Below are 54,992 nucleotides of genomic sequence, written 5' to 3'. Positions count from 1 at the left end.
AGATGTAGATATTTAAAGAACACAAATTTTCAGACACTAAATTTTAGTGTTTTGTAAGCATACACTTCATTAACTAATATAAAGATTTTGAAAAACACAGAAGTTCATAAGCCAAAAGCTTTAAGTTTTGCATATGTGAGGTATAGCTGAATTTTGTTTGTAAAGATGTATACTCATGTTGCATAGAGGGTAATGCTTTTGTGTTTTAGATATGTAACAATACATAAATATATAATTATTGTTTAAATTATTAAAAATACATTTAAGTTTAGAAAAAAATGGATTATTTTTTTTTAACTCCTACAAATTTTCATTTTACATATAAAATGTTCCTCCCCGTGAGATCTCGTAACTAATTTGTTAGCACTAATAAATTTAGGTCATAATTTTATAGTACATATGTATTCATATTTTTTATTCCTCGTACTTTTCTTACTATCCAATTATTATAGTTATAAACATATATAAATATACACTCTTAAAATTTTGAAAACAATACTAAAATTAATTACATTAAATTTTTCTATTAAAATAATATCAATCAATTAGTTTAGAATATAATGATTGTATAAAAAAGTATAATGATAGTTTTTATATAAAATAAAATCTCACGTAGGTAGCATTATAGTAGTTTAAAATTAAAACATATCAATTGAAAATTATACGCAAATACAAACAACAGCCGCTTATAGGTTTCAGAAAGATAAGCAGTAGAAAATTGTGTGCATCTCCAGAACAAATATTTCTAGTGTTTTTACGGTGAAATTTGCTCTTGTGTTTGAGGCATGGATCAATACCTTGGTTTATTTCTAGCTTTTTGCCCCGTAGGAGATTTTTCTGTTAATTTTACATGAATTTTCATGTAAAATGTTCATCTCCGTGGGAACTCTTAACCCTATAGTTTAACTTAAACAAAAATACACTATATATGTATTAATGTTTTCTAATCTCCGCACGACACATTTTAATCATCAAATTATCATGCCTTTATGTTTATTTCTTTTTAAAACTTTCAAAAAGTTATGAAAAAAGTAATGACATCATATTGATTTTTTATATACCACTCATAGCAATTAAATTTCTTCAAACAATCACTTTTTATCTATGTGTTGCACGAAGAACTTTCTCTTGTGCTTAAGACATGTTCAATATCATACTTTAGCAATATTTTCGTATACTAAAGGACATAGTTAATAGTAGCTCTGTGGACCCTCAACACCAGATCAACTCCCATTTTCTGGATTTAATATTTAATAAAAACAAGACAAATTAAGAAAAAATCAAGAAATAAACAACCTAATTACCTAAATCTTAATCAAATCTAAAATTTAAAAAGGTACTAATTAAAGATAGATAAAAACTATCAAAATCTAGCAAATCACAATAAAAACTTATAAAATCATAAATTAAATAAAAATCCGAAAATTCAATAAAGACACCATAAAAATTAATTAATAACCCAAAATAAATTAAAAATAAAATAAAAGATCCAAGATATAATCAAGAAATAAACAACCTAAATCCTAATCAAATCTAAAATTTAAAAATGTACTAACTAAAGATAGATAAAAACTATCAAAATCTAGCAAATCACAATAAAAACTCATAAAATTCTGAATTAAATAAAAATCTGAAAATTCAATAAAAATACGATAAAAACTAATTAATACTCTCAAAGTAAAATAAAATACCCAAGAAAAAAAAATCAAGAAATAAACAACTTAAATCCTAATCAAATCTAAAATTTAAAAAGGTCAACATGTGCTTGGATAACTTGTTGTATTTTTCTTCATATTTTTTGTCATGTGATTCTTTTTTTATAAATGCCTTAAATTTAAATTCAGTTAACTATTCAAAAAATTAATTCAAACGGCTTTTTGTGTTTTCCAATATACAATTTTTTAAAAAAAATATATACACTAACTATTTAGAATTATTCAATTTGTATATATTTTATTAAAAACAACATTCAATACGATGCTATAACTAAAAAAATAGGGTCAAGAATAACAAAGTGAAGTATGCAACTTTAGATGACACTATGTTAGAGAACTATATCACTGTTGATTAAACAACAAAACTACATGCATATGTATGCAGTAACAAACACTGCAGTTGTTAAATTCTAGAGTGCAGTCCACAATATAGTGAAGGCAAATCCAAGAAAAGAAAGGTGAGCAGTAACAATGATCACAATTCAAATAACATATCAAAAACATAAAACACAAAACGGTTTCTATTTCTATGTTAGCTTACCTCTTCAATCAATTTATTCCTCATTCACGGTCTCTGAAACAGACAGCTTGAAGGTCATCCTTGAGAAGGATATGTGCGAACATAGCAATTTCAAAAATTCTCACATCGAATCTGAATCAAAACACGTTTACTCTTTGTCAGTCAGGAAAAAGTTAATTAGAAGTCAATTATTCAATCAAGAAGGCAGAAATAGAACAAAATATTGTATATGAAAAGGGAACAAAGCAAGTTGCACGAATAGAGAAGATGGGGAAGAAGACAGTCCTAAAAATGTAGAGAAGTCAAAGACATATAAGGACTCTGTTGAATATCTGTTAAGATTTAGTTTATTATTAATCTAACAAAGAGATAAAAAGAAACTAAATCTATCTAAACCTATCTATATTTAACTATTTAAGTAGATACTAATCTAAAATAGAGAAACAAATCTAAACTATATCTCAATAAGATAAGACTAATAATAAACTAATCTAACAAATAACAATAAAAACAAAACAAAATCTTTAAAAAAATATATTTTTATGTAGATACTAATCTAAAATAGAGAAACAAATCTAAACTATATTTATGCTTTTTTTAAATATTTTTAATATCAAATGAGAATTAATCTATGAGTGACACCTCATCTGGCACACCCGGAAGGAGTGGCATTGGAGGAATTCTCAAGGATTCAGGAAGACAAACCAGAGGGAATCAAACCATTTGGCTGATTATCTTGCTAAGTCAGGTTGCTTTAATTTAGACAATCTGAAATCTGGGCTTTGTTGAGGAATTAAATGCCTTGCTTCTACTGGTTGGTGCATGCTGTTTTGCTGATATACGGTTTTCTGCATTATGGTCTTCATGGATGATTTTTACTGCTGTGGTTTGTGGAGCCCATGGAGTTAGATCAGTATTTTGAAGAGGTTGTTATGCAGCATTTGAGCAATTCTGCTCCACTGTTACATGGGGCTATGTGTTATTTCTTATTGCTTCCTTTTCTTTACTGTTATGTCTTTGTAGGCTAGTAGATTAGCCTTGTTTGGCTATTATGTTTTTTGTTCTTTTCTTTTCTTGTTGGCAGTGCCCTGCCACTTGATTTTAGTCTAGCTAGCTTTTTCCTTTGGCTTTTTGTTACCTGATTGTAATAACTCTTTATCCATTTATATATTATTCTCTTCTTTCGAAAAAAAAGTTGGCCTAAGAGTTAATCTGGGAGCGACACGTCATTAAATTGGCCTGAGAATTAATCTGGGAGCGACACCTCATCGAATTGGCCTGATGGGAGTTCTTCTTTTCTAATATACTAGTGTTTTTTCTCGTGCGTTGCACGGGATATGTCTATTGTATTTGATATATCAATTAATCATGAATGTAATTATGCGTGTTTGTTTAAATCTTAGATAATTAGGACAAATCTTTTAAAATTCGGTTTCAAGATCTGTTTTGGAATTAGGAAATACGTGTCAACAAAAGATAAGTTATCTAATTCTTTTCTAATATATACTAATATATAGAGGGGAGATGACTGATGTAGAATCTTATATAATTAGGAAAAATCTTTTAAATTTTAATGGATTATAATCTCAGATTACATTTTTTTTTACAAAAATCTAGCAAATCACAATAAAAACTCATAAAATCATGAATTAATTAAAAATCTGAAAATTAAATAAAAATGCCATAAAAATGAATTAATTCTCTAAAAATAAATAATCAATATAAATTAAGATAAAATCATGAAATAAACAACCTAAATCCTAATCAAATCTAAAATTTAAAAAGGTACAAAATAAATATAGCTAAAAACTATCAAAATCTAGAAAATCACAATAAAAACTCATAAAATCCTGAATTAATTAAAAATCCGAAAATTCCATAAAAATATCATAAAAATTAATTAATACTCTAAAAATAAATAATAAGATAAATTAAGATAAAATCAAGAAATAAACAACATAAATCCTAATGAAATCTAAAATTTAAAAATGTATTTTTTTTATGAGAATTATCCTGAGAATGACACGTGGAATTTTTTATATGAGAATGACACGTCACTGAGAAACATAAATCCTAATGAAATCTAAAATTTAAAAATGTATTTTTTTTATGAGAATTATCCTGAGAATGACACGTGGAATTTTTTATATGAGAATTAACGTGAGAATGACACGTCACTCAGAATTAACGTGAGAATGACACGTCACTAAATCAATCTGATGGAAGTTCTTCTTTTCTAATATACTAGTGTTTTTTACCCGAGCGTTGCACGGAAAATATGTCTATTGTATTTGATACATTAATTAATACTTTGACTATTAAAAATATATTAAACAACGAATGAAATAGAAAAGTCAGAATTGATGAGTAAAGTGGACATAAAGACTTCTCTTCTAAGCCCGATTGAGACCAAGAGGAACTCGTTTCACTTTCTTCGTAAATATGAAGACTATAACACAAATCATAGATATAAGGAATTATCAACATATTAATCTTAAAAAAAATTAATGTGATAGGAGCACAAATCAGGATTGTGTAAGATATATCATAAAGTATAACATTATTGTGTTTATTCCAACTAAGTAGGGATGACAATGGGTAGGTACAATAGTACCATCTCCAAACCCGCGTTTTTAAAAATTACATGTACCCGTCTCCATACTCACATGAGTAGCAACTCGAAGCTCTCCACCTTTAGACAATTCAATATCATTACAGGAAGCTATCCATCTTTGCCAAAATCTAAATCTATGGATGACAATGGGTCTCAAAATCATAGGGTACCCGCAAAAAATACCCACTATGGGTAGGGTAAAAAACCGCTAAATGGGCATGAGGTTGAGTATAGATAATTACCCGCAAAAAATAGAGGGTATGGGTGCGGGTATGGGCACTATAGTACCCAACCGGCCCATATCCGCACACACATGTTATTATTATTATTATTATTATTATTATTATTATTATTATTATTATTATTATTATTATTTGGGAATATATTAACAAATTAACTTAAGCTATAGCTTTCAAACTCACTCTTTTTAAGAAAAAGTTTGGGATATATTAATTAATACTCTAAAAATAAATAATAAATAAATAAAGATAAAATTAAGAAATAAGCCACCTAAATCCTAATCAAATCTAAAATTTAAAAATGTATTTTTTTTACTCTAAAAATAAATCAAAAATAAATTAAGATAAAAATCAAGAAATAAACAACATAAATCCTAATCAAATCTAAAATTTTAAAATGTATTTTTTTATGAGAATTAATCTTAGAATGACACGTGTTATTTTTTTTCTTTCCAATTAGTGAATATTCTAAACCCTAGAAGATTTTCTTTTCCTCAATCCTTTTGCTTTTGATTAAGAAGAGAAAAACAGGAATCCTTGAAGCATATGACATCTTACAATTAGTTGAAGAACAAAATCAATTCATGAAGAAGATTGAAACAGAAACCCAAAATGAAGTCTTGAAGAACAAAATACCCTCCTTCACCAATTTGAAAGGACTGTGGTGAAAGAATTGTAATTAGTGTATTTGTGAATCTTGGGGTGGAACCCTTGTGAAACAAAAAATCAAAGGAACATTTCAGTCAAGAGAAACAAAAAATGGTGTATTGCCCCATACATGCGCACCCCAGCAAATTATCTATATATGTGAGAAAAAAACAAAATAATTCTCCCACCCAAAATAATTGTGGTTACTTCATCACCAATAAACTTATACTAACAATCAATTTAAATTGAACTTAAGGAAATATATAGAGCAAAGTAAGATAAGTCACCCAATTGACATACTAAAACATGAGTATATGCAAAACTAATGAGTTTGAGGAAAACATGAACCAACCTTAAGAATGGGCTAAACATACTCGTGAAGATTAAATGTGAGCTCTTCATATGCTTTCATCAATTTGACTGACCTGTGCATCATTAAAAAAAATTGTAAGTTGTGCATCATTCACATACAGTGCAAATAGTATGCTTATACACACAGCGCAAACATGATGAATAAAAACGTGCAAAATTTGAGAAATGAATATAAATTCAGGCTATCCTAAGTTTCGTAAATTTCTATAAATTATACCAAAATCTGGTTTAGAATGACTTCACACGCATGGATTTCTACAAACTATACTAAAATTTGGTTTAAAAAAATACAAAAGCGGAAGAAGAACAATAGAAAAAACATTACATCAGAATCAAAACATTACGTCTTCAACAATGATTCGTTAAAGGGTCTATGCAAAAATTTGTAAACTTTTGGATCAAAACACACAAAATATGTGAAATTTAAGAATCCAGGATTGAATTACGAACAAAGGATAAACTGAAATGACACAAATCATCAATCACAACATGATAAACTCTTCTTCACGTAACATCATCTATCGACATACCTCTGTCCTGATCGCGACATGTGGCAGAGGTAGAAATAGCAGCTATCAAATCTCTGCGTGTCCATGGTAGCTTTGTGGACCCCCAGCACCAAATCAACTCCCTTTTCTTAGAATTAGCATTAAATAAATAATAAGATAAATTAAGATAAAATCAAGAAATAAACAACCTAAATCCTAATCAAATCTAAACTTTAAAAAAGTACTAAATAAAGATAGATAAAAACTACCAAAATCTAGCAAATTACAATACAAAACTCATAAAATCCTGAATTAAATAAAAATATGAAAATTCAATAAAAATACCATAAAAATTCATTTATACTCTAAATGTAACTCAAAAATAAAATAAAATATTTCATGAAATAAAAATTAAATAAATAATAAATAAGGATAGATAAAAACTATCAAAATCTAGCAAATCACAATAAAAACTCATAAAATCCTGCATGAATTAAAAATCCGAAAATTCAATAAAAAATAATTATTATACTCTATAAATAAATGTATAATAAAATAAAATATTTCCTGGAAGTAAAATTAAATAAATAATAAGATAAAATTAAGAAATAAACAACCTAAATTCTAATCAAATCTAAAATTTAAAAAGGTACTAAATAAAGATAGATAAAAACTACCAAGTCTAACAAATCACAATAAAAACTCACAAAATCCTGAATTAACTAAAAATACGAAAATTTAAGAAAATTTAATTAATATACTCTAAAAGTAAATCTAAAATAAAATAAAGTATTTTCTGGATTTAAAATAAATAATAAGATAAATTAAAATAAAATTAAGAAATAAACAACTTAAATCCCAATCAAATCTAATATTAAAAATGATATTAAATAAATATATATAAAAACTAACAAAATCTAGCAAATCACAAAAAAACTCATAAAATCCCGAATTAATAAAAAATTCGAAAATTCAATAAAAATTAATCAATATATTCTAAAAATAAATTTAAAGACCAAATCTTATCTTCTAAAATAATATCAATCAATAATTTTAGAATATATAAAATTAAAACATATATCAATTGGAAATTATATCTTCTAAAATAATATCAATTAATTAGGTTAGAATATATAAAATTAAAACATATATCAATTGAAAATTATACCCTCTAACAAACTGACACGTGGAATAATTTTTATGAGAATTAATCTGGTGCTGACACGTCACTAAGAATTAATCTGGTGCTGACACGTCACTAAGAATTAATCTGGTGCTGACACGTCACTATGGAAGTTCTTCTTTTCTAATATATATTGATATTGATTGATATTGATATTGATATTGATATTGATTGATATTGATATTGATATTTATTGATATTGATTTCCAATTAAAATAAAAATTAATTATTTTTTCCTTAAAAATTTAGCATCATCCTCGACACCGGCACTAATCTTGACTCGTTAGTGTCGGTTCAATCAATTTAAAACCGACACACACGATGTGTAAAAGAAATTAAAAAACTCATTTCACTCATATTTCTTTTTCATTTCTTTTTTACTTACTTTATTTTATGTTTCACTTTTTTTTTTATCACACCGACTATCATATCTTATACTTTTCTCTCTAAATTATTTATATACCTTTTTCAGTGTAAGGTAAAAAAAAGTGTGATGAGATATTTTTCCATTAACAAAATAACTACTAACAGAAGTCTAAGTGTCAAACAACCTGATGACTGCTTTAGTAACGACAAGTTTAACTACTATATATTTACATCTGTTAAACGACAACAAACATATGCATGTATCAATGTAAAATATCTTACACGTTCTTAATTAATTCTTAAATTAATCCCCAAACAAAACTTGGTAATGATCCATTTTCAAAGTTTAAAAGCTTACTTAGGAAGGCATGGACACATCACACATGGTCCCCGTTCATGTGTACAGAACCCTCGAATGGAAATTCTTTCACACAACCAATTGCAACAAAAAAAATCATATGAACATATATAATTTTTTAGATAATGAGGAGCGTATTTTAAAGAAAATCGTGTTGGTTCAATTTTTGTTTCCACACTTGATTTCTAGTGTTTGACCAAGTTATTTTTATTAAATTAATGTAATTTGTTGAAAGATTTTAAATAATTTCGTATAAAAATTATTTGAGAATTAAAAAATTAAAACATACCAAGCATTTTTTGCAGGATATAATTTCATAACCTAAAAACAAATATTTTAAATTTAATACCATCAAGTTCAAACAAATATTGCGAGTTTTCGATGTGTGGCTCGTGAGTTGTAACAATGCTTCAGAGGTGTTGGCAACAACTTCAACTAGTTCTTTTGTTGTATCATTGTCGGGTATTGCTGAGTTTTCGTTGAGTTTTATCCTTAGCTAGTTTTGCCTCTGTTTGGTATATCTTGAGATTGATTATTTGCGGTTATTTAAGCCATGGAGGAAATCTGCTGTAGTTTTTGATTCTTGTGATTTTATTGGTAGTTTCTTATCTTGGTTTGATACTTCAGGATTTTCGAACCTAGCTGTAGTTTTTGATTCTTGTGATTTTATGACCGTTCGTAAAAGTGACATTTTTGTCGTGGACTATTTAGCTTGGAACTCCTTCACCTTTCCTAATTCTGTTTGAGTGGAAGAGGCTTCTCCGGGACTTGCTTCTTTTATTTGCTATGATGTTTTGGTCTTTTTGTCAGTTTCATCTTCTTAACAATGAAGCACTAAAAAAAAACATAAAAACAAATTTTAAGAATCAATCAAACTTTCCTCTTTTACGCCCTCTATTTCTTGAAACCCACCAAGAAAGTCGCTAAAACTTTCCCTTTATTCGAATAATTTCAGTCTAGAAGCTACACGTTGTACATCTTTCAACATAATTTTGAGTGAACTTCCATCATGGCTTCTGTAAGAAGCTTCTTCGTTTTCTCTCCTATATAAGCTCTAGTAACCTATATACATGATCTCATCATCAAAACCAAGCTACAAGTACAAATGGATAAGCAGAAATCTTCACCACTTATTAAACAATTACAGAGACCTTTGAAGAAACTGAAGTCTCTATTGAACTCTTGGCAACTCAATTCCAATGTGTCCAAAAGTGTAAAACAAAAACGGTGCAGCTTGTTCAATAATCAAATGGGCTTGCGAAAGATCCTTGAGGATAAACAAATCAAAAGAGATCATATGGTACGATATAGAAGAACAACAAATTATACTTCAGAAGATGATATTGATAAAAGGGCAGAGATTTTTATTGCCAACTTTCGGCATCACCTAAGTTTGGAGAGAAGAGCTTATTCTTAGCTAAAGTACAAACCACTAATTGGGCGCGGTGGTTCTTCATTTTGTCTCTTAATTATTTGGTCGGGGGTTTGATCATTAATTATGTGAATCAAACATATTTTATAACCAGAAGTTTATTGTTTAGTGTGAGCGAGCATCTACTCTAAGTGAATCAATTTGTAATGTTTATGATGGATACATATTATCCTTGTCTAAAAAATATCTATTATGTAACATACTGTTTGTTTTTAGGGTGACTAAGGAAATCTTGGGGAACAAGGCAATTGTTTTTGTTCCTAGGGTTTTATGGAATACTTTAGCTTATTTACCAATTGATCAATACATTGTTCATTGTTTGTCCCTAAAATAGTTTTTTTTGTTACAATAACAAAACAAAAGAAAATATCATTGTACATATATATAAAAGAAAATTACAATCCCAGGGGTTAATTAATTTGACCAAAGACTAAATTATATAAATTACAATGGTATTAATTACACATGTTTATGAACAAATGATTGGAGGGAACACATCAGCACCTCCTTAATTTTCAGGTTTGGAAGAGACCAAAGAGATGTGTTCTCTTCATTCTGTCTCAGTCTCACAACAAATGCACACAAAGTGTCTTGTTTCATTTGGTTTGATAATCAATAACAGTCTGAAATGCACCAGCCAAAGCTCTCACCTTGTTCTTTCTCGCCTCCAATAGTTTGCTCGCAGTCTCTTCAATGACATCATTTGATACCTGAGACTCTTTCTTACCATGAACAGAAGCTGTTTGTTGATTTGGCTTTGGTGACTCTGCCACGGCTTCTTCTTTAGCTTCACTATGTTCATCACCCTCTTCTTTAGCTTCTTCTTTAGCTTCACTCTGTTCATCACCCTCTTCAACTCCTTCTGTTAACTTAACCCCTTCACTTGTTTCTCCTGATTCAACCCCTTCCTTCTCTTCTTCCTCTGTCTTTTCCTCATTGGTGGTCTCATTTTTATGATCTTCTTCTGTTATAACCCCACCTTCTTCTTCTTCTTCCTTTTCTTTGACCTCAACTTCTTCATTGGCTGAATGATTAATTTCTGGCTGACTCTCATCAATGTTGCTTTCCTCTTGGATTGTATTCTCTACCTCTTCATGCTCATCTTTGATGATTTTCTCTTCTTTTGCTTCTTCTTCTTCTTGTTCTGACACAGTAGGTACCACCTTCTCATCATGATCATCTTGAATTTGAGGCTGATCAGACTCTTCAACTTTTTGATCATGCTCATGTTCAGGTTCAGACTCTTCAATTTTTTGATCATGCTCATGTTCAGGTTCAGATTCAACATGAGGTGGGGTTTCAGGTACATTTTCAGCCTCTTGTTCTTTATCCTCCACTTTTTCTACTTCTGCAATCTCTTCTTCATTCACAGCTTCTTTAACTTCTGCCTCAGGTTCATCAACATGGGTCCCTTCTGTGGTTTCAGGAACAGTGATGGTCTTTGAGGTTTTCTTCGATTTAGCAGCAGAAGCACCAGCAGCAGCTACCTTCTTATTTGCTGGAGTGAAAATAATGGGGCTGCTCTTCTTTGCACTCTTGGCAACCAGAGGGTGAGTTTTTCCTTCTTTAGAAGTCTTTGAATTCCTCTCTGAAACAGGTTTGGTAGTGTTTATGGTTTTCACTGGAAGAGTGGTGGAAGATCGAGTTAGGACCCTGTCTCTAGGGCCAGGGGACACAAGGGCATTGTTTTGCCTTGAAAGAGTGTGCTGTCTTTGTTTTGGGCCTGAAGGTGATGGTGGTTTGTCAAAGGACCTTCTTCTGTTGAGAGTGGCTTTGTTTTGAGCATCACTCTTGCTGGCTAGCTTGAAGGACTGGGACTCAAGGCGTGAGCTGATTGTGGGCTTGAGGTAGTTTGGGATTTGTTTGTCTGATGGGCTTGAGGTGGGCTTGTCTGATGGGCTTGCTGTGGATGAGGGCTTGGTGGTCTTTTTGGTGCTTGTGATGGGGATAGAAGATGAGGGCTTCTTCTCCTTCCCTGTAGCACTAGTGTCTTTAGTTTTTGTTGCCATGTATGGTTAGATGTCTCAAGCTAATAATTTGTTCAAGAGAACCTGCATATTAGCAAAAATCAAACCCAATTATGTTGGATGTAAAGGATGTCTATGACTCTCCATATTGCACTAAATTTTACTTGATGTAAAAATTCAAGTTTATGTGGTGAAACTTCACATTTATTATGAATAAGTTGAGTTAAATAAGTGAAAACCAATTAATGAATACACAAATCTAATTGAGAGGGTGCACAAATCAATACATCTGGAAATACAATGGGATAAGTCCATCCCTTAATCAAGATTTTAATGAAACAATTCCAGATTTTGTTTTTTAAATACAAATGTCATTCACAAGATACAATCTTGTTCGAGTCATGAGCATCCAAATTCTTGTGAAGTTAGCATTTTCAATGAAATACAATATTCGAACTTAAAAACTTGTTTAAGATGAATCAAACAGATACGAATTAAACTAAACTTCCGTTGGTATTTCAGAATTTTAATGTGTTGGCTAGACAATGAGAATTTCATAAAGAAAAAATGGTCATGCATAATCACAATTAATTTTCATAATTATAACAAGTGGTCTATACTTTTGAGGTTTGACATAACATGTGCTCCACGCCTCCACTAGTTGGATATAATGGATTAACGTGGAAAGCCTATCTCAAGTTCTCAACTTTAACACCCAAAAAAGAATGAAAGAAAAGAAAAGAAAAGCCTATAGCCTAACTCATTAATAAATAAGAAAGGTTCCCTTTCTTTATAGGGCTTAAGGAAAGGTTCCTCCCTGGTGTAAAATGAAATTAAAGCATGTCATTATTATACTTTTTGGCCCAAGAATGCCTATCTCTTCATTTTTCATATCATCCACGTTAATGTATTATTGTTTGAGGAATATCCATCTTCCTCAGAAGATTTACTCTAACAAATTATTTGTACATGAAGAAAGATCAAGTGAGTTTTTTTCATTAGATAAAAAATCAAGGAAACATAAAGTATTTGTCAAATGATTATGATCAATTGATCTTTATTCAGGGATGTTTTTAACAAAATCTATTTGATATGGAAAAAAGGAGAAGAAAGCAACCAATGGACATGTGACACAATGATAGATATACAAAGGATGCAATATTCAAGGGCTTTGTGCAAATTCAACTCAATATAGGAAGAGTAAATTTGAGACAACCAAATCAGAGAAGATTCAGGTTCAGAAAACGTACCTTGATAAAAGAGAGTTCATGGAAAAGTGAATTTGTGAGCACAAAGCAAATGAAATTGCCTTTGCTTTGAAAGATGAGAATATATGAAGAAAGGAGCAAAACGAAAACAAAACATTGGTTGGAAGATCATAAAAATATTAGAAAGAGGGGGTTTCGGATGCTTAATAATATCATAAATGGAGCGCAAATTACGCATAAACTCAAAAATGGTGATGGTGTTTGTGAAGGCAGTGCAGGTGTTTGAATTCCTGGCCATTAAATCAAAACAAATGGTTGTTCTATGTTCCTTTATTACCGGGATGTGGGTTGCAGAGTTGACCCTTTCCTTTTTAATTCAATGCAATGTAAGAGTTTCTTAAGACATTTTTTTATCTAAATTTAGTTTAGAATATGTTAGAAAGTTCTTTCTTACTATTTTATGGAACTAACATTGTTCTTTATCTTTTAGTGAATAAGCGGTTCTTACCATGACTCATAAAACAATCACTTTAAATTCCTAAATAAAACTTAAACGGTTAGGTAAATGGTTATACTCTAACATGCCTATTAAAAAAAAAAAAAACTGAAGAGTTTATTTGGCCTTGAAGTGTGGACAATGCACATGTCCGCCTATATACTATGGGCTTAAATTCAAGTTTTCTCATTAGAATAATTGAGGGTATCAATAATCAAATTTTATACAATTTGGTCATAGAGACTCTGATATCATGTGAAGAACCAATTATTCCAAAAAAAAACGTAAGTTGTTATGTAAATGACTTTGAATGTTTTATATTATATTTCTAATAATGCTTAACCAGCTTATTCTAGTCCGACAGTTGGCTAGCAATGAACAACTAGGTGTGCACCCAAGTCCTCTCAACCACTGAACTTAGGGCTTGCAGGTCTCTGTACCCCCAACTCTAGCAAGGAATAAGTAGGAGCACAACCATGAGTGATTTCCCCATTAGACCCCGACTTACGAGGCTTAGTATCGTCTTGCTTTATCATAATCAGCCAACGAAAAATTGGTCGCAACTCCTCTTGTCCACTAGAATCGAGACTTGTAGTGTTTTGTATTGTCTGATTCTATCCTAATCGATCAATTACCTAGCAATAGGCTAGTCGGTCAATCCTCGCTCTACTCAATGCCACGTCATGATGGGTACTTAGAAGGGGCAAGATCAACTCAACCAACAACAAATCCTATAAATCATGTCGCGACTCATAGAACAACCAATCATAATGTTTATCAAGGAAACCATTGCTACAAAATAAAAAGCATGAAATCTGAACCCGACGATATCAAGCGAATCAACAATAATGAAGATATATGAATGATCTAAAATTAAGGAAGGATATCGTAGGCTCACAAGGAAAGCAAGCTCAAGACATAAAAATGAAAAGGGTCACAAGGAGTTAAGTATCGCCACATACTTACACTCTTTAGGGCTAGCTTGCCCATAATATAACATTAGGTTAGCTTTCTAGAGCACCTTGTGTAATTAATACAATAGTTTTTTTATCACACGACCTCGACCTAATCTCTTTATGAGGGTTCTTCTCTCTCCTTTATGAGAGTCATATCCTCTAGCTAGGGTTTTTATTTTATGTTTTTCTTGTTTTTTTCCACTATCTTCGTCTCCGCCTCTCACTCACACCACTCGTGACCACCACCCATCTCTTTCCCTCACCCTCTTTTGTTCCCTCTTCTCACCACCACTAACCTAGGGCTCTAACTAATGATTCCTTGTGGTTTTCATAATGCAATGGCAAGATCAAAGTTTAATTTCTATAAAGCATGTTACCAAATCTATCATTATCCGATCCTATGATATCTCTAGCAAGGAAAAAAATGTTGAAAATAGAATCAAGACACTAGAGATTGGAGCATTCATGCCTGCCCTTTGTAATAGGATTTTCTATTGTTTGGTGGTGATTTATTTCTTATTTTGTGTTTACCATGCTTAAAGTGTTAAGTGTTTAGAGCAAACGAGTTTGTATTGCAATGTTTATCATTCAATGAAGTAATCATGTTCAAGCTAAATAAAATCATTGTGAAGTCAAAGCTCTTTCAAAATACTAAATACTAGATATTATACTCGTGCGTTGCACGAGTTTACTTACAATATTTTTTACCAATATATAAAAATTATTTTAGTTTAATTAAATAAAAATTAAAATATTTTTTAATTATAAATATAAAAAATTTGTGTTAAGACATTTCAATAAATATTATTATAGTTCTTTTTGTATAAATAATTAATATTACTCAAATTTAATTATTAGCATAGAAATAATTTTAACAATTAAAAAATATATTTATTTAATAATATGAAAAATTATTAACTTAATTTAAAATATTTAAATTACGTAAAAAATGTTAATTAATAAGTATTTAATGCCATGAAATAAGTTTTAATATCATTTTTTTATACTTTTTACATGGAAAGTCATTTGCTGTGACATGTCATGACCAAGAAGAATAAATTGATTTTAACTTTTTGAATTACAATAAGTGATAACTTAAATACCCTTTTGACAAAAAATTGTCCAAAATGTTATCTTGTGAATAAATTTTTTCAACTTATTTGGTTTGCAAATGTTTTCTCACAGTCGATAGCCATGAGATTAATCCTTGAGACTCTCACAACAAACATTTCTTCCACTTTTGTCAATATTATTTTTCTCTATTATGCTTCCTCGAGTAATTTTTACTAATATATCATAGATTAAAAATGTGTTTAAATATTTTTTTCAAGAGTAAAGTACACTCACCCCCCTTAAGGTTTGTTAGAATTACACTCCACCCCATTCTTATCTAAAATCTACATCCCACCCCATTTTATATAGAGGCAAATTTAGTGACGAAAAATATTTTTCATTAATAATTAGTTATTATTTAAATTTTTAATCAATAATTTCAAAAAAAAAATTCAATATAATCCAATAAATTTAAAAATGAAAACATCACAATCCTCCTCATTCTCTCAATCGCGTTTTTCCTCCGTAAATTCATAATGCAAATTATGCAATAGCACACCTGCCCGATTTACAAACCATATCTCGAACATAGTGAAACATGCTTGTGTTTTCATATTTGGTAATAATTCAATTTTAATCAAAATAATCTCTTTATACCTCCAATTTTCAAAATTGGGTTGTAGGCCAAAAAAGCAACACAAATGGGTGAAGAAAATAGAGAAACAAAATTATGAAAATATGAAGTGGATCTGAGGTTATTAGAGCCCAACGAGGCGGTGGAGCATCGTTTTTAACAAAATCCAACAATATCTAAGACCAACAGAGCGTTCGCTCACAACTTCAAGGGGTGAAATTCACAATAAGTAGTTGAACAAGTGGCTTTAGGGATGTGCGATTCACGTTATGGGGTTCAGGTTGCAACAAAACTTTGAGGCATGGAGGTGCCATGGGGTTTCACATTGTGGGACAGTGGAGCCGTGTTAAAGGGAGTAAAGGCTTGGTGGTGGCCGTTTGTGGTGAGAAATATGATTTGGAGATAGATGGGACGTGGACTTAACAAACAGAGTGAATGGTTTTTTTAAATTTAATTCAGTAAAATTATTTTCATAAATTAATGTATGATAGTGTATATGCATTAAATTTATTTAATTTTTTACTAACTAGTAATTAGTTTTTAGTAGTGAGGAATTTGTTTTCGTCACTAAAATTTGCCTTTATAAAAAATGGGGTGGAGTGTAGATTTTTAAAAAGAATGGGGTGGAGTGTCATTCTTGCAAATCTTGAGGGGGGTGAGTGTATTTTACTCTTTTTTCAATAATGCACATATATGTTATAGTTAAGAATAAATACCTTTTTACGGCATTTTTCAATTTTAAAATATTTTATACATATTATTTATTATTAAATAAGTTTAATTTTTTAATATTTGTCAAATGCAAAATTGAAGATAATTTCAGTGTTTTTTTAAAGTCAATTTTAAGTTGATGAATATTGTTATTTAATGTAAGTAGTTGAATATTTTTTTACAATACAAATTTTTTCATTTTTTAATATATTATTACAAAGAAAATTTATTATTTCTTAATGTATTTTAATAAAAAGGTATGAGAGTTATATGGTTTAATGTAAAACTCAAGTCTCTTTTACATATAAATTGAAATTTTAAAATTTTAAAACTATTTTATCTAAATTATTTGTTAAAAACTATTATTTTCTTATTGAATTTAATTTTAATATTTGTGAAATACAAAACTCAAGTAAATTTTAAGTTTATGAACGTTGTTATTTAATGTAAGTAGTTGAATGATTTTTGACAATATAAATTTTTAAATTTAAATTTTATTATTGTTGAATATATTTATTACAATTTTTTTTGCTTGGATACTTTTAATACAATGCAACACTTGAGTTTTGCTTATGTATTTAATGCTAAAACTCAAGTGTGCTTTATATATATATATAGATATATAGATTTGATGCAAAGCAGCAGCTTCACTATGTACACATTTTCACGCTCTAAATTTAAATCATATAAAATAAATAATTACATATTTTGACTTTTCATGCTAAATATTTCCTCACTACTTACATAGTTTTGGATGATTTCTTGAAATCGCAAACATGAGTAGGCTACGCCGTCATTTTATTTTAAGTAATTTATTCTTTTATTTTTTTATGTACATGCATGACTCAAGCATGTAACTACTTAGACCAACCGGCTTTGCATTAATTTATTATTGGTTTGACAATTATATTTATAGGATGTGGCCTTGGAAATTACTCAATGAGCTGAATCAAATTGATTATTTGCTCCATGAAGTGAACTGCTTAGAAGTAAGGCACACCTTCAGGGAGGCCAATTCTGAGGCTGATCTATTAGCTAACACTGGTTGTGAAACCAATGCTCCTGTTTGGGTTTTATTAGAAGAAAGGTTGGGAACTCTTTAAGTGGACTATTTGTTTGGTTAGAACTCAGGGACTGTGTGCCCACCTTTTTTATCTCATTGTACTAGGACTTGTTTGTGAAGAAGCTTCCTTGAGTATACTGCTTTGCTCGCGGTTGCTTTTCTTCTTTGTTGTCCCTATCTTTTTATCAATGAATATTTGATCTTTCAAAAAAAATTTATAGGATGTGATGTAGAATAGAACTCCATTTTATATTGTTTTATTATTTCTTAATTTCTAGCTTAAAATTGGGGAAAAAGAACACGTTGGAGGCTTGGGTTAACACTTAACACACAGCATCACCAAATTAATCCAATTAATAGGTGGCAATTGTACGTGGAGCACCACCTGTTCACCTACCACAACCAAACGTGTTGGCAACTCACCCGGTTGGCCTTCAAGCAATGGTTTTGTTGGTGGAGCTTTTGAGCTGTTATAACAAGTGCTATCTAGCAAACTAAGCTAAAGAGATGTTAAAGTGAACCAACCCGGCTCACATGAATTAGCTAATCCTAATTTACTAAAACAAAAGGTTTGAAAACAAGAAAAAATATATGAAAATTCGCCTTTTAGGATTTAAACAAATATGTAAAATAAAAGTTGATTGAACAAGTCAACTCAACTTAAACTTATTTTAGCTGAGAAATTAAGTGGGCCAAGTCGAATTAATCCTAAAAATATGAGTTTATTTTTTACTCGAGTTGTCAGTTTGGCTTGCAACTAGCAAGCCAAGCTAACCCAACCCGACTCATTGGCAGGAATTGGTTAAAATTCATATAGTACATACCTTGAATCTAGTTTGTTTAATTTATAGAAACTTGCGAGTCAATTTGCTAATGCACAAGGATTTATTATTTTCTAGCTCGTCAAAAAATGAACCAGGTAACTCAATGCATTTTTTTTGGTAATTCGTGGTGAACCATCCCAAGTAGGTCAAGTTAGCCCGTTTTAACAGCTCTAAAATTTACCACCAGTCATTTGAGTCGCGTTGGCTCATGAACCGCTAAAAACTCAACTAATCACACGGCTGGGTTGAGACGCTTAAAAGCCATATATAACACCATGTCACCATGTCATCAACCAAAAATTTGTATGTGGCCAAGGCCAACGATGGCATGTAGTGGAGGAAGCCAAACTATTCATTATTAATTGGTTTGATTTAAAACACATCGTTGAAAGCATCGAGAGGTCCAAAATGGCCACTACTGCTAACCCCACCCATTCTTCCTTTTCTATGTTTCTTTCATCAGCGACCTTATGACGTTATAGGGCTTAACCTTATCTAAACCCTTAGCTAGCTACCAAACAAGACCCAAGACAAAAACAAATTGTAGCTTACAAAAGAGTTACATCACTATGTGGTAGTGGTGGAGGGATCACAGTGCGCCATATCCGCTCCTTGCCCTACACCTGGCTTACATGCAACCATTCCAACTCTAGATTTTGTACATGTTCTTCCTTTTTATTTCATTTTGTGTGATTTATTTCTAAAATTAGTTTAATTACTACTGTAAAAAGGTTTTACACAGTTTATCATCAAATTATCATGTTACAATTACATTTGAATAAAATAAAAATAAAGAAATATAATTCACTAATTGTATGTTTGTGTAAAACTTTTCACACTAACACATATTTAAAAAATTAAATTAGAGTAAAATTACTCAAAAGACAATCATATTGACTAAAATATCATACCACAAATCATTTATGAAAAAAAAAATATTAATTAAAGTATTTTCACGGTTGGTAGTTGTGCTAAACTATTACTGTACTAAGAGAAATGGTTTTTTTACATTTAGTCGGGAAAAAATTAGTTTACATCATCTATGTTGGTAACTTTTTTACATCGAAAAGATATATTTTTATGACTCTATCACTTATGAAAAATAAATTTTATTTCAAGAAAAATAATAATTTTTTTTGAAAGTAGAAAAATAATAAACTTTATTGGAGGATAAAAGGATTAAAATTTAGGAAATGTTTAATCTTACTGAAATCTTTACACGAAAACAACAATCCACATGCTTATCAACTTGGAAATTTCCTTTTATGTCAAACACGCATTGAATTGCTTTTTAATTGGTCAACCAATTGCTTATAAAAAAAATTGGTCAACCAATTGCATCTTGTTTTTTATGAATATTTTTCACGTATAATAGCATTTAAACAAAATAAAGCCGGCTCAGTATATACATGCCGGCGAAATGGGCCGGTTTTTACTTTTATGAACTGTAAGAAAAACATGTGAAAGTCAAAGTGAAACCATCTCACTTTGACCAAAAAAAAAAAAAAAGTGAAACATGTCCTATCACGTCATTATCAAAATGAGGAATATGAAAATTGTTGTCATTTTGTATTAATTACTATTCTACTCGTGACTTCCATAGTGGACAATGTGCATTTGTCATACACTAAAATAGCTAGCTAGAAAAAACGAATGTTCTTCCTTTTTATTTTCGTTATGGTAATACACACGAATGAATCTTTTTATGCCTTTCAATTCATTACTCTTTTTAATCTTTTTTTTTTTCCTTTCTAGTTTTGAATGGAGAATTCATTTGACCTTTTTCTCAACTCTACATTATGAGGCCCATGTGTTACCATAAGCACACGTAATCTAGCATCTTGCACTATGAAATGCTTGTTTTCTTTTTCTGATTTGTGTATCTATTATGTTTTTGAAAAGAGTCATCAAATGTCAAAGGTAATCTCAATTTTTCAAGGTACTAAGTCTAACACAATTGAATGTTAAAAAGAAAAACAAATTAAAAAAGGGAGTAAGCCCTAATACAAGTTACTAACAAAGTGGAAGGACAAAGATGGTAGGGTTGACAATTCAGGCTCACTCATCCATTTGAGTTTCTTCCCAACATATCAACACACTGTCTAATCATATTAGATTGCACTAAAATTGATGAAGATTCTTAATTTACCAGCTCAGATTTTCACAGTTGGCCCATGAGCCATTGTCTTATTAAAAATTCACTTTATTTTTCTATTACATGAATACTAAAAACACATAAAAATAGAAAAAAATGACCAACACAGTTTCATGAACAAGTATAAAAAATATAATTGTAATCAACAAAAACTCATTTACACTTTTTGTGGATGGAACTTACTATTATCAATTGAAAATATACACCTTATTAATTTAGTAGATAACATGTACGAACACGTTGATTCATACCTGAGATTGGAGCATCACATTGATTTGATTTCCCATTCCTTTCGTGTGCCCACTGATTGAACCCCACGTTAGTTACTCAAACTCATTTAAGGTTCTTTGAGTGTGACACCACACTTAATCCAATCCCTTAATCACCCTAACCCTCCACAATCAACGGTCCAGATCTCTTTCTTCTCGTTTTACAATTAGGCGGCGCCACTAACTACGACCCTTTAATTTTCTTTAATTTTTCTTTTCCTTTTCAGTTCAGTTCCCTTCCCATAAGATAAATAATAAATAATCATTTTCCTATGTATAAAACAAATTAATAAATAATCAACTTATGTTTGAGTGAAACCACTTCATTACATAAGATTGTATGTTTGATTCTGACTGCATTTTAAAAGATTGTATGTTCGATTTTAACAGTGTGACAGTTGTTTTGATAACCAACAATCTTTAAGTAACTTTGTAACTGCAAGCGACATATGATTCAGAAACATACCATATTTCATGGTTGCGACGGGAGCCGAAGTAACTCAAACTTTTATTCATAAATAAATAAATAAAAATATTTATTACTTTATTATATTAAAAGTTTAAAACACCTTTGTTGCGTGGATTAAGCTGAAACCTCTTCTTCTCTCTCCCAAACAAAGCTTTTCTCTCTGGTTTTCTCTGCTCTCTCAAGTTTCAAACGAAGAAGAAGAAACCACAACAACTGAAAAAGGTAGCTACGGAATTCAAATTTCTACGCTGAAATCTCAATACACAAATTCAATCTCCACCGCAATTTTTCTTTTCTTTTTCCATGTTGACCTTGGAAAAAAATGGACGATTGAATTTTTTTTTGAATTTTAATTTTTTTTTCTAAAATAATTAATGGATTTTGGGTCGTTGAAATTGAATTTCATCGATTTTGCGAGGAAATTTGTAGCTCGTTCAATTTTTTTATTTTTTATTTTTTGTGATTTTATTGGGTCTGAGTTGCGTTGAGCTTAATTTCAGCGCTGAAATGGCGGAGACGAAGTCTCTGTGATTGTGTGGAGAAAATTTGATGGAAAGTTCCGTCCTTTAAAAATGGGGCGACCCCCTTCTTTTTCTGGGTTATGGGACCATTCATCTACTCTAGTTTCTTTCTCCTTCACTTAATTATTCTTGTTTCAGTTTAAAACACCTCAATAAATTGTTTGGTTCTTCACAAATGATTGTTTTTTAGGACATGGGTTTCTCTGTTTAGTCATAAAAAATGTTGCTTTGTACCATGGTTTCTGGCAGCTGGTGTTCATCATCATCTGATCATGTAATAGTTTTTTGTTTTTTGTTTTACTTTCCTTTTTGATTGTTCTGGCTGAAGAATTTTGTTAATAAATTCAAGAGCATCATCTATAGGGATAAGAATATTATACACCCTTTTGGCTCATAATATAGCTAGTATTGAAAATAACAAGTTATTATGCTATTATGTAGATATTGTTAGACTATAGTAACTTCTAATTTCATGTATGGAATTTGGTTGTCCACTTGTCCTGCACTAGGAGCTTATAAAGAAATTCAAAGTTGCAGCTCCATCACTTGATAGTAATTATTCTAGTGTCTGGCAAGGCATATATCTTTGTGGATTATGCATGCTGCCCTGGAAATTTTCTGCATAGTTTGTAACTGGCTGTTTGGTAGATTCAATAACCCAGTTTATGTTGACAGTTGAATGGATGCTTGTTTGCTAGCTGGTTTTCTTGAAATTCTGACCACATGGGATTAGAGTTTTTTTTTCTTTCCGTTTATAGCATGAATTTAACTACTTGAGATTTCAAGTATATGTTTTCCCTCTTGTATGATTTCTTTTTTTTTCTACACCAGAAATACCATTCAAAGTTGGCTGTTTTTCTTGCTGTTGATTTAATACATCTATTTTGATGTAGTTCAAAATTTCTAAGGATATGTTCATCAAGCATGCTATTTATAATCTAAGTAACTCAACTTGCTCAAGAAATGCCTGATTTTCTTGTGAATAAATTTTCAAATGATGAAATTGGCATGAGACTTGTGAATTGACTTATTGGTTCATTTTTGCAACGTTTTCCTTTGGTTAAATTTTCTTGTCAAAGGAATTTCTAAATACTTACTGAGAAAGGCTGCTTTGCCTCCCAAACACACAGCATGAGCATGTTAACAATGATTATTGTCTTATGGCCCCTGTATTATCTTATAATGCTGAATTCTTTTTTTTTTTTGTTCTCTTCAGATTAATTCCAGCAATTGTATATGATTGCTTTAAGTCAAATTCATCTGAAGCTCCTCTGTAAGAGAATTCGAACAGTGAATTTTTTTGGGATAACTTCAATCATTATGAAAATACAAATATATTTTATCTTTATTTCCCTTCAATGCATAAAATTAATTACTGAAGGTTATTGAGAAAATAATTCTATGAGGAAATTTAGCTATGGCATGTAACAAGTTTGTAGCAGTTTTGGGATATCATATTGCAGTTGGATTATTCTCTGATTTCTAGATGGTAAAAATGTCTGGCTAGTCTTTGTATTGCAGCTTGAGTTCTGTATATAAGACATTGCAATGTAGAAACATGTAAAATTGTTGTCTTAAACTATATATACTATGCTTTTGACAATCATGTAGCTTGTATGAGTTTTTGATCTTCTTATACATCATATGCCAATGTGTTACAGATTTGAAGGGAATACGCTATTGATGGATGAATATTCTGGTAAAAGAGCCATTAGTGGAATGGTAGTCCCTAAAAAGGGGATGGGCCACATGTTTAGAGATAGTGCTAATACTAGAGATCAAAATGGTCAAGTATGCAGCCGCGTTGGTTGCAGCAGCGGAGTCAACTCTCCTAAAGGTACTCGAATTGGTTCTTTTGAAAAGGGAAAATCTTTGAGGCCTTCAATGCGATCTTCCAATGGAAAGGAAGCAATTGGAAGCTCTTCTCGAACTTCTTCTGGGACAAGTAACACAGGAAAACCTGTTAAGAAGGCTCAGAAAACACTATCATCTCAGTTAGAGACAGATTCATCTGAAACCAGTAGCGTACAAGATGAACCAGAAGTTTCAAAGCCTGTCCCTCCACCTGAAAAGGTTCAGAGAGGGCTTCATGGTGAAGTAGAAAACTCAGAGTCTGGTAATGTCACGCGGACCGAAGGAGGGAGCTCTAGTTTAGTATCTAATACAAGATCGCGGAGGAAGCCTGCCCTACGAGGTCAAGAAATTCAAAGCACTGGTCCAGGGACACGTGCTGGCACTAGTAGGTACGGGTTAAGGAACCTCAGATGCAACTCTATTTCTGATGTCATCCCTGCTGGTTGTTCACCATCAGATTCCACCCTTAACAGACGGAAAGATATGATAAAAAAGAGAAATTGTGAAGGGGAAAGTAGTTCCGCTGCCAAAGGGAAGAAGATAAGTGGTTCCTTAGTAGAAGGACGGCATTCTGGTTCCAGAAACGGTATATATATCTCTGATTCAAGAATATCTAGAGATGCTCCTCACAGGGATAGGCCAGACAGCAACTCGCCATCTGTTAGAACACGTAGATCAATCGGTGGTCATGCCAGGGGAAGGCTTGCTAGCCAAAATGCTATTCCAGTGGAACCCAATCAGTCCCTTCTCATGATACCTTCTTTTCCACATTCTGGTCATCTTAATGCTCCTAATGGATCACATCATACTACTCTGGAGACTCTATCAAGTTCAAGCTCTAACAGTAGAACCGGTACTAGCAGTGAGGAGTTATATGGTCTTATGCCTGTGTCTCCTAGAGAATATGGCATCACTCATTCTCTAATAAATCGGGATAGTTTTCGACGACGTTATAACATGGATGGTATTGCAGAGGTAATTTTCATTGTAAACAGGAGAATTACATTTTTCTTATCTGTAATGTGACAATTGACATTTTACAACTAAATAACTGTTTCCTAAATTGCATTTAGGTATTGTTGGCACTTGAGAGGATTGAACAAGATGTTGAGCTAACACATGAGGTAAGTCCGGATTTAAATTTTCTCTGTCTTGTTATGTCAGTTATTTGTATTTGATGCTTTCATTTTGTGTCTTCACAGCAAATTCTTTTATTGGAGTCCAACTTGTTCCTTTCTGGACTAAACTTCTATGATCAGCACAGAGACATGCGATTGGACATTGATAACATGTCATATGAGGTTTGTTAACATCATAAGGTGCCACTATTCATTTTGTTATATTTGTGCACTTCATTTCCCATTTTTTTTTCTTATAATATGTGCTGTGGTTTGAAGATTATGTTAAAAGTTACAACCTGTTTGGGTAAAAATATTTTCAAGAATGCAAGTTATTAAAGTAACATTAAGGATTATAACCTAATTGTAAGTGTTGTTTATTGGCAATACGTTTACATCCTTAACTTCAGGTAGAGTTTTAAAATTTAGCTAGGTTGGGGGAGATAGCCTTAAGTAAGGACCATGATCCTTGATATTGAATGCAGTTATTTTGAGTTTTTTTTCCTATCCTTACCTCCTAAATTTTCTATGAATGACAGGAACTGCTGGCTCTGGAAGAAAGAATGGGCACTGTGAGCACAGCTGTAACAGAGGAAGCTCTATCAGAATGCCTTAAGAAAAATCCGTATCAACCCTCAGCCTCAGACAATGTGACTTGCAATGAGAATAAGGATGATATCAAATGCAGCATCTGCCAGGTATTTTTTCTTAATTCACATATTAACTAATATTTTTGCATCATCTTACTTTTTTCATAATAGCCAGGTGTATATCAGCTTCTCTTTCCTTAGCATCAATTCTGAAACGCAGAGGCTATATTCTCCTCTGAATTGATTGTGACTTTAGAATCAATTATAAAAGGATTTTCAAACATGCACATCATTGATCAAAGGCTTATTGTTACAAGATATGATTTTGATAAGTTGACTTTATCTGTAGGAGGAATATGTGGCTGCAGATGAAGTGGGGAGTCTGAAATGTGAGCACAAGTATCATGTGGTTTGCATACAGCAGTGGCTACGGCTGAAGAACTGGTGCCCTATTTGCAAAGCACCAGTGGCGTCCTCTAGTCCTTCATCATCTTCCCAGTAATTACATCGTTTAGGTCATAGGAGGGAGGCTGATTTCTTATTAACCCCCTCTTTCTGTTAAGTTTTCTTGTCATTTTGTACAAAATACAGTTGCTTCTCACCTCTTCTTATTGGTCATTTTGTACATAGCCAATATCTTCATCCACATTATCAAATAATACAAGCCACTGGCTTGATAGACTTGAAATTTCTTTTTCAGAGTGCAATAGTCACATTTAATGTCCTTGCTACTTGCTCTTTGCATTAACCCATTTTTCTTTTTCAATATAAGAAGCTCTAAGGATTTGAAAGGAAGACTTTAAGGTGGGGCATGCAAGTTTTCCTTTTTCTTCCACGTTGATAATGATAGTACAAGGTGTTTGGCAACTCTTGTTTTGTTTTGTTTTTGGTAAAGAGTTCGGCAACTTTTCAAAACCAGATATTTAGGAATTATGTGGCTGGGCTTTAGACTTAGGTTGTTTAGTTACCACCTAAATAACAAAATCTCTAAAATCTAATTCTTGTCCTAACTTGAATTGAGAGTAAACTACTTCTTAAAACATCATTCCAAATTTTTAGTTATCACCAAGAAGGTACTTTAGTGGAGTCTTCCCCACTTTTAATGTGGGACATTATATTATAGGTCACTTTCCCTTAAATGAAATTTGTGATAAGAAACGGCAGTGACTAGTGAGTTTTAAAATGGAGAAAATTACCATCCGATTGAAGTAAAAATAAAAAACTCGAAAGAAGAGAATATAAACCATTAGTTTTAGCAAGTTTGGAGTGAAAAAATAAAAATGTTACAATGAAAATCGTGTGATATCGTGTAGCATAAAAAGTGAAACGTGAAAAACAAATTATCCATTTTTAGCAATTGATTATGTTCATTGTCTTCTATATTCTAAGATTAATCAATCTACAATATAGGGTATGCTCATGATGAAAATTGAGGTTTGAAATCTACCTTGGGACCTATCCGATCTAATTTGACATTTCCAGACTTTTGATTCTTTTGAAAAACTACATTTAGGCTTTTGATGGCCAATCTTACCATTAGGAAAACAAATCATTTTGGGATAAGATATAAAATGCCCTTTTCTCTTTGCTTTTACTTCTTCTACAAGTTTCACTCCTTCATGTTTCTTTTATTCCATATTTCTCCACAACATTTTTCCTCAGACTGATGGGGATGAATGATGTCCCTTTCATGGTTCTTCATTCAACAAACTTTCAGAAACAATGTGAATTTCGACCTTCATTTCAAGGATAAGTTACTAAGAATAACCACCAAAGTATCCCAACTCTCAGGTAGTGAACTCAGGAGTAAAAAAAAAGCTTAAGTTCAACATTAACTTTCATTTCAATATTTGTTAACTGCTTGATAATACTCTTGAAAATATTCAGATGCTCTATCATGATCTGGCCATTCTTGTACTCTAATTCCACTGGTCTTCTGGAAAGATGAACCTTATATTTCTGTGAGTCTTCTTTTGACTCATACATTCAAGTTTCGTTCACGACTCATGGACAATTGTATAAATTGGTACATGCTTAAAAAACGTTTATCAATAAAATTTTGAATCATCGTTATAGCTTTCTAAATCAAAATCTCTCAGTTTTTGTCAATCTTCCCTTCAGGATTTGTTCTTCAACATTATTGGCTGTTCAGATCTTTACAGTACAAGTAGTCTTCCTTCATAGGCTTCTAATATGAGTGATTCTGCAGTGAACTTGAACATGTCCATATCATGAGAAACTGCTTCCTCTAGCTTGAATCACACATGATCATAGCTTCCCAAACCAACAGCTTTGCTACCATTTCTGACCAAATGTATTATTAGCTCCCTCCTCTGTAATTTAAGATGAGTGAAAGAAAAATAAAGAGTAAGAAGGAAAAATTATGTGGCCGGGTCAGAAAGAAATCCCCACCCTTAAGTATGATTACAATAACTGATTTCACAAAGTAAGTGTTTACAATAGGGAATCATGTAAAGGTCACAACCTTCTTTTCTTGCCTCTGGTTTGTAGAGGGGTAAAACCTCTCTGATGGTGATTCTAGTAATATAAGCAAACATGAAGTTCAGATTAGTACCATATAACAGGGGCAGCAATATGCATTTGGTCATAAACATAATTGAAGTTCTGCAATACAATTGTGGTAATAATAATATCGATATAAAACAATTTGTTGTTAAAGATTTCTTCCAACTTACAAGTCATACTTTCCCCAGCAGATAATGAGAGTTGATTCAGCTGGAGGAATGTGATATCATAATTGCATAATTCTTTTAATTTCCTTTTTCGCAGCATAACGGCCAGTACATTTGCCAAATTCAACAAGATGACAGGAATGGCAAAAAAAGGGAAAGAATTCTATACAGATGCTCAAACACCAGACAATGAACTAGAAGCATTGAAATACTCATCCTCAATTTTAACAAATGGCAAATATTAATGCGATCACTCACTACTGTTTTTACACGGATATTTAAGTTAACATACTCAGAAATAAGAATAAGAACATATGGAACAACATATATGACCCCAAGACAAAAAAAAAAAAAAGGGCTCATATTTATACAGTCAAGTTTCCCTAATTTGCTGCAGATATGTAGTGCCAAAAAAATATATAAAAGATCAGAGAAAACACAATCAAAGACATCATTCTCTCTTACCCCTATTCAGCATGTTAATTCTTAAGTTCCATGAATTTGCAGAATAGGTCCCTGAATACGTCAGTCCTTTTGGCATTCTATACATAATTCATCACTTGACAAAATATGGGATGGACCTAAAATATCTGACTCTGAACAGTGTGTTCCCCTGTTATACAGAGAATGCAGATGTCACCTAATTCAGGTAATCAACATTCACAAGAAGTACCAGATACACAGCAGTATAGCAATTTTAATCTATGAGAAAACTGCATATTACCTCCACTTCAACTTTAACCTATTGTAAATCATTGCCTGAGCTTTAAGAAATTTCCAGATGGCCACTTCAGTTTCCCTCCAATTTTCATCAACAACAGTTAACTCAGTTGCTGACACAGCAGAAATTTATGGACTGGAAGGCAGAGGCTATTGGCAGATTTTTGAAGATTCCAGGAGTAACTTGCCAGAACTAGAAGTTAAGGCATATTTTTATATGCAATTTCTCCCAGCCTTGGCTCTCCTAATGTAATATCATCTATCGCAATGCAGCCCTGAACGTCAAACTCCAAAACTTAGTCACACCTGCAGAAGATTGAAAAGATGATGACATCACAACAGCCACTCAAATCATTCATGGCCGTTTTAAGTTTTGAGAAGAAATACAAATAAAATCCAACCTCAATATTCTAAATAATAAATATGGCAATTCAATATATAAAAATAAATCTTCTAATATCATTTTGGTCCAGAAAGGTTTTTTAAGTTTTACATTTCAAGAATGGGGCATCAGAGTGACAATGATGAGGACAGAATAGAATAACAAACTTCCAAGTATTCATACAAGATCAATGAACATAAAGACTTCAATGGTCATTAGCATTGATAACAAATCAGTCTCCATAATTTATTTCTGATGGACTGCATAATTTAGACTGATGGTCTAGCTTCTGGTAGTTACAATGGATTTTTTGTATTCAATTTATAGTGATGTAAAAGACACACAAAGTAAAACCCCAACTAAAATAACCTGTTAGCCACCCATTTATCACGTGTTCAGTTGCAAGGATAAGGGAAAATCAGTTAAAAATGCACAAGCAACAGTGTGCAAAACAAGGACAATACTGAAAGGTTCAGACATTCTTAGGTAAGTTTCAACTTTCAACATTATTAGACGTAGAATGATCTTACTGGGAGCATGCATGCTGCTAAAAGCATATGTTCCAAGGAATTCTGCTGGTCACCATCATATAAACAATTATAATGACTCAATGTCGAGACCATTTGTAAATTCATAACAATACATAATGTTGCTGCAGCTTAAACATGTTGAAATTTTAATTTTTCACTAACCATAAATGTGTGTAGATTATACAAATTATGGAATTATGTACACATTGTGTAAACTGTTAATTGTATCAGTTGCTTTTTGTGACAAATAGTAGAAAACAAAGAAAGTAGCAAGATCACAATTAAAAAGTCTTCTTTCTCAGTCCCCCATTGCATTCAATAAATAACATGCAACAACCCATTTACAAGTAACTTCCTCCAAGTCTAACTTTCATAATTAACCGACCGGCACGCCAGATTCCTAGCAACACTGTTTTTAACGTAACAACACTCTTCATCTACATGAGTGTCAATATAAATTACAATATATGAGTAGAAAATGTTCCAATCATTCAAGAGAACTTAATGCAGAAAAAGCACCAACACCCTTCAGGCTTAATCTTATAATTTTAAAAGCTTTCCGATTACAGAAAAAGTACTAGTATCCCATATGCTGCTATGAATGTAATACATAAAAATGTGCAGGTTACTTCAATCAGTCAAATTTTAAACAAATACATCAAAATGGTTATCGATTAATCAGATGTTAACACTACAGAAACAAAAAAATGGATAAGATATCTCAATAAGCATTCATAAAAAAATGCTACTCAGTCTACGTACATTTGATGGAGGAAATAATAACATGTCAAAATTTATAAATTTCACATTTATTAGAATTTAGAAATAACAATTACAGTCACCAAATTAATGAAGTAAAAGAGTTGTGTAAGCTACAATTCTACACAAAAAGACTAGAAAACAAAAACATTACTTCAACTATTGGTGAATTTTGACATCAGGGGATTCAACCATAGAACTAAAATCATCAGGGAAACTTCAATAGATGTTAATGTGTTATTGATATTGAATTCCAATCAATCTAAAAATACATACAGAGCAACCCTGCAGCTCTTATACATGTTATAGTTCCTTCCCCCAGCTACAAACAGCACCCCTGCAAAACTTTCTTAATTTTCTTTTTCGTTGGCTGTAAAGCAAAGAAAAGCTTTGAGATCTCTAGCTACAGCCAACATCAATGCTAACAACATACAACAATGCAACCAATCCTGGGTTTGATTTGATAGTACCCTTGGTTGCAGTTAAATAAATTGTTGACCCAACCATGCCCTATAAATAGCAGAGAATCCAGAGATAAGACAATTTGAAGGTCAAAACCAGTATTTCATCCTGAAAGGTCTAGAAGCATTGGGGCCATCTGGTTCATACTCGCAGAAAGAACAGAAGACCTTCTGGCTTTGCATAAGACAAATCCTCATAAATGTGTTATTTCTCAAACGATTGCATGGATATTTTCTCCAACATCAGTGGCCAATCTTCTCCAAGTTGCTGTGGATTTAGCTCCATGGCAACTTTAAAATCATGCAAAGAAATTGAGCATGGTGGTCTATGTTCAGGCACAGGCTCTGCCAGCCCACCAGTATTCTGCATGTGTAGATGATTACTTGGCCTCACACCATTTATGACCTTACCATGAATCTGCTGTTTGGGGGCAGGGGGCTTCCTCAGATCATTCGTGGACCTAGCTCCCACTAATTCAACACAAGACCTGATCAACCGTTTCAAGTATACATCCAACATGTTATTCAACACATTGGCACATTCCATGGAAACACCTCCAAGACCCTGTACTGCAGTAATCTGCTCCATTCGCCTTCGCAGCGTATCTGTATCAGACAACCAACCACTGTCACAGCAACTATCAAAATCACCAATGCTAGACACTGGCAATGCTTTGCGAGCCCCACCTACACTTGCTGAACAATAAGGAATCCCAAGTGGTGCTATCAAGGGACTTCTAGAGAAATTCAGGCGGTTAAACTGATCCACTTCTTCCCCATCTTCAACAATTGACATTTCTGCTGGCCCTTTGCCGTGTATTCTTGGTTTTTCTGCAGGTCGCTGAACTGCATCCGCCCTTTCATCCTCAGGTAGCTCAGCAACAGCTAGAAGATGCTGTGTCGGTCTCAGATAATCACATGGAGTAAGAATTCCATTCTCCATATCAACTTTACTACCACTGTCTTCTGTGCCCATGGACTGGTGAGAAACAGAATCAACCTTCCCATTTGGTCCAAGAGGGCTTGGTCTATCCCTCAACTTCCGATCACGTATTCCAGACCTAACCTTTCGTGGGGATACAGGCAAAACCCCATTCGACCATATGGTCGCATTTTGATTTTGATTCTGGAAGCTGGCAACACTCTGTTCATGCCCATCTTCTCTACCAGGAGATATGTCTGTAGCACGATCAACAGACTTCAGGGGACCGGATGGTTGGATTGGTGGCGGGGTCTTTGCTTGGGAGGCATTCTTCAAAATTGACTTTATAAAATGGTTGTGCAACGGAAGATTCTCCCTCCCAAGTACTCGAAAACACAACTTATCAAACTCATTCTTGGCCAGCTTCTGACTCAGAAACCTGTTCAAGTAATAAAAGTACCGCTTTGACTTATCCACTCCAAGCTTCTTTACAATGTGTGCCTTTAATTCACCCAAATCAATTCTTGAGCTCTGCTGGGGTTGCATTTCTGACCAAACAGATTCATACAACGCCCAACGAATCAGAAAAACGACCCACCCACCCGTAACCCCAATTCGAGCCAAAATCGCAGTTATTTCCGCTTCCAAAGAACTCTAAACTTCCCCTCCCCCATAACAGCTAATCACAAATCAACTAGCTACAAGTAGTACTGCATATCAGACCAACCAGATGCATGAATTACACTAATAACAGCAACCCCAGAGAGAAGAAACATGCAATTCTGAACCAGAACACTGTTTGTTACCTCTACACCCAAACAAACCCGAATTCAGCAACCAATTGACCGCACAATGCAAACCCAAATCTCATCTTCCGGTAGCCAAAACCCTAGAGATCAAACCGCAAAAACTCCAAGCGCGAAACCCCTCAAATCAAACCGACTTCGTTGAATTGAATCCCAAATCAAAAACCCTAAGTTTGAATCACCAAACCCGGGTCGGAAACACCATGGCTGTGACGAAACATCACATCGCTGCACCAAATTGAACCCTCATTTTGACCAAATTCCAATGCTGCGGAGTTCAAATTGCGAAATTTGAAGTAGAAGGGTGCGAGATCAGTGAGTTTGGGGAAAACAGAGTAACAGGGGAAAATTGAAATTGGAATGGAAGGAAGCACAATGAAGAAGATTGAATACTAAAGGTAGTGACTTTGAAGGGGGAAAACGAAGGAGTTGCACATTGATTGAACTATGAGGTTTGCAAAGTTGAGGAATTTTGCATACAAATCTCGAACCTCACTCACTGGGTTTCAAGCTTCAAGCTTTCTTCTCTTTCTCTCTCTCTGTTTTTTGTTTTTCTTTTCTTTTCTTTTTTCTTTCTCTCGAAATTATTTTCTTTTTCTTTTTGTTGGTGAATTTATTTATAATCGAGGTTTCTCTTACCACTTTTGTTTCTCTTCGTTGTTCTCTCTACCAAGGCTTCTTCTTCCCTATTTTGACAAAAATATAATCATTTATTTGTTTATTCAACAAGTGGATAATAATAATCGATTAAGAAAGTAAAACTTACATCTAATCCAATGATTATTTGACATATTAGAAAATACATATATTAGATTAAAGTAGTTGATTTTGTTAAAAAAATTATAAATATCTAGGGCATCAGAATCGAATGAATAAATTCAATAAATTGGAGAGTTTGAGGAAAGAGATTGTTGGAGTTTCTTATAAAATGGCGAAATTTTAAATTCGTTACTTCTTTCAATTGATCAAGCGGACGAAAGCACTTGGGAAAAGCAGAAAATAGAATCTACAACTCTCTACTTTAAAAGGTAAAGGCGCTGCCAAACAAAAACCGAAAATTATTTACTTTCTGTTAGGAACTTGCGTTATAAATTACATTGTATTTTCAAAGTGCTCTTAATTGATATCCAAATAATGTTTTTTCGGAATAAGAAATCTGAAATTCTCTTAACAAGGTCATGTTTTCAATTAAATCTTCATTCAAACGAACTCTGGATGATGATGCTCATTTTCATAAAAGTCGATAAAGCATGTCAATTGGTGAAAAATATTCATTCGTTTCCATCAGTGCTTCATTTGACTCGATGTGTTACTTAAATAAACTAAAAAAATGATAATTTTTTATATAGTAGAAGATAATAAACATTTTGACATAGAAGATCAGAACACGTGAGATAATATAAAGAAAAATAATGAGATTTGTGAGAAGAAAGGCTATTATGTGACGTTATGGGATTTGGATTATGTATTGTAGAAATTCCCTAAATTATCTATAGTTGTGGATTTGTAGTCGTCTAATCATTAATCAAACAACTCGGTTTCAAAGAGATTGATTTCATGACACCTCTAATCATATAACTGTAACAAATTTAGGAAGTTTCGGCGGCGCAAAAGCCATGTTCACTTTTATGAGATTTAAGAATGATTGCTCATATCTAACATATATGAGTTGATTAAGAACTTTTCGAAATTGCAGAGAAGATACAATAAAGAGATATACTATTATTCAATGATGATGGTGTCTTTAGAATTAAAGGAAGAATCATAAGATTATTATTGGAGGAACCTTCTTGCTCTTCATATTTTTGTTGGTGTAGAAGGTGTTTGATCTTTACCAAATTTGGTTTTACCAGCTAGGTTTTTTTTCACTTTTTATTTACGTAGTTGTTCGTTTTCAAACAACAATCCTTTAAATAGAAATGTAAGAATAAGTGGTGGGTCAAGAAGCGTTTTACAAAGCCTATGGCATAAGTCAAATATTACTGAAAATCTCATAAAGCTAAGTTCAAGTGGGAATACATGACTGACCTAAATCACATTGTAAGGTTAGTTTTTAAAATAACCTAGTACCCTGTCCAATACAATGGGAAAAAAATCCCCGCATTTTTTTTTCTTCTGATTTTAGTACTTTTAAAGCTTTTACATTTAAAAAAAAATAAAAGTGAGCCAAATTACCTAACCTATCAGCTCATGATGACTTGAGTTAAGTTATGATTTTAAAGGTTCATTTTTCTTACAAATCATGACGAACCATCTTGAGTAAGCTGGATTGACTCAATTTGACATACTTTTGTTGCTAGGGGTCGTTTTATATCAATGTCAAACATTAAAAGCAAGTCGGGCAGTTTTGGATGAAGGAGAATAAGTACTAAGTTGATATTGTTGTTCCTCTAGAACAGCAAGAGAAAACAACACTGATGTGATGAATGAAGTCTATAAGAAGAAATTGGCCTACAATATGAAAATATGAGCCATTGAAACAAGTCATGAAGCTCGTAATTAAGGATGGAAAAAAGACGGAGCAAACACAAGTAGTAGTCCCCTGCCACCTGTATTCTAAACATAAATACATGTTTGTGCCCGCCTTATACTCGTGTGGGTACTCGCTCGACGAATTTTGAATGAGTGTTCAAAACTTGTAAGTGCCAATGAAAAATTGTTTAGATGTGCCCAAGAATGAGTTTTGTTAATTATACACACACATGCAAACAAAATAATTTTTTCATAGCATTGAAAATGAGTTCTTTTTAGGATCACATATATCCCTCACAGAAGAAAAAAAAAATCTGAGTCAAGTAGAATTATGATGGGTAACAAAGCTCTCCCTTTAAATATTCAACGACTTACCTACCAAGAAACCAATATCAAGACCATTGGTTAAGTTGAATTAACTTGACCTAACTAGGTCACAGTGAAGAGAATCAATACTTCCAAATTATAAAAAACTCAAAGAAAACAATTATGACATATGTTTACACCTTTAATATGAAAATGTATTAAATTTGAATGAGTTTTGTAATATTTATTATAATTAAAAAATAAAAACATAATCAAACATTTTAAAACTTACTATATATATTTATATTTTTCCTTTTTTAAAAAATTTAGAAATACCGTCAAAAAATATATAGAATATGTAGGCAGTAATCTTATTTAACTGGGCTATTTGAACCTGGGCCTTTGGGATGCAGGCTCGGCCTGGTGGGCTTGCACGAGCGCGCGCACATGTTCATCCTCTTGAGTCTTGACACTCAGTTTCTCACATCACACAACAAACCTCAGGTTGTGATTGGATGAATGGAGAGCGATGTTGAAGAATCTCTGAGAAAGAAACCCAGAAAACACCATTTCACCGCCGATTCCTCTTCTCGCAAGGTGAATCTCTCGATTTCACTCACTCTACTCTCTACTCATTCAACTACTTTCCAACGCTTGCTTTTGCATACTGTGTCAAATCGCAATTCTCAGCAAAACCTAATGCAGTGTTTGTTCATGTCAAATTCGCTATGATTCCAAATTCTATGAAGGATGATGACTCTTCTTCATGCTAGAACTTTCCTGAACATTTATTTATTTAATCATTTGTTTGCGTTATCGTACATTCTCAAAGCTAATTTTATGATTACCTAACGTAACTGTTAGTTTATTTATGCCGATGTTCAATGCCTTTGCTTCCGATGAGTTGATTGGTTACTTGGTTCTGTTTATTTTCTGATGATTGTGAAATTATGCAGCAAATTGAACTCTACACTGGGCGACCGCACGCAGTTATGGGAGAAGTGGTAATGTTTCTCACTTTCATAACTGATTCTTTGTATGAATACCTAAAATAGTATTTTAATTTTAACATATATATGTATGCCCTGCAATGATTCCTGCAGTTTCAATCTTTATTTGTAGAATATTGTTGTTAAATGGACCATGGTTGTAACTTGTATCATAGTCATCATCAACCCTCTGCTATTCTGTTTTGTTTATCTCTTTTTGTTCCGCAGACTTTGTTCAGTGTTTCTCCTCTCTAATCTTCTATGTTTTTTTTTCTCCGCATTGTCCACTTTATAATATATTTCACCATTTCGTTTGTTGCCAGTGGTTCTAATAATGCCAACTGCAGCTCACTTTTCTGCACTACTGGTATCTGTATGTTTATGTGTGCGGATAATGTTTGTATTCTAGCTGTGCTGCCTTTGCCATAGGATAGGCCCCAACACCGTTAACTTGGTGGATTATCACTTTTGTCTCCGTGAACTGCCATCCGTCATGAATAACATTGTTTCAGAGTAAAATTGATGTATGGATATGGTACTAGGTTGTTTCAAAAGTGCCATCGTTTTGCAGTGATAGTCTGGCCTCTGATGGGATGTTTTTTTTTTGTTAACTAGTTATTGATTACTTTTTCAATGATCTGCTTTATGAGTCACAGGCAGCTAATATGCTGAAACTTGAAGATAAATGATAACCTGATAGTTTAGGCCAAGTTGTTGACTGAGAGTCTCCCCCGCTCCATGAAAAAGAAGGCATGGAAGTTCAACTGAATAATTAGATGACATCAATCTCATGAAGCAATTTATTGTTGTTATTTTAAAAAGAAAAGACATATCCATTGTGTCAAACAACCACTTATCCCAAAAGCTTAAGCTGTTGGGTAAGGGTCACTTTAATGGTTTTATATTATATTCTAACACGCCCCCTCACGCAAGAGCCCTTTGGGCTTGAAGCGTGGATAAATGCACAGGCCCACCTACCATGTGCTTAATTAAATTCCACTTTTTAATTAGAAAGTGAGGGGAGCAAAGATCGAACTCTAGACCTCTCGGTCATAGAGGCTCTGATACCATGTCAAACAACCACTTATCCCAAAAGCTTAAGCTGTTGGGTAAGGGTCACTTTAATGGTTTTATATTATATTCTAACACATTGTTTTCTTTTTAATGGCTGTTTGTTGAAGTCACTAGCAAAAAGGAAATAATGGATGATATAGAATGTACAGTCTTGGTTACTTTCATTGAACTTGGTTGACCCTCTATGAGACTGTGTTTTTTTTGGGGGGGGGGGTGAACCTATATACCTTTTAGATATCAATCTGTCTCAATTGATTAATTGAATAATGATAAAAAGAAACAAATTAAGAACACTGAATAAAAGATACTAAGTAGGTTGTTTCTGGAAGTAGTTAATTCCTTTTATCTTTATATGGATAATATGCATGTTAGAAATCCTTAGTTAGAACCACACAACACCACAAAACCTTAGGCTTAAGGCAATGGGTGTGTGTGTTCTTTATTATATATGCACTTGTGCACTTGCTAATCTTGGCAATGTGGGACTTCTTTGAGTTACCACTTCATTATCTCTATTACTCCCCCTCAATTGGGACTCCATTTTTTTTTTTTGCCTGTGCCTTGCACTCCAGCGGGAACATCAGTGGCCGTCGGACTTGTGCTCCTTCGTCTGAGTCTGCCTTTCGACTTTCTTTGTCTGGGCTAGTACTCTAGCGGGAGCATCGGAGTTCCTTGGACTTGTGCTCCTTCGTCTGAGTCTGAGGCCTTGGCTTGCGCAAATGGGACTGCCATTTTTGCTTCTTTTTTTTTTTTTCGGATTTTTTTTACTTTTTTTTTTTTCGTTTTTTTTTTTTTTTTTTTTTTGGAAGCGGAAGTCATGGCTTGGATCAGACCAGCTCTGATACCATGAAGGAGGCCTAACTTAACCCAAAAGCTAGCTCAAGAGTTGAGGTTTGCACTACCTTTATAAAGCTTATCTTGGCTCTATCTCTAGCCAATGTGGGACTTCTAACACACCCCCTCACGTCCAGGATTGAACAGACTGGAACGTGGGATCAACAACGGGTGGTGCACAAGTGCATATATAATAAAGAACACACACACCCATTGCCTTAAGCCTAAGGTTTTGTGGTGTTGTGTAGTTCTAACTAAGGATTTCTAACAATGCACACACTCATGTCTTATGATGATGGCTTTGACGACGTTACTTTTCATTTTGGCATGTCCAATATCTTTAGTTATACCTTTTTTCAAATCTATATCTTACATATTTCTCCCTTGTTATGCATTAACATTTTTTCTTCACTGAAACCACATTTGGGTTTTTTTTCATCAGAATTTTATGCAAGATGATGATAACAGTTTGGAGATTACACGAGCTAGATGTAAGTCTATAATCTCATCAATGTTGCTTTGTCTTTCTAGATAACATTGAAGTTATTATATTTATTCTATGACAGTGGGCAGTTTGCTTAAAAGGCATGGAGATTTGACGGAGCGTCTTTCTAGGTAAAAATCCACGAGGAGGATTAGGATTTCTTTCTGTAGTTAAATTTGTTGTTGAAAAGTCATCAATGCGCACCTACTTGAACTGCAAATAATATGCTTACAACTTTTAGAAACTTGTTCATGCTTAAGGTTTATCTGGTCCCTGTCCAATTTTTTTTTTCTTCCTAAATGCTGCGTATGCAATCAAGGTTTATCTGGTCACCTAAGTGTTTTGGTTTTTATTCTCCTTTCCTTGGTGAATATCTTAATACATTATATGGATGCCTAATTGATGAATATTATTTCAAAATGTCCATTAGTTTGTGCCACAGTAGTAAACTTTATTTATTTTTAAATGTTTACCGGGTTAATAGGGATTCTGACAAGATGATATTTGAGCGCCTACAGAAAGAATTCGAAGCTGCACGAGCTTCTCAAACTGAAGGTAGCTCGTTGATTCTTGTTTGTTACATTATTGTCTAGCTTATAAGATTTTTTAATACTTTTGTATACTCTTCATCTTTCCCCTTTACAATTTTTTATTTTTATTTCATTTGCTAAACACTGCTCTGTTTTTTTTTTTGCATGGATGCATAACTGCTTGTGTTTATGTGTATTTCTATCTATCCATCGAACTGTCTTGGGGAATGGGGATTCTTGAGTTATTTTCATGTACCTATTGTTAAACACTCTGCTTTAAATTGTGACGGTAAGATTGATAGAAAGGTGACATACTAGAAGCAGATGCTCATCATCTGCAAGATTACTGTGTAGTGATAATTTGTTTCCGTAATGAATAACCTTGGGTAAAAATAAATTGTGACTCATCCAGGATGGCAACTTATTCAAATAGGATTAATAATAACTCAAGTTTTTGTAAATATAGTTCATCTAAGTCTAACTCTTGGGATCTTAGCCAGCATCATGTGACTTTTTTTGACAGATGTTTTGTTTTCTGTTATTGTTACCTGGATTACTGTAACATTGACGTTTTGCTAAACCAAGCTTGTTTTTTAGCCTAATTTTGTGTTTCAGAGATTGGCGTTGTCTTTATCAAAGTGTTATAAGATATCTTATAAACTGAACACTTATTTTAGTCTCCCAAGGACACTGGCAAACATAAATTTGTTCCTCTAAACGAATTTGACATTAATTTAGCCCCTTAATCATAGAAAGTGGTACCAATTGGGTTCTTCAAATATAATCAACATTTAGTCCTTTTATCATAAAAGTGAGATCAATTTAGTCCCTAAATCAGAAGCTCCATTAATGGTGTTCTTAGAATCTGTACACAAAACGTTGACTTTGATGTCACTTTTATTTACTGAGGAACTAAAGTTGTTGTCAAATTCCGTTGGTGGGATCTAAGTAATGTCACCTGTATCATCTGGCGACTAAAGTGTGTGTTTACCTGATCTCATATATTTATGGCAAACCTGCATGCCACAAAGGGCTGATTGGGTTGGTTTCGATTCAGGGTAACCAATAAAGTGTCAAATATAAATAGAAAAATAAGATTTTTCAGTGCCTTGTGTGGTGTAGCCTGTCATAAATATAAGTTGATGTTTTAGACATTTATTAGGTGAGATTATACTGTTTTAAATGTACACAATAATTTTTACACTGGTGTGAATTTAACTGGACCCTAACAAATTAAAAGATCTTATTGCTTTTGATGTTAGTTCATCATGTAGAATAAATATCAGGGCATTTTTGCCTGGAATAATAACAAAAGGGAATTGAACAGAGAAGAAGCATTTTATAATCTATAGTGTGTTAACAAGGGGAGATTCTTAAGATGTGAATTTTGGTCAATTTATGAGATATATCTCTATAACATCTAAAATGCTGACCAACTTTTCTTGTGCACTCATTTATGTTTAAACTCCAGAAAAATGCTTCTCAACCACTTTTTTTATTTTTTTGTAGAGATATGTTTAGACGGGGAGCAGTGGAATGATGGTCTACTAGCGACAATAAGAGAGCGGGTATGGTCATGTGATTGTCACCTTTTTTTCTTTTCTGATATTTGACCTTGATAGTTGATAGTCTCCATAGTTAACAATATGTTTGAGTTACACTGTTGACACGTTGAGGATACTATTTGACACATTAAAATATCTGTTCCTATCAGGTACATATGGAGGCAGACAGGAAGGCTATGCCTGGAGATGCTGACATATTAGCATGTCCTCAGGAAAAAATTACTTATAAAATTGGAAACAAGGTAAATATCTTGTATGATGATGCAGACCTGAATCACTTATCCAGTAGATGACTGGTTTTTCAGAAATAGCAGAGTGTACTTGTGATTAAGCTGGGTATGTTTCAAAGATCATACATAGTAGCTTGAGAAGAAAGGATAGGCTGATGTAGGGGCGGAGCATTGTAGGGACAGGGGAGCCATACATAGTAGCTTCAAAGATCACACACACACACACACACACACACACACACACACACACACACACACACACACATATATATATATTGTTCTTCGTTTCAAAGCTTTTGGGATTTAGTCTCTGACGAATTATGACACATGTACTAGCACAGGCTCTTTCTTCACAGCTCACTATTTCTTTTAGCATGTTTGGATTCACTTTTAATCCTTCTAGAATCGCTTCTCTTTACACGGAAGCTACTTCTCCCAGAGTGATTGGCAGTCTTGCTGCATTCTTGATCTTTTTTGCGTTTCTTATCGCACCTTGACTTGCCTATTTATCTTCCCACCAGTTGTCCTTCCTCATTTTACTCCGTCGTGATTTTTTAAATCTCTTTTCTCCCAAAATAAATTATTGGTATGCATTAACTTCACAATCAAATAGTCTTTAATAAATTGGTTGTGTATTTGGAAGCAGGTGATTTGCTGTTTGGAAGGAGCGAGAATTGGCATACAATATGAGACATCTTTTGCTGGTAATTTTGAACTAAATTTTTCATGACTAACTTATAATATTGAAAAACTATCATGTTATTTAACTCACGAGATGGAGGCTGGATCTTTTTCTTCCTGCCCATGTGTCTTTGCCATTAATTGATGATAATGTCTGTTGATTTATTGCCAGGTGATCCTTGTGAGTTTTACCATTGCGTATTGGAGAGTAAGTCATTTCTTGAAAAGATGACTGTCCTTGAGCACACAGTTCCTTTTTTCCTGCCAATACGTGAAACAGAAAATGATCTTCTTTCTTCCAATGCAATGGTAAAGTCAATAATATATATTGCTTTGCACCATGTTTATTTCAAATTTTCTTCTGAGTTCTGAGTATATTTATCGGTTTGCTTTCAGAAATTCATTGATCACATTGGAGATCTATTACAGGCATATGTGGATAGACGGGAACAGGTAGACTGCCCATGTATGTAATCATTGAGAGGAAGTTTACCTATAAATATAAATTAATTGAGTATTTGGAAATTCACTAGAAATCTTTTTGACGATAAAGAACCATGTTTGTATATTATAGTTTGACTGTCTATAGTATTAACTATGTCAACAAGTAGTATATTATTAATATACAAACATAACTTTTGTCTTTACAAATATCATGCAGGTCAGACTTGTAAAGGAACTTTATGGAAATCAAATTTCAGAGATGTACCATAACCTTCCTCATCACATGGTCGAATTTGTATTGGATGATTTTGATTGGTTAGTATTTCATAGTGATCTGATGCTTTTCCTTCATTTTTCTCCAATTTTGTAATCCTTAAAAAATCACCTCCCCCCCCCCCCCCCAAAAAAAATGAAACCAATGATAAAGATGGAGGTTATTTCAACTTATAATAAATAATTGAGTAATGTTTGCAAGGTGAAATGAGTGGTGTAGCAAAAATTATCCATTTCAGGTTTTTTTGGACATTCTAGTGTGTGAAGTAAAAGGTGACTAGGGTGATGTCAGGTGCTGCGGCTTTCAATGCTAAAAGTTACTGCATTTTGGCTTATCTTAACGTTAAAATGACTGATCTGGAATCAATTTACCTAGATGACCCTCAACAATTTTCAGTTTCCATATTTGTTTTCTGTCAAGTCAGGCAGAACAATTTGAGCACCTTCAAAGCATATAGCAGTCTTGTTCAAGTAGCTGGGGTTCTGGTAGACATTGCTTACATGAAAGGAAGATATTAGGAGGAAATCAAATAGATATGTGGAGGGAAAATTTTACTACACCTGAAAGGATATTGTGTATTGCACAGAAAAATTAAAATAAAGCTGAAAGATATTCTGTGCTAGTTAGTTTACTGCAAGTGTATACGGAGTTAGAGTAGTGTTAGCTTAACTGAGTCTGTTTTAGTTTGTTCAGATTCTGTTAATGACTGTTATATAGCGGTTATAGCAGAATCTTACTGTTGTAGACAATATTGCAAGTACAATCTAACCTGGAAACAGATAGTGTATATATAATATAATAGTAATAATACACACATTCAGATTCTCCTTCCCTGATTTTCTTTCACTTTCCTTCACTCTTGTTTTCTCACATTTAAGCGCTCAAGAAGTCATTTCTTTTTTTGCAGCAAGGTGACAGTGAGTCTTCGATATGCAGATCTCATTTCAGTTCTTCCATCTCGAATCTCAGTGCTAGCCTGGCCAATGTTGAAGAAAAATACTGCTGCAACTTTGAACAGGAAGGAGGATGGGAACTTTGGAAGTCATCCTGCTCCGGTTCGCCTACACTATGCAGAAGATGCCTTACGAACCATGAGTCTGCCAGAAGGTGAAAACTATATTACTTTGGTTAATTTCTAGAAACACAAAAGCTTGTTTTTGGCTTTTTTTCATAAACAACAACCCCTTTTTTACAAGCCTGCTTTCATGTTGATCTAATTCTGATCTGTTTCTCAATTACTTACTTGACAGTTCTCTCTCTCTACTGATTTTATATTGTTTCCCATCCCAGCATATGCAGAGATTGTATTAAATCTACCCCAGGCGCTTCAGCAGATGTATCATCAATAAGACCCCTACCTAGAGCTTCGCCCGGAGATTCATCTGTAAAAATTGTTGGTTTTGTTGGTAGAGATATTAAATATTAGAAAAAATGACTGCAAAAGCTATTACCTAGCGAAATTGGTCATAGGAATGAGAGTTCATTTTTCTGCACTATTGTCCTGCAACATTTGTATCATGTCCCTCGTCATTCCTTCAATACCCTCGCATGTCTTGTATCATAAGTACGTCAGGGCTAGGTTGACTTCTAATCCAAACTCTTGTCATTGATCTTTCCTTCATAACTCAATGTATATATTTTGGGGGTCTGGGTTCCAAAATTGAGACTCACTTTACTGGGTACAGTAAGTCATCTTTACTGTTGATTTAATTGCTTCATTGACTTTTCTAAGTAAGTGATCACTATTAATGGTTGCGAAAACTTACTTTACCCTCTAAATTGACTCTCCCTTTATATGAGCCAAATCCATATTTTGCATTCATGATAATTCTATCTTTATACTCCCTCCGTCCCTAATTATAAGCTAACATTGAGACTTTTTTTGTGTCACTAAATATAAGCTAATCTTGCAAAAGTTAATATTTCTTTCCATATTCACCCTTGCATTTATTGGTAGTGGAGCACCACCATTAGTAGTACAATGATGAAAAAGTGTTATCATAAATAGGGGTAAACATAGAAAGTTGTACATTTTTTTTGAAAACCAATGCATCAATTAAGGCTTTCTTAATAAGTGTGATTTTTACAACTTTAGCTTATAATTAGGGACGGAGGGAGTACATCACAAGCAAAAAGTGGTTTGTAGATAACTGCCACTTACGTACTAAGCATTGTCCTAGGTGAAAAACATTTAGGTAGCGTTTGGTGACGGAACAAAACAGAACGGGACAGAACAGGATGGAACAGCGCAATAATGTTCTGTTTGTTGTGTTTGGTAACTCCAAGTCAATAGAATAAAACCATGATTTTAATTACATATATAACCCTGCATGTTTAATATTTGATTGATGAAAACAAATTGAACATTTTGCATAGAAACCGTTTATTATTGCTTACTTCATGAAATAATCACTTATTTCTTTAAAATAATCACATATATATTGTTTAAGTTGTTTCAGTATGCTATTGAAAAAAACAGAAACATAATTAGTTATTTAAGCTATTTTAAGTGCGTTTGTTTAGATTAAAAATATTGATTTTTACTATAATTTTTATTTTTAGAGATTTTGAGAAAAGTATAAGTTGATTCGTGTTTGACTACTCTAATTAAAATTGGTTTTTTTTCAACTCCTCTCATCTATCATCATAGATTTTCATTATAAGTTAAAGTAACTGTTTCAATTAATCTGTTTTCAGCTTCAGCTGAAACAAACACAAAAAGTGATTTTTTTATTTTAAAAGTGATTTTTTGATTAAAAAGTGATTTTTTCCAAAATAATTTGAATCAAACACACTCTAATTGGCTTGTTTATCATTGCTTACAAAAAGTGATTTCACTTTTGAAAAAATAATTGATTTTATTTTAAGTGATTATTTTCAAAAAGTAGATTTTCATTTAACTTTGTCTACAAATATAATAAGTGCTTTCAATTTTAGAAGTGATTTTAAACTGTTTAGATACATAAAATTTCAAATATAAATCAGGGGTATTTTTGAACTTGCAAAAATTTTAAGAGAGTGTTCCGTTCTGTTCCCTTCCGTTCCACCCTTTTCCAGGGAACCAAAGTGTCCCGTTCCTGGAGTATTTTGTCCCTTTCCGTTCCATCTTATAAACATGACTAACACAGAACGGAACCCATATGTCCCGTTCCGTTCCCTTCCCACCTGTCTATCAAACGTTACCTTAGAATTTGAGATGTGGTCTAGGTTTTGTTTGGATGTCCAAAGAAAATATGGAGAAGAGAAAACAAATACATCATTGTTTGATTTTATTTAGATGGGGAAGCTGGAAGAAGGAAAGTGGGAAGAAAGAAGTTTTCTCTACTTGTTTTGGAGGGAAAAGTGGGAAGAAGGAAAGTGAAATTGGTGTAACGTTTTTTTTCTTTCCACGTTTGATAAAGTGAGTGGATTTTTCACAAGAAGCATTAATTGATAATTTTGAAAAAGGCAAATCTCTTGTTGAAATGTGTTATTTCTTCACTTTGATATGTGCATTTCATGTTAATCTTGGTGCCAATTTTTTTAACAACTTCCACTGTTTTGAAAGAGTACAAACTTAGTTTGCCCTGTGACCAACTGAAATCAAAACAAACAATGAGTGGTAATTACTTTCTATTAGAGTAGTATTTAGAGGATCGTTTACATCTGCCTATAACATAATAACATCGTAATTCCTTGTAAAACTTAGCTGGATACTATTTCAACATTCACATGAGTTCAGACATAACAAACCATTCAGTTCTGTCAAAAGGGGAGGGAGCGAATGCATAAAGACCATACTCTATGCACTTAAGACTTAGAAGGCATAATTGGAGAATCACTATAAAAGTCAGTTTCAGACTCCATCTTCCCGTTCTCGAAAGTACAGATGAATGCACATGGCCTCGCCCTTACTGATCTATTTGCTCTATCAGAACAAGTTGTAACGATCATGTGTTATAGACAAGCCATTTTATGAAGTTCCTAAAAACTCAGTAATGTATCCGTTGTTATGTTCAATTTTGTGAACTTATTTGCACCGAACTTCACAACATTCGTTTTAATTCTCCTTGGTTGGGATCAAAACCAGAAACAAGGGTGAGATCAAGTGTGACAGCACAAAGACTAAATGAAACGCTCATCTTTTTTGGACTCGACATGAACCGAGGCAAAATGAGGCATAGGATTGCATTCAGTATGAATATTGAGCAACTTTAATCAAGATTGAAAATATGTTGAGCTTTGCTCAGCCAAGAAAGAAAATATAGAGCTTTCATGTGACATTTAAGTCATTAACATTCCCAAAAACAAGACGCAAGTAAATCCTATCAGCCATGTTATTTGGTACCTAAAGAGAATAGTGTCTCCTCCAGCTACTGACATAGAGGGAATGAAAGAGTAACCATTCAAATTTCTTTCACAAAAGGACCTTCATGCTAACCTAAAAACAGATCAACTTTATGTCTTCATCATTATATTTGTTGTTCTTGTTCCTGGACAAGAACTGAGCGGGTTCTTCTTGAAGGTTGCTCAAGCGCTTCAAACCGTGTAATGTTGCTGGATGGTATCAATGTCAAGTCCCTTCAGCTTCACCACTGACTCAACATGTCCCTTTAGAGTATGAAGCTCCCTAAGCCTGTGAACCAATTTCAAAAAGCTCTAAGAGACTATCATATATATAATTTGTTACCTATAAATAGCACTGCATGAAATGCATGTTTGGAAATCATTCTACAATTGATTCTAATGTCCAAATCAATTATAAGGAGAAGCTTCTGTGAGTTGCTTTTCAATTTCATAATTGATGATGAAGAAACAGAATCTGATCCAAAATGCTAGTGCTTTTAGACACAAACTTGATGTCATATGGTACAAGTGAAGCCAATGGCTTACCTTGCAACCTCAGCGCGTCTCTTGGCTTGCTCAGCAATCTCTGAAAGCTCCCTGTAGCTATTCTTTTCATTGAAGACGTTGGATGTTTCCGGTGGCTGAAGACCATGAAGAGTCCTCTGAGCAGCTGCCCACTGTGCTTCTCTTTCTTCCTTTCCGTAGTCTTTCTTTGTAGTGAAGGCAGTCTGTCATCAGAAAGCATAAACAGGTTTTGAATCTTGAAGTCTCTGGATTAAGATAAAGAAAAAATGCATTTAGCAATACTATAGTGATAAAGAAGAAGAAATTACCTTGTTCTCTAAAAGATTATCCCAAGCTTTCCCACTCAGAGCATAGCGGATTGCGAATTTGAGTAAATCAAGAGGGATGTATGTTACTATAGTGTACAACCATATTACACCAGCCCAACCCCATCCCATTCCATTAATTCTTGCGAAGCTCCAATTAGCATATACAGCTAGAAAAGTTGCTACCTGTCAATCATGAAACAGATTATTATTGCTAAAGAAGAAAGCCAAAAGCTTTTGATTAATCAATCATTTGCATAACTAGCTGATAGAGCAGCACCCTAAATTCTAATTTTCTCATGTGCTGAAGTATTATTCCACTAACTATTGCAACAAAAGTATTGGCTTCATTTCATTTTACTAACTATTGCTTCCTAATGCATGATCATTCATTGATCTGAATTCTTGACAAGAGTACAAACAAAATTGCATTGCTTCAATCATAAAATCACAAGATACAGAAAACTTTATGTACTAGGTTTGCGGAGAAAGGTTTAAGATTACCAGCTGAGCAATCATGAAAGCACCAAGTAGGAGAAGACCAGGTCTTTCAACAAAGGACCAGCTACGGGACCTGGTGACAAAAATAAGGGCCTGGCTAATAATACTGACTTGGAGGTATAGGGCTGCCATCATTTCTCCAGGACTATTTCTGATGGACCTGACACCAAATTTGTCCTGCAATTGCAATAGCATGAGTTGCGGCACTCTTAACTCTTACCATTTTCTCTAGCAAGTGATAATATTGAGAGAAACCCGAAATATAAATTATTACCGGGAAGAAATCGGTGTCCTTGATGAGCCAGAAAAATACTACTGTCATCAATGCCATGTAACTACCTAGCACAACACCGGTTGCAAATATCTCCTTCAGCTTCCAGCTATCGGGCATTGGAGATGGTTTCACTCGATCCTTGGATATTGTCATAATGGTACCTATTGGTATTAGGGGTGAAGAAAATTAAATCAAATTTCACAGAATAGTCAAAGCAAACAGCAGGAAGGTCAGGCAAGTATTATCTTACCATCGTTTAGTATGGCAATTATCAATACCATGAAGGGTGCAAAATCAAACTTCCAAATCAATGCAATAAACATGAAACCGAACTGCCAGCATGAAGAAAACATATGGCATAAGTTATATGAACAATGTAGACTAGCATGTATAAAAATTGTGTTTTCTGAGTTAAGCTCTTTTCTGCACTTACCACTATACGAATGGTGATTGACACAGCATAGATCTGCCATAATCAACAATCGAAATTTCAGGTATTAGGCTGCAAGATATGAAAATAAAATCAAGGAATTAAATTATGTGTGAAAGAAAACTAACCGTGTAGTTTTTCATCCTTTGGAAAATCGCCCTGCTGGTGAGCACTGCACTAATAATGACACTCAGCCCAGGTTCAGTGAGGACAATGTCAGAAGCACTTCTAGCAGCGTCTGTAGCGTCTGCAACAGCAATTCCAATATCTGCTCTCTTTAATGCAGGGGCATCGTTGACACCATCACCTGTCATTCCACATATGTGCTTCCTGTCTTGCAGCCTCTTAACGATTTCATATTTGTGTTCTGCAATGTCATAGAAAGAGAAAAAAAGATTAAATTGTTAGCAGGATTGGGCAATTCAAAACTTCATTCAATTTGTTTACAAAAGTTGCAGTCCCATTCCATATCCTCGCAAAGAAGCCATGAACAGATGAAAAATGTTTGAAATGATTGAAAGCAGAAAGTGGATGATGCTGCCATCATTATTATAATCAAGGACCTACCAGGGAATACTCCAGCAAACCCATCAGCCTTCTCAATCAACTCATCAACTGGAAGAGCTGAAACAGCAGCATCCTTACTTTGGCCAAGCAATGAAGAAGATGGGTACATGTTTGTTCCCATCCCAAGCCTTCGACCAGTTTCCTTGGCAATGGCAAGCTGATCCCCTGGAGAATTAGAAACCCACAAAAGTTTTGTAAGCTATATGTTTGATTTCATTAATGGTATAAATATGAACTAGAATTAGAACAAAGTTGAACTTGAAACTTACCAGTAATCATCTTAACATTCACACCAAGGTTCAGAGCTCTTGTGATGGTTTCCGCACTATCGTGCCTAGGAGGATCAAACAAGGGCAGCAGACCAACAAATTGCCATGGTGCACCAGGAGCATCTTTTGATTTCTCAGGTACTACCTGTTATAGACAAACCACACAAACAGCAATTAAGGAAGGGTGTTCAGTATTTATACAAGTTGGAAACTACAAATGTTAAATATCAGTGTTTCAAACCTGTCTAGCAACACCTAAAGAACGGAGTCCACGCTCAGCAAACTTGTCAATAGTACTATGAGCCCTTTTTCTGACATCCTCTTTGCAGTTGCATAGGTTCAATATCTAAGTAAGGAGAAAAACATGGATTAGTCAACCACACCAACATCAGTACATAACCATATGGTGCTAGAAAAACACATAATATTTACCTGCTCAGGAGCACCTTTGCTAGCTCGATGCCAACTTCCGTCAGAATCAATGTAGGTTAGAGCGGTCCTCTTGTCCACAGGATTGAATGGGAGAAAATGGACCTCCCTGACACCAGCTCGTGCCTGGCCAATTCACATTAAAAGTTAAACCTTTTATCTTCATTCCAAACTATTCATATTTTTTTGTCCCAAATAGAGATCATTTTGGCATATTTAATTTACCTCCTTTGGATCAGCAAGCATCCCCACAATTGCAGCATCTATGGCATCCTGATTCTCAGTCCTAGAAGCTCTTGCTGCAAGAAGGATAACATGCTCCTTCTCAATACCCTTGGTAAAAACCTCAATCAAGTTTCTATCAACACTCAGCTTATTCAGGGTCAGAGTCCCAGTTTTGTCACTGCAGAGGACATCCATCCCTGCCATTTCCTCAATAGCTGTCATTCTTTTTGTTATTGCACCTTGCTGGGAAAGCCTGTGAGAGCCAATAGCCATGGTAACAGACAAAACAGTAGGCATGGCAATCGGAATTCCTCCAATCAATAGAACCAGCAGATTGTCAATCCCATCTCTGTACTTGCGATGTTGTATTGGGTACATGACTATGAGCTCAATGACTATCCCAACAGCAATGGAGCAAATGCAGAAATTACCAATTGCTGTGAGGACTTTCTGAAAGTGCCCAACTTGGTTGGTGCTATCGACCAGATGAGCCGCTTTACCAAAGAAGGTGTGCACCCCAGTAGCAATCACGACAGCTTCTATCTCACCTTTCTTCACAGTTGAACCTGAAAACACCTCATCAGAGGGATGCTTTGTCGCTGGTAGAGACTCTCCGGTTAAAGCAGACTGATCAACACTCAAAGCATCACCCTCCAGAAGACGGGCATCAGCAGGAATGATATCTCCTAACTTGATGCTGATTATGTCTCCCGGGACCAAAATCGCAGCATCTTGTTCAGTCCAGCGCCCATCTCTCAGAACCTACAATTTCATGCCAGGAAAAAGTTGAAGAAACATTAACAACATATATGTATATGTTTGGTTTCACGTTGTTCATCCATAAAATAAAAAGCCTTTTAATTCTCTCTAATGTGGTTCTTCATCATCAAAACATGTTTGGATGAAATTCTTAGAGGCACTTCAAGCTGAAAACATCACGTTGAGGCCAAAGCAAATAGACCAAGCTTTTGCGTTAACATGAAAGTGATTTTAGCTTTAAAATCACAAGAATCACTTTTTTAGCTTTTAAAATCACTATCACTTTCAACTCACTTTTACTATAATCAATTCGTCAAGATCAGTTCTATCTAAAATAATTTCTCTCAACGCTAAACCAAACATGAAAAATTGAAGTAGGACTGTAGGAGTATTATATTATACCTTGGTTTTGGGAGCTAACCCAGCCATGAGTGCAGCAGCAGCATTTCCAGCATTGTTTTCCTCAATGAAACTGATTGTGGAGTTAATGATCAAAAGAGTAATGATACCCACGAAATCTTGCCAATCCGGTGGCCTTCCTCCACCATTAGCCAAAGCAATAGCCATTATAGCTGCAGCTTCCATAACCCATGATAAGGGGTTCCACATAAAACCCAAGAACTTCAAAAGTTTGCTCTCCTGTTCATGAAACCAAGGAACCCATTAAACTAATAATGCAATGCAATTCAATGACATGAAATAAACTAACAGGGGTGGAAATTGCAGGGGGAAAAAGAATACCCTTTTCTCTTCCAATTTGTTTGGTCCAAAAACTTGAAGCCGGTTGGCTCCTTCGTCGGATGATAGACCTTCTTTGGAACATTTCAGCTGCTCAAACACTTCCTCCACTGGAATCCGTTCCTGGGAACAGGGACAAATGTTTCAATGCAAAATGGAAACCAATTGAAAGGAAAAAGTTATAGAAGCTAGGAATGAAATATTATCGGTTGATTAAGTAATAAACCCAGAGGATTGGAAAAATATTTCAGACAGCTAATTTAATTTTTAATTAGTCGAATAAGTAACAAAGCACTTTTCACTAAAAATAATATATATACATATATATATATATAGATATGCATCGTGAGTGTAAATATATTATAGGCTGTCATCCAATTGAATTCCGCCACATCATAAAACAAATTTTTGTTTTAATTATAATTTAAAATGAATGTTATTATTCCTCCTACGTTGCATGTTGTGATTGGTCGTTAGCTATTTTACACTAACATGACATATTCATTAAACTCATATATATATATTGATAAAAATAGTAATCCTATTAGATGATTGCAATTTGGAAGCAATTACTACAGCAGAGAGAATTTTTTTTACTAATAAATTCTACCTCCGGCAACTATGAGGTTAATCATCTCAAGAATCTTAAATTAAATTATATTAAGTGTGTAGATTTCTCATAATAAATATTTATCTAAATACATCGCTCATAATTAAACTATTAAAGAACTCAACTATTTACCAATTGTGTTTCATTGGTTGTAAGAATGAGTTAGGAATGGTTAAAATGTGATTTAAGTAAAAAAATAAGTGTTTGATAATATATTCAGTTTAAAAAATAATGAAAATAATTTATGTACTCAGCAATTTGTATTTGTTTTCACAAAAAACTTTAACCAACCTTTTTAACCGTTTTTTTTTTTTTTTTTTTTCTACTATGAGCAATAAAATAGTAGAATTGTTACTAAAAATTATGATGCGTCTTGAAGACGCAACTACGTATACGAACGAAAAAGATGTGTTAGCGTAGTGACCAAAACAGAATTTTCAATTTTCTGTGATGCGGCAAAACTCAAAATACCAGACGCAACGCAACGCTTTCATCAATTACCAAACGAGTCCAAATTCAGTTAACGCAATTTGAAGTTGAAGTCATCTAGTCTAATAAATTGGAGTGATGAATATACACAAAAAATCTGGTAGAAATTTCAAATTTCAATATAGTAGTGTCAAAATTCATTCAAAGCTCCGTATATTGCTGAAACAGAATCATGCATCATCAGTATGAAAATTAAACACGAAGATCCAGATTTGCTTCATTTTTCATCATGCAGCTCGGAAAATTAAACAAGTTGAACGCACAGAAATTCAAATTCGTTCAAATTCATCGATCAATCATATTATCATATATATAGTTTCCGTCATAATCGATTTTGTGTGGAAGCTACAAATCTGGTGGAAATTTCAAATTTGAGTGTATATATATAAGTTCATTCAGTGTATATAATATAAATTCAATTCATTCACAGAATCAACCATATCAGTATGAAAAAGACGAAGAGCTTTAGTGTTCGGAATTCAGAAATAATGTAAATTCGCATAATCGATCATTCGTATGTATGTATAATTGATTAATTTCAGTGGAAGCTTGTAGAGTAAGCAATTAAGTTGAAAATTGAGAAAGAGGAAGAAATTAATTAGGATTTACCAGATCGACGTTCTCGTTCTTGATCTCCTCGAGGCTGATAACGCCCATGTTGATGGAGAGAAATCAACAGAACAACAGTGATATTAATCAGAGAAATTCGAAACTAAAATGAAGAAAATGGAGAAAACGAAGAACAGAGAGTCATAGAATGGTTGTGTTGATTGAGAGAGAATGAAGAAGAAGAGAGGGTGATGATGATGGTGCAGTCGTTCGTTGCATTGAGTGAGAGGGTGGTGTATATAATATATATTGGGTGATGAGGTGTGTGGTTCGTTGATGCGATTTCATGAGTGGTGGGGTTCCACAGGGAAATATGCACTTTTATGCTCTCCTCTCCTCTCCTCCCTCACTAGTTGCCGTGATCTTCATGATATGATATGATATTATCAGGGGTAGCTAGCTAATTACCACTTCATTTGTTTCTACAAATTTCAGCTTCAATTTCAAACCTAATCACATTCTCATTACTTTTCTATGTATTGCACTCATTTTTGTTTTACCTACTTTGTTTTGCCATTTTTTCCCAATAGAATCTTTATTACGTGCCCAATTTTGGTTCTCATTATCTCTTCTCTTCCCCACTTTCAACTTATATAATTTCTGTTTTGTTACAAAAATAATGTACGCGAGGAGGCGCATCCAGTCGTACTGATCAGTGTAAATGGTATACTAGAAATCTTCGACAGCTCTGAGTAGAAATGTCTATTAACTTGAGATTTCTGTTCTCAAATGATTTCAATCGCACACACTTGGAGAATCGACAACCAGATGTGTCAATTCATGTTTGATATACCAAAATTATAAAATAAAACATTAATTCTAATGTACCAAAAAAATATACTATTTGTGTGTATCGTTCCGATGTAAAAAAAAAATACATTTGTGGGTAAAAATTAAACTCTTAAGTCTTAAGTAAGCTACCCATTCAATTATAATTAGCCGAAGTAATAATTAATG

General features: G+C 33.4%; 5 protein-coding genes and 1 long non-coding RNA gene across 9 annotated transcripts; 2 read left to right on the top strand and 4 right to left on the bottom strand.

The window, feature by feature from the left end:
• Positions 1-10,246: 10,246 nt before the first annotated feature.
• LOC130727483 (uncharacterized) lies at positions 10,247-13,401 on the bottom strand. The gene is made up of 2 exons (XM_057578632.1): positions 13,153-13,401; positions 10,247-11,986 (listed from the first exon to the last, which is right to left on the bottom strand). The coding sequence occupies exon 2, from the start codon at positions 11,942-11,944 to the stop codon at positions 10,532-10,534; it is 1,413 nt and encodes a 470-aa protein (XP_057434615.1). The 5' UTR covers positions 11,945-11,986; positions 13,153-13,401; the 3' UTR covers positions 10,247-10,531.
• Positions 13,402-21,814: 8,413 nt separating this feature from the next.
• LOC130727482 (uncharacterized) lies at positions 21,815-26,554 on the top strand. Of its 4 annotated transcripts, XM_057578629.1 has the most exons (7): positions 21,856-21,962; positions 23,478-23,534; positions 23,923-25,090; positions 25,189-25,239; positions 25,318-25,416; positions 25,773-25,931; positions 26,173-26,554. In XM_057578629.1, the coding sequence occupies exons 3-7, from the start codon at positions 23,945-23,947 to the stop codon at positions 26,323-26,325; spliced, it is 1,608 nt and encodes a 535-aa protein (XP_057434612.1). In that variant the 5' UTR covers positions 21,856-21,962; positions 23,478-23,534; positions 23,923-23,944; the 3' UTR covers positions 26,326-26,554. The 4 variants fall into 4 exon arrangements, with proteins under 4 accessions (XP_057434611.1, XP_057434614.1, XP_057434612.1 ...); XM_057578628.1 differs by lacking the exon at positions 23,478-23,534 and having other exon boundaries at positions 21,815-21,962; XM_057578630.1 differs by lacking the exons at positions 21,856-21,962; positions 23,478-23,534 and adding an exon at positions 22,133-22,535.
• Positions 26,555-27,631: 1,077 nt separating this feature from the next.
• On the bottom strand, positions 27,632-30,531 carry LOC130727481 (uncharacterized). The gene is made up of 3 exons (XR_009015302.1): positions 29,730-30,531; positions 29,241-29,542; positions 27,632-29,129 (listed from the first exon to the last, which is right to left on the bottom strand). It is a non-coding gene; the product is annotated as an uncharacterized LOC130727481 (long non-coding RNA).
• A 511-nt stretch (positions 30,532-31,042) lies between these two features.
• LOC130727480 (uncharacterized) lies at positions 31,043-33,694 on the bottom strand. Its single transcript, XM_057578627.1, has one exon. The coding sequence runs from the start codon at positions 32,834-32,836 to the stop codon at positions 31,574-31,576; it is 1,263 nt and encodes a 420-aa protein (XP_057434610.1). The 5' UTR covers positions 32,837-33,694; the 3' UTR covers positions 31,043-31,573.
• Positions 33,695-36,314: 2,620 nt separating this feature from the next.
• Positions 36,315-44,649, top strand: LOC130727479 (uncharacterized). Its single transcript, XM_057578626.1, has 13 exons — positions 36,315-36,471; positions 36,831-36,878; positions 39,214-39,262; positions 39,338-39,386; positions 39,740-39,810; positions 41,295-41,353; positions 41,500-41,592; positions 42,227-42,284; positions 42,434-42,570; positions 42,658-42,714; positions 42,923-43,020; positions 43,887-44,086; positions 44,270-44,649. The coding sequence occupies exons 1-13, from the start codon at positions 36,394-36,396 to the stop codon at positions 44,326-44,328; spliced, it is 1,056 nt and encodes a 351-aa protein (XP_057434609.1). The 5' UTR covers positions 36,315-36,393; the 3' UTR covers positions 44,329-44,649.
• A 2,540-nt stretch (positions 44,650-47,189) lies between these two features.
• LOC130727477 (plasma membrane ATPase 4) lies at positions 47,190-54,282 on the bottom strand. The gene is made up of 16 exons (XM_057578624.1): positions 54,036-54,282; positions 52,331-52,450; positions 51,992-52,228; positions 50,831-51,592; positions 50,609-50,731; positions 50,418-50,522; positions 50,177-50,321; positions 49,908-50,072; positions 49,469-49,707; positions 49,344-49,376; positions 49,161-49,242; positions 48,911-49,071; positions 48,640-48,813; positions 48,139-48,321; positions 47,852-48,033; positions 47,190-47,594 (listed from the first exon to the last, which is right to left on the bottom strand). The coding sequence occupies exons 1-16, from the start codon at positions 54,081-54,083 to the stop codon at positions 47,498-47,500; spliced, it is 2,856 nt and encodes a 951-aa protein (XP_057434607.1). The 5' UTR covers positions 54,084-54,282; the 3' UTR covers positions 47,190-47,497.
• Between the last annotated feature and the right edge of the window lie 710 nt (positions 54,283-54,992).

This window comes from Lotus japonicus, chromosome 1 (assembly GCF_012489685.1).
Source record: "Lotus japonicus ecotype B-129 chromosome 1, LjGifu_v1.2".
In the NCBI taxonomy this organism is placed as follows: domain Eukaryota; kingdom Viridiplantae; phylum Streptophyta; class Magnoliopsida; order Fabales; family Fabaceae; genus Lotus; species Lotus japonicus.
Note: the sequence above shows the minus strand (reverse complement) of the source record. Positions and strands in the feature narration are given on the sequence as shown.

Coding starts and splice junctions, on each gene's coding strand:
- LOC130727483 (XM_057578632.1), bottom strand. CDS start 11,944: ATGGCAACAAAAACTAAAGACACTAGTGCTACAGGGAAGGAGAAGAAG.
- LOC130727479 (XM_057578626.1), top strand. CDS start 36,394: ATGGAGAGCGATGTTGAAGAATCTCTGAGAAAGAAACCCAGAAAACAC. Junction 39,387..39,739: donor TTGACGGAGCGTCTTTCTAG/GTAAAAATCCAC, acceptor CCGGGTTAATAG/GGATTCTGACAAGATGATAT. Junction 43,021..43,886: donor GTATTGGATGATTTTGATTG/GTTAGTATTTCA, acceptor CTTTTTTTGCAG/CAAGGTGACAGTGAGTCTTC.
- LOC130727482 (XM_057578628.1), top strand. CDS start 23,945: ATGGATGAATATTCTGGTAAAAGAGCCATTAGTGGAATGGTAGTCCCT. Junction 25,091..25,188: donor ACATGGATGGTATTGCAGAG/GTAATTTTCATT, acceptor AATTGCATTTAG/GTATTGTTGGCACTTGAGAG. Junction 25,417..25,772: donor TTGATAACATGTCATATGAG/GTTTGTTAACAT, acceptor TATGAATGACAG/GAACTGCTGGCTCTGGAAGA.
- LOC130727480 (XM_057578627.1), bottom strand. CDS start 32,836: ATGCAACCCCAGCAGAGCTCAAGAATTGATTTGGGTGAATTAAAGGCA.
- LOC130727477 (XM_057578624.1), bottom strand. CDS start 54,083: ATGGGCGTTATCAGCCTCGAGGAGATCAAGAACGAGAACGTCGATCTG. Junction 51,593..51,991: donor GGTTAGCTCCCAAAACCAAG/GTATAATATAAT, acceptor ATGAAATTGTAG/GTTCTGAGAGATGGGCGCTG. Junction 49,072..49,160: donor AATTGCCATACTAAACGATG/GTAAGATAATAC, acceptor TAATACCAATAG/GTACCATTATGACAATATCC.